Below are 71,915 nucleotides of genomic sequence, written 5' to 3'. Positions count from 1 at the left end.
AATGCTCTATGGTGAACAAAAATGGAATAAATAAAAGAATTTAACGGAGAATTTAATAAAGCATTTTTAAAAGCACATAATAGTAAAGAACCCTCATGTTACATAAGTAACAACTGTAGGAATTTAAACTTAACTTCTGTTTCTAAGATGTTACTATAAATTCACAGCTGGAAGTTGGAAAACCTCTCTCTCTGCCCAGAATCAATTCAATAGATATCCAAGAGCCAGACCTCTCAGAGATCATGTTTTCAGTTAACATATGCACAGAATCAATCACTAGTGAACAAAATGGTTAGTAAGCACATGATCCTACCAATCACATGACTTTCCTACATGTTTTCTTCTACACATTCGTGCATCCATTTCTTGTACGCTCCATGTGTGTTATGTTATTTCTAAAATCAGGAGTCAGATATTTTATACTGCAAAGAATATAGTTTAAGTCAGACTTTCTATCTATCTGTGTGCCTATTATGAAATGATTTATGTGGACTTTAATACATAACATTTTCATATGTTAGTTCCCAACTGGGAGTGATTTTGCCCCCCAGGAACATTTGCCAATACCTGAGGACATTTCTGTCATCATCATTGGGATAACTCCAGGGTGTAAAGATTGAGGATGCTGCTAAGTACCTTACAATGGACAGGACGACACCCCACAACAAAGAATTATCCAACCCCAAGTGTCAAGACTGTTGAGGTAGAGAAAATCTGTTACATGTCAATGAAAAGTAACATGGGAACAGTGTTTGAGACTCTGATGCATCTGGTACACAAGCTCCTGTGCTTCTAGCTCTCCTGCCCTGTTGGCCACAGATCCTAGTTTCTGACCCCATCAGATCTCCAGTCTTGACCTTTCTCCCAGCCTATCATCACTCCCTGCCTCAAATTCTTAAAAAACAAATAGGCACTTCTTACATGATTAAAAGTAAAAGGTGGAAACGTACTATAATTAGTCATTTATTTTACATATCTGCCTCTGTTTCATTCATCTCTTTCTTCCTAGTCCCTAGCAGAGGACCTGATACAGAAAAGTTACTAATTATGTGTTGGTTGAATTAATAAGGAAGCAAGGAGAAAAGAGACAAACAGGTGTTTCTATGAAAGTTCTTGACAAACATAAATGACATCTTGCCCAAATCAGATGAGTATTCATAATTAATATTCAAATGACAACAATATATTCATCAAAAAGCAGGCTCTGTTTGTAGTTATAACTCAAACCATCTAGTCAGGACTCCCTCTTCCCATCTTTTACCAACAAGTGGACAAGCCATTCCAGAGTGAAAGGTCTGACTATGGTTGGCAAGGGCTCACCCTTTTGGGATTGGCTCTTGAAACTCTATTGAATTTTATCCATTTTAAAGAACACAGACCAATAAAGTAATCCTAAATAAAAGTAATTTCTAAAAATAACTATATATATATATATATATATATATATATATATATATATATGAGAATGAAATAGTGAAAACTTTGAAAAGAGATCCAAACATGATGATAACAAAACAATATAATTCTCTAAGCTATAATGAATAATAAGTTTGTGGACAATGTCAATTACTAGACATTTCTGAATGAAGTAATGTTAACACAAAAAGGGGACCACAAAATAATTTACACACTGATTAAACCAAGTATAAGTAAAAATATAAATGTGTTTTGAAGATAGGAAGAGAATTGTAAATGATGGTTTTATTTTTCTCCAACGATCACAGATTTTTTTTTACAAGGAGGAAAAAAGAAATATAAAACATCAGCAGGTTATCAAACTGTACCTCATTGAGAAAAGAACATGGTCTTCATGCCTCCCTTCACTAAAGCCTCTTCACCTTCTAATGCATTTGGTCATGCTGACAAGAAAGGTATTTGCGCAGGAGCTTGGGGAGAAATCTATCTCAGAAGCTTTTCTCAGTGTAAACAGGGAAAAGCCATGAAATTGTGCCCTTGATATGAAAGGGCAAAGCCTTGTGCAGCACACTCATCCATTTAAACTTACCATATTGATGGCTTTACAAAGCAACTTCCTCGTGAAGAGACATATACTAAAGTCAGAACAGTCCTTAGCTTCTCTAGCGGAGGATCAGCTCCAGCACATGAACACCCATATGTGACTATTTTTCACTTGCTCTTTATAGCAGATAAGGACAGCGACTGGGCACGCACAGCAAGGGGATGCCAACCACTTACCCCAACATCATCATCACTCTGTATCAACTGCGAGTGTCCAAACAGGCGTCTCTTCAGTATGGGCTCAACCAGGGTAAGATACACCATGTATAGAAGGAGAAGGCCCAAAATGGAGAGATAAATTATAATGGTAACCTAAAGGAAATTGAAAATAAGTTACATCTCTATTCAAGCTAAGAAATCAGAATTTTGTGTAATAATAATAAAGCCACAGCGAAGACTGATTTTTCAGCAAAGCATATGGGATTCCTATACAAATCAGATTCCAACACAAACAAACTCAACTCTTCACCAAAGTGTTATTTAAATAGTACGAGGAAAGTAAGCATTTTGTCTTTGAGATCTTTTGGTGAGTCTTCAAATCTCCATCTTCACCTACTGATAATCATCTGTCACAGCTGTTAGCACACCAGTTTGCTTTTTTCACATGAAGATGGTATCCTAGATTCAGCAGAACTGTGTTAAGACAACTTAAAGGAACCCTAACAAAAAATGTAATTCAGATGAATTTCAACAGAATATCCTTTGAGTTCAATTTAGATATACTAAAATATACTTCAGGCCAGTGATTTTCCTGAGATCTTAATTTGTATGCTGTCACAAAGTACAGTGTGACACCCCTGCCCCCCACTTCTAGAATGGCTATAATTAAAGACAGACAGTGCCAAATGTTAGCAAGAATGTGGAAAAACTGAACTGTCATACATTGCTGGTGGGAATATACAATGGTACAATCACTTTGGAAAACATTCTGGCAGTCTCTTAAAAAGTTAAAATAAACTTACCTCTCTAAGGAATCTACCTGAGAGGAAAACATATATCCACACAAAGACATGTGCACAGATATTTATGACAGCATTATTCATAATAATAAAAATATGGAAATAGCTCAAAGGTCTACCAACTAATGAATGGATAATGAAAGTGTGTTATATTCATACACTAAAATGTTATTCAGTGATAAAAAGGAATTAAATACTGATAATGTGCTTCAACATGGATAAACCTCAAAAACATGCTGTGTGAAAGAAAGCAGTCACAGAAGACCACATATTATATGATTCTATTCATATGAAATATCCAGATCGGTAGAGATACAAAGCAGAATAGTGATTGTCAAGGGCTAGGGGGTGGGAATGAGATTAACTGTAAATAGGCATGAGGGATCTTTTTGGGGTGATGGGAATGTTCTAACACTAAATTTAAAAAAAATCTTCTAATTGTTTTAAATTTCCTAACATTTATTCAATTATACACTTACAATGAGTGACTTTTAGGGTCTATAAACTACATATCAAAAATTTAGTTGAAAAATAAAAAAGTACAGCGAGGATTACTCTTCCGGACAGCACCCTGTTGGAGCAGAAATTCTCCTAAAGAAATCTTTGTAATTGTTACACTGACCAGCCCCCAGATTTCTCACGAAGTCTTTCTCGGAAGAAATGAATGGAAAACTCCATGTAAAAAATTAAGGAGGAGAACTGTTAGCCACCATAATAAAGCAATTTAATTAATCAGAGGTCCAAATGGTGAGGACAGTGATCTATATTCTATTTCCTGTAGGAAATAAAGGAAATCTTAGAATCCAGAAGTGATATTTCTAGAACAAAGTAGTCTATTTATACAATTTTTTCCCTAAGGGTTGAGAAGGCAGGAAGAAGAGGGCCTAGTCATCTGTGCTCTCACTAACTTCTGGTAAACACGGCCCACAGAAAAGCTGGGGTATGTTTTGGGATACACACATAGGGCATTTTTGTGCCATTTCATATCACACCTATGTAACGTGCCCTAATGAACCCACAAAGCATCTCGATGAGGTAGGCAGAAAGCAGGCCCACTGTTCCTCTGGGGCTGGCGTTGGGGGTGAGGAAGGAAGGGGCTAGTAGGTGGTGAGGAGGGGAGAGAAGAACAGGAATTGAGTGACTAAAATAGAATCCAGATGTCCAAGATTTTCTTACTTGTCTAGATACCATCAAGAACTATTCCAGAAGCAGAAAAGATGATTTTTTTTTTTTTACCTTGATTGTAACAGAGCTTCTTTCCTCATACTTGCATTCACAGCGTAGGCAGTAGGCTTCCACATCAGGCCCGCGTACAGGCATGGGATCCACGACATGAAGGCAATCACTGAAAAAACAAACTACTGCATCAGTCTACCTGGAGTTTCTTGTGGTGATCAAAACTTTCCTGAAATTCAGACTAATCACTGACCTTACCCAATGAAAGAATTTAAGGAACAAATAATAAGGAAAGTGAAATCATTTGCTCCCTCAATATTAGCAATTTAGTGAGATTTAACAGTCTAAGAACCATAAAGACATACATCAGGTAGCTAGTTTCAAAAGTGCTGCTGTTAACAGTTAAAAATGCATCTGAAAAATCTCAAATGGCATCAAAAATTACTCAGCATATCAAGTTATACTTAGACTTGTTCAGTTACTAAGAAAAACTAAATGATCTAAAGTATCTTGACGCATTGTTCAAATATATCTCTTTTATGAATGAATTAATTTAGTCTTAACTGCCACAGAGTGATATCTGAATGGCTAATCACACTTAACAGTTGGTAAATTCTAAAACTCTAAACACCGAACACTCAAAAGCACAATTACTTTTAGCACAATTAAGAAAAACAATTACTTTTCTTAATGAGCAAAGGTCTATGAAAAAGCATGGGGAAATAGGCCTAGGGCAACAGAAACATTTAAAAGTGAAAAATGATTACCCAGAAGAAGTACATAAAAAATAATAAAAGGCTGAATATTTTTGGTGTTGTGTAGTCTTTATTTTTCCCCCATTTTTCAGGCCACTTACTTATGGCTTACGAAAGGAGAAATTCTATCAAAAATTATTTTCCCAGAAATCTTTCAATTCTAAGAAATAATTAAATTATTACTCTCCCCACCTATTAAGACCCTATGACTCTGTTCACCTTCAGCAAAAGTAGGCAAGGGGCACCTGGGTGGCTCAATGGGTTAAGTGTTGTCTGACTTCCACTCAGGTCATGATGGCTTGTGAGTTTGAGCCCCAGGTCGAGCTCTGTACTGACAGCTGGGAGCCTGGAGCCTGCCTCGGATTCTGTCTCCCCCCTCTGCCCGTCCCTCACTTGCACTCTGTCTCTCTCAAAAATAAAGAAACATTTAAAAAATTTTTAAAAATAAAAGTAGGCAAAAATTTCCTGTCTTGTCAGCTGCTGGCCATTTTCTTTCGTCATCTCTTCCTTAGGCACTTCTGGCTGCCTGAAGAACTCTACAATAGTATCCTGTCTCACCCCACCCATCTTTCTTGGGGGCACCCAATTCTCTAGGTTACATCTTTTCCTTTGCTTTTTTGTGTCCCACTCCCTCAAGCTGTGGCATAAGAGAGAAAATCCAAAATGGCATAAATGATAAAAATTCAGTTATCCCTAACAGGTAATTTAATTTTAACAAAAGTACTAATGAAAAAGAAGTCTCAATTGATAGTACAATAAGATCCCACAGCTCACAAATTTGTGTTATCTATTCCAAACATATAGAAAACCAGGAATGTATCCAGCTGGATGCAGGCATAAAATGGGCAAAGCAAGCTAAATCCCATCCAGGGGAATCTATCTCAGAATCCTAGCAGTCATCCAGCCCCACTTTCACAGAACCCAGCTCCCCAGTATCTCTCTGAACCTTAGGAAAAGAAGACTTCTCTCCTAGTTTCTATTTCACTTCAGAAGCCTACATAACAATACCTAGGAATTATTTGGGGATCTAAGTGTTGAGTATTGAGTGTTTCTTTTTAAGTACAGATACAGTTTAATAACAAGGAGATATTGAGCACTGTGCAAAAGTTGTGCAGAATGGGAAAAGAAGCAGGAAGGTAGGTTCTGGGTGGCTTGTCATTATAAACACAGAACCCAGAGAGACAACTCAACCACTCAGGGAAAAAGGCAACACCTCCCCCTAGTGCCAAAAGGAGGACTTACATCATATCCCAAACAAATCAGAGAACTCAAACTTTTCAGACAGTGTAAGTCAATAAAGAATTAATGCTAACAATGGGATGAAATGGAAGCCACAAAATAAAACTATACCTAGGACCAAATAGTTACTGAAGGCTTTGTAAATCCATAACGTCCTGATTAATCATAACCTGCCTATCCTCCTAAATAAAGCCAGTTAACAACTGAGAACATCTCCTCAATAAAAGGCTGGGCTGCAGGAGGGAAGCAAGGGAGAGAGGGAAGAAAAATTGCAAACACGCTTTGTTCTCAACTATTTATTTTCAAAGCCTCCTATTTTGACTGATAACCAAAGATGAATGGTATATGGTTCTGTTTGAACCTGGAACTATAAAGAGTCAGTGAAAACTTAGTGCTAAACACTTGAACAGTGAGTTTACTTGCCCCTCCAATAATAGGCATCATAATCTACTACTAATAATAGATTAACCTAAATGTAAGTGTTTAATGTATTTGGAAAATTTATAGGAATAACTAAACTTATTTAGGTTTTCTTATATCATAAAACTAACTTGATATAGCAATGTATATGAATGTAACTAAATCACTTTAAATATGAGATATTTATTTACTTACTTTTGAGAGAAATTGCGTGAACAAGTGTGAGTAGGAGAGGGGCACAGGAAGAGAGAGGGAGAGAGAATCCCAAGCAGGCTCTGCACTGTCAGCACAGAACCCAACCTGGGGCTCGAACTCACAAACCATGAGATCATAAGCCAATATCTAGAGTCAGATGCTTGATCAACTGAGCCACCCTGGCGCTCCTGTAATATGAGACAATTTAAAGTGGAGCACGTAAGTTCATAAGAAATTTTCAAGAACACACGTATCAAATATCAGATTGAACCTAAACGCATATCATGGGAAGAAGAGACAATGGTATCAGAAAAAATAAACATGCTCAAAGGCTGCCTTTTCTTTTTCAAAGTCAATTTGGACTATTGTAATCAAATGAATTTACTGTTTTTTTTAATGTTTTATTTATTTTTGATACAGAGAGAGACAGAGCATGAGACGGGGAGGGGCAGAGAGAGAAGGAGACACAGAACCGGAAGCAGGCTCCAGGCTCTGAGCTAGCTGTCAGCACAGAGCCCGAAGTGGGGCTCGAGCCCACGAATGTGAGATCTGACCTGAGCCGAAGTTGGAGGCTTAACCGACTGAGCCACCGAGGCGCCCCTCAAATGAATTTACTTTTGCTTTCAAACTTTTGCTGGATATTTAGCTGTGAAATCAGGTATGTGTGAAAGTTCCTAGCATTTGGAGCTATTTTTCTTGTAAGCCTATCACAGCAATACTCCACCCATGGTTACAAACCATAAAACCTCATAATTCCATGAGAAAGGGCCCATCCATCCTGCTACAAAACAACTGCTTCCCCATCATTTTATGCCATATGTGAAAAAGCTATCATTTGGAAGCACCATAAATAGAGGATGCTGCTGGGGACTAGTGAGGCAAGATCCCAGTCATCACAGGCCTGCCTGATCACCCCAAGGGCTGGGGGAGCAACTTGCTCTTGACACACCTAAGGCACACCAACTAGGAAACTATAGTATACACGGCTCATTCCCATTCCTTCCTGAGCCTTCTGACACTTCTAAACATAGTCTCCTATGTAACTGACAACATACCATCAAAACCTACAAGATGTGAAAATTATAACCTAGATAAATAAGGCTTGCTTACTTTCCACTGAAAAGCAAGAGGGAGGACTAAGATTTAATGGGGCGCAGGAAGGTAGCTATGGGCGGTTAGGTGCCACAAACACAGCTACCTCCCTTATAAAACTCTCCCTACTTGGGGCGTCATGTTTTGGTCATATTCCTTTAAGTTTACATCAAACATGCAGGGTCTTACTCTTACTTTTTCAAATGGAAGTGGAATTTGACACATTTAAAAACAAATACAGGTGACCCTTGAACAACATGGGTCCACTTATACACAAATTTTTTTCAGTAGACACAGTACAGTACTGTAAATGTATTTTCTCTCTCCTATGACTGTCTTAGTAATATTTTCTTTTTCTGGCTCACCTATTTGTAAAAGTAGAGCATATAATACATATAACATACAAAGTATGTGTTAATCAACTATGTTACTGGTAAGCCTTCTGGTCAACAGTAGGTTATGAGCAGTGAAGTTTTGCAAGAGTCAAAAATTACATGCAGATTTTTGACTGCACCAGGGTCGGCACACCTAAGCCCTACACTGTTCAAGGATCAGCCACCTAAAAAGGAAACAATACATTGAATGAACATTCTGGACTAACAATGACAACCACAGGAAGAAATTTGACAGGTATTCCAGTCAACTAGAATACTTACCAATCTTTTTGGGATATGTTCTTATTATAAATATGCCCAGAATTATCTTTATAGGGAGGACAGATACATTTACATCGGACATCCTCGAAGTTCTGTAAACCAAAATGGAAACTTAGTAAAGCTTGTTGACAGGTTAGCATCAATATTTTTTAAAAAACTGCACCACATACATTTTACTAAGCGTTCCCTGCCAAATATTCCAAAACCATTCATTCTGAGAAATAAAAGTTTTAAAAAGCCACAGGTTCTTTTCAGCAATGCTAATGAATCATTATATATTCCATAAAATTATTTTGAAACAATACCTATGCATGATCTGTGACTTATTACTCACAATTTACAGGTCATATTACAGTCACACTGTGCGAATGTTATCACCCTCTGCCAGTAAAAAGACAGAGCAGACAGTTGTGCCTGCAAATAAGAATCCAATTACAAAAGGATGGGGATGATTCAAACTAAATATTACTTATAAAACAAGTCACAATTCTTGTATCCTACATTCTTCCACCCTTTGGTAGAATGGCTTTGATATGGATAAAAGGGATTGGACCAGAGCTCTATAGAAGGGATGAAATTTTAGAGGCACTCAGCTACAATTTAGAAAGGAAGTACAGAAGGGAAATAGCTGAGTCTAGCTGAGATCAGTTTGGTCTACCCTTTCCAGGAAATATTGCTTCCAATTCTGGTAGACAGAGAGGATAACTGTTGATAAAGCAAGCTGCAAGAGATGGAGAAAGAGATGACTTAAGATAGGAGTACAGTGTAAGGACGCAGGTCTGAAACTGACTCCATGAGACAATAGAAGGGCACACATTGCCCAAGGCAGGAGGGACCACCCTTGTAACCCCCAATCAGGAAAGGCCAGCTAACACCCTTAACATTTCTAAGGGCAGGCCTAGAAGGTTAGTTACACCCTACGTGAGGGTCCTGGGTCCTGGGTCCACTCTGTAATTGGTTAACACTCTAAATGTTGTGATTGGGTCCTGCCAAAAGTAACAAATACTCTAGGCAATGTGAATGGTTAAACCTGCTGTCAATAATAGTGTATAATAATGATTGGATCACTATACCTGTTTCACAATTTCCTGTAACTCCTCCTTCCCAAACTCATAAAAGGTCCTACCCCCGCTTTGTTCGGGGCTCTCAGCATGAATCCACTGCACAGGTAAAGTCTGCGAGCCGGAGCTTAGGCTCGGAGAGCCTAAACTCGTAATAAAGCCCTTTGCTTTTGCATGCATGACTCGGTCTCCCTGGTAGTCTCTGGTTTTGGGGGGCGATATTGGAAACTTGGGTATAACAGCAGGGCGTAGGAGAAGCCTCATTAGCAAAAGGGAATTTATCTGGGAGGGCAGTGGCTCATTACTCTCCAGAGGACAAGGCTCACTGCTGCTATATACGATGCAGAACTGTTGACAATGCATTCGTTCATTCAGCAATCACTTAGTGAGCATCTGCTCAGTCCCAGAACTTGAGCTCAAGGAAATGGATTCAGATTCCTGCCAGTAATTAGGACACACCCTAGTAATGGAGACTGACAAACACATATATGATTACAATACAATACTTAAAGTGATGACAGGAGATATGCAGAGCAATGTTTTGAAAATCTGGAGAAGCTGCTGTCCCCATTTCTGGTGGGAGGTAGGAAAGATTTCAAAAAGAACTCCCAGTTAAAAACCCCCAGATCTGTCTGCATGTAACCCGTCTTTCCCGGCCCCTATATTTAAAGATATTTTAGATTAAAGCTCCTATTTTTAAAAAATACAAATGTCATTGTTTCCCCAGGACATTAATGTGAATTCCTTCTGTTTTCCCCCAACAAGGAGCTAGCTCATCAAGGAGGAGGCACAAGCGTATATGGGGCCAGAGCAGATCTGGAGAGTAGGAGCAGGAAGAGGATTAAAAAGCAACATGAGGAGGCTAGAAGGGCTAAGAACTGGAGCAGAGAGAAGGCCACAACTTCACCTCTCCTGCGGTTTGGATCCTCCCTTCTCCCCTAAATTATCAGGGAAAGAGAAGGCAAAAAAGGGACCAAGAGATCCTAGAGGGAGTTAGGTTAGGTTATTAGGCTGGGGAGAGAGGCTCTGGTAGGTCCTATTGGGAAGGAAGGCTGCCAGGAGAGGCAAGTTCTTGGGGAGGGTATGGTTCAGGGATGCGGTGAAATGAGTTCCTAAAAGGGAAGATTTCCATGCCATGGGGGCTTCCTTTCCCTCTGGCTTAGGGAATGGGGTGGCAGGGAGAGGAAGACAGCTGTCTGTGAGGCAGGTGGAGGGAGGCGGTAGACTCTCTGGAGCTTCAAGGCTTAAAGTTAAAGGCTCTCAGAGTTGGAAAGGTAAAGTTTGAGGTGGGTGCTGTCGAGGCTGGGAAGGGAAGGGTCTAGGAGGTGGAGGAGTTGCTCTCCAGGCTGCGCTCACGGTCAGGGAGGCGGAGTCAGGCGGGAAAGAGAGAGTAGTGTCGAGGCTAGGGGTGGGAGTGGGGGCAGTGACAGTCAGACTGTCAGGGCCGGAGGGCGAGTGTTACCAGGTAGTAGGGTGTTGGGTGGGGGATTTGCTAGGGCTGTGAAGCTAGGCGTCGGGCTGGCAGGGCTGGGAGAGTAGTGGGGTGGGGAGCAGGTTGACAGACTCAGTTTCCGCAAGGCCGGGGCAGGGGAGGAGCTCCAGTCGGGAGCGAAGGCTGGGCGGACTCACCTTGGCGGCGTCTGACAGCTGCACCAGCAGCAGCACTGAGAGCGCCAGGCAGGACAGGCTGAGCAAGGAGCCAAGCCGAAGGAAGCCTCCCCACAGGGTCGCCATCGCTGCCAGGCCCAGCAGCTCCCACAGCCCGGAGCCCCCCCGCCGAGACCCGCTCCCGGCTGGGGCTCAGGCTGGAGCTCCGGCGCCGGCTCCTCCGCCCGCACTTCCGTCTGGCCTTTGGCGTCATCGGCCGCGCCGGGTCAGCTACAAAAAGCATCCGCCCCGGAAACGGTTCCCGGTGCGAAGGGCCCGGAGGTTGCGCGGTACCGACCGCTGTCCGGCGTACACTCGGGCCCCGAAAACGAAGGGGGAACCTCTGGCGGCGCAGTCCCGGCCTAGCAGAGCTTTGAGGCGCGAGGCTGTCGTTCTCGGACGCAGTAGCGGGGGGCGGGGGGCTCTGGGCCGCCAGTGCGCTGGGAAGTCCTTTCGCCCAAGGAGCCCCCCAGCAAATCCCGGAGCTGAGATGGGAACCGCCAGCAACGCCTGCGAGGCCGGAGCCGTTCGTTGCCAGACACGAGGCTGCAGTGAGCCCAAGCTCCAGGGATTGCTTGAGAGGGAGGCTCATCCCGCAGGCGCAGGGAGGCTGGGGGCGGGTGGCAGGCGTAGGGACGGAGCCATGGGACTGAGTGGCCAAGCCATCCTTTCCCGGGAACCCTAACCCCCAACTAGGGGGTTGGGATCGTCTCTGGCACTTTGGGTACCAACCTGCCGCCCGTGCGCCTCTCGGACGCAGCTCCCCGGAGGGTTTCTAACAATCTCTGCTTTCGTGGGCCTGGCTTTTATTTGGGTCTCCCCACTTGCCTCCTGCTGGCAGCTGACCGCCTCGGTCCAGCCAGCTGCGGGAACTGGGCCACAGCGACGCGGCTGCTCTGGGCCGTGCCAGGTCAGGCTCCGCGGGGTGTGGAGTTGGCGAAAGAATCACCCTGGTGGCCTCTTCTGCCCAGGACTCCAGAAGGGATCGCGGTGCCGCAATCCTATTCAGGGCGGCTGGCCTCTAAATCTCAGTTGGGGGAGTGCTGACCGGTCTTTCCAGTGCAGGTCGTCCTCTGCAGATGATTTAGAACCCTGGAGATGGTACAGCGTCCCCAACTAAAATATTTTTCACTTAGTGGAGACAGTGTGGAACGGGATAGTGGAAACGATACAGGGCTCATCGCCACAACTACCGATTTGCTGAAAGAGCAAAACACTTACCTTTTCTGGGCCTCTGGTTCTTGGTTCATTCAGAGATTGAATTCTTACTTGTGGATTTCAGATTGTCCCATGAAATACCCATGTTTCTTTCTTTAAACAAAACTTAAAGGTAGTCTTTCTGGTTTGTAGAAATGTTTTAATAGAATTTTTCCGATATTTTTCTCCCCATGTGATTATTGCTGATGCTAGAATGTAACACAAGGTGTCTGGTGTTGCCCCAAACGTATTTAACCCCATTCAATCCCAAATGGCACCTAGTTCCAACCAGAATCAGAGGGCTAGGGCTAGAGATGACCTTCTGTCAAAGCCCTTCCAGGTTGCTATGTGAAGATACTGTCACATTAGTGAAATATCAGGTCTTTGTTGTGGGTGGTTTGTTGGCCAGAGAACAACCTGGAGACACCTAGGGTCAGATGGGTCTGAGGCATTGTGTCTGATTGCTAAAAGCAAGTTTGGGATCAATTTGGGGTTAATTGTACTAAGGGAATACTCAATTCTGGCTAAAACCTCATAGGCCTTTTCTGCAAAATTGCTTTCCCTTTACTGGGAGTACAAAGGCTTAAAATAAGTATGTAGTAATGCCTCTGTTTGGTAGGTCTTACATGTTTAATGGAGAAATACCAAGTACACTCATGGAAGCAGAATTTTAGAGTTATACTGTCCAATACAGTAGCCACTAGCCACATGTGGTAATTGAGCACTTAAAATGTAGTTACTCTGAATTGAGTGTAAAATATACACTGGATTTCAAAGACTTAGTATAAAAACCCCAAAGTATTGAGATATTGGGGTTTTTATATTTTTATATATTATATTTATATATTTTATATTTTTATGTTAATATTTATATATTTATATTTTTATATTAAGGTTGAAACATTTCAGATATGTTGGATTAAATAAAATGTTATTAAAATAATTTCATTTGTTTCTTTTTACTTCTTAAATGTAGCTAGTTGAGAATTTAATATGTATGTGAGGCATCACTGTTTCAGAATATGGACTATGGCTACCGTGAGTGGAGAGTGACTGCACGATGGTTGGCTGGCTGGAGGCTGAGTGAAGACTCAGGTTTGTGTAAAGAGAAAGGTGACTGGGAGGAAGGGCACAGCTGGAGCCCAGGATTTAGGGGAGGTAGATCTCCGCCAAAAAAAATAAAATAAAATAAAAAAGAAAGTAATTTTAGGTGATGCAATACAAGTAAAGAGGTTAGTTCCTCTTATTCTGCGCTGCTTACACCTAGATAACACTTTCCCCTAGGTCAGGGGTCTTCTAAGCTAGAGAGACTTACCTGACTTAAGTGCACCCCCTTCTGTGTTTGTGCAAGTATCTCATAACTTACCCCATTATGGTAATATTACGGTTTCACATCTGCCTCTATATTCCCAGCCTCTACTCAAATGTTGTGAGCTCTTTGAGGTCAGGTACCTTGCCTATTAAGTTTGTACCTGGAAACTGGAATAGTGTAAAAACCAATAAATGTTTGTGGGGATCCAGAAAGGGTGAACGGGACAGGTTCCTCTGGTCCGTGTCAAAGAACCAGGTACTTACTTGAATCCCTACGTGATTCCTTTCTGACATGGGAAGGTGCTGCTGAGTCTAAAGAACTATGGATGGAATCTGTCACCATAGGAGGCAGGAGAGGGGAGATTTCTGACATAAGGTCTTCTAGACCTTCAGGCCACATCAGAGTTCTTTTTATAGGCAAGACTGGCCTTAGTACCCAATCTTTTCCCTTAGTCAGTACCCACTCTTCCCCTCCTTTTTCCTTGCTTTCCTTGTGACTAGGTTTCCCTACTTCATTCTTTTTTAAGGAGTGACATATCCAGGGGCACCCTCCCACTTGGCCTGGGCCCTCTCACTTCTTTGTGAGGGCTGAAAATTTCCCTGGTGGGGGATTTAAATGTGAAAGTCAGAAGGTTAGGAAGCAGAAGTGACAATTTATGTATCCAGGACAAATGTATCTGGGACCAAGGTTTTGCTAGCTCTCTCTGTAGCCCCCTCACCTCCTTTCCCCTCCAGTGATCAAACAGTTCTCTAGATGTCCCTTTTTTATATCTACACCCGACCTGATCTACTTAATTTTCCCAGGCCATGTCAATCCAGAACAAATGGAGTCATGCATAACATCAATGATGATGGTTTCCTTGGATTGTGCGTCTAGTGGTTATGGCAGGACAGGACACACACACATGTTCTTCCAGTTATTTCTGAGCATACCCAGGAATGTGTTATATGAGCCCTCTCTTTTGCCATGTGCCTGACCAGGATACATCCTCCTACTTGGCCTTGTTTAGTGAGACTTTCTGCTCTCCGCTGCCTGTAAAGCCAGGTAAGTATGCCATGCCACATCACGTGCTGGTCCCCAATATGATAACAATATGGGGCCAGAATATTATCTATTCCTAGAGGTGCTGGTGCCACTATTGCTGATAAGTTATTGGAGTCCCTAAAATAATAAAGCAATACAAGGTTTAGTACCAAAGCTGGGAGGATCTTAAGAGTCTTTCAGAAGACTGCTAGATCAGTATTCTCCCAGTGTTCTAAAGGAATACTTAAGGAAAACAGCCTCTCCTCTCTAAATCACTATGATTTTCAAGTAAATGAAATCTACATTATTTGTGTTTATTTTGACCAATATGGTATATTTTTAAAAAATCAAATTGGATTTCACAGCAGACCCTGCTCCAGTCCTCTATACTTTCAATTTCAGCTCCTCAGAGACAACTTTTTTCTTACCTTTTAGCTATCTCTTCTGGGATTTATATCCATATATATATTTTTTTAAATGTTCTTCATTTATTTTGAAAGAGAGGGTGTGTGAGCAGGGAAGAGGCGGAGAGAACAGGAGAGAGAATCCCAAGCAGGCTCTGTGCTGTCAGCCACAGGGCTGATCTCACAAACCAAGAATTCACAACCTGAGCCAAAATCAAGACTCGGATGCTTAACCAACGGAGCCACCCAAGTGCCCCTCTCCAAATTTCTTTTTTATTTAAAAAAAGTTTTTTGTAATGTTTTTATTTTTGAGAGACAGAGAGAGACAGCGTGAGCTGGGGAGGGTCAGAGAGAGAGGGAGACACAGAATCTGAAGCAGGCTCCAGGCTCTGAGCTAGCTGTCAGCACAGAGCGCGATGCGGGGCTCAAATCCATGAACCGTGAGATCATGACCTGAGCTGAAGTTGGATGCCCAACTGACTGAGCCACCCAGGCACTCCTCCAAATTTATTAATAACAGGTTTAGGCTACTAGTTCTTGATTTTTCAGTTTGGTCTATTATTTTACTTCTTGCTATAGGAAATAGACGATGCATTTATACTCTAATGCCCTCTCATAAACATATATTATTTCTCTATCCTTCAATGTATGTAATACCACCTTATGTAAATAACCATTCGTTATATTATGACTACATATTATTCATAGTTGATCCCATTAGCATAATACTAGATTTTGGCTTTTTTACTGAAATTAGCCATTGCCTCTTTTTCCATGCTTTTGTAAGTGGACAGCACTCAAGTATCTATAATTAATTTATCCAAAACTCTCTTCTCAATACATCCAAACACATCAGGTAGCCTATCAGTTTGTTTTTTAAACTGGAGACAAGGGTGCCTGGGTGGCTCAGTCGGTTAAGTGTCTGGCTTCGGCTCAGGTCACGATCTCACGGTTCGTGGGTTCAAGCCCTGCATCGCGCTTTGTGCTGACAGCTAGCTCAGAGCCTGGAGCCTGCTTCAGATTCTGTGTCTCCCTCTCTCTCTGCCCCTCCCCCAATCACACTGTCTCTCTCTGTCTCTCAAATAAATAAAAAACATTAAATTAAAAAAAATTAAACTGGAGACAAACCTCTAAGGGTCCATCATCCTCCCTCACTCTGGACTGGTTGTTCTCTAAGCCTACTGCGTAGCTCATCATCTGAGAGTGAGGATGGGAAAAGAAGTGTTAGTGACTTGAGGAGAAGAGAAGGTGTGAAATAACTTTGGCCATAGCCCAGCAAACCACAGCCTATAGCCAAGTCCTGTTTTTTACAGCCTGCAATCTAAGGATAATTTTTATACTTTTAAATGGTTGGGGGGGAAATCTAAATATGAATACTATATTGTGACACATAGAGATTATATAAAATTCAAATTCAACTCATTTACATATTGCCATTCTGCTACAATGGCAGAGTAGATTAGTTATGAATAAGACTGTATGCCCTGCAAAGCCTAAAAATATGTATCATCTGGCCCTTTATATAAATAGTTTTTGGATTCCTGCTCTAGGAGAATGTGAAGGGGAGTGACTAGGGAAATATGATTGTTGGGCATAAGTAGGGACCTGAGAGTTATGGACATGAATTTAAAGTGAGATGAGTCAAGGGCGCCTGGGTGGCTCAGTAGGTTAAGCTCTGACACTGGCTCAGGTCATGATCTTGCAGTTTCTGGGTGTGAGCCCCACATCAGGTTCTGTGCTGACAGCTCAAGAGTCTGGAGAGTTTCAGATTTTGTGTCTCCCTCTCTCTGCCCCTCTCCCACTCGCACTCTGTCTCTCTGTCTCAAACATAAATAAACATTAAAAAATTATTAAAAAAACAAAGGGAGACCAGTCACAATCTTCAACAAAAGACACAAGAATGTGCAATGGGAAAAAGTCTCTTTAACAAATGATGCTAGAAAACTAGACAGCTACATGCAATGAAACTGGACCACTTTTAGACCATACACAAAAATAAACTCAAAATGGATTAAGGACCTGAATGTGAGACCTGAAGCCACAAAAATCCTCGAACAGGACGTGGGCAGTAATTCCTCTGACATCAGCTGTAGCATTATTTTTCTAGGTATGTCTCCTGGGCAAGGGAAACAAATGCAAAACAAACTATTGACTACATCAAAAAGCTTTTTTTTTCTTTTGAGAGAGAGAGGGGGAGTAAGTGAGGGAGAGGGGCAGAGGGAGAAAGAGTCTCAAGCAGGCTTCACGCTCAGCATGGAGCCTGACACGGGACTTGATCCCATGAGACTCAGATCACGACCTGAGCAGAAATCAGGAGTTAGATGCTCAACCAACTGAGCCACTTAGGCACCTTACAAATAGAAAGGGTCTGTTCAGCAAAAGACACAATTAACAAAACTAAAAGACAACAAACTAACAAAACCTACTGAATGGGAGAAGATATTTACAAATGACATATCCAATCTAAAGGGCTAGTATCCAAAAAAAAATAACTTCTACAACTTAACAGCAGTAAAACAAGTTATTTCTCCAAAGACGACATACGGAATAGCCAACAGACACATGAGAAGATGCTCATCATCACTCATCACTAGGGAAATGCAAATCAAAACCACAGTGAAATATCACCTCACACCTGTCAGAATGGCTAATAAAAAACTCAAGAAACAACAAGTGTTGGCAAGGATGTGAAGAAAAAGGAACCGTTGTGCACTATTGGTGGGAATACAAACTGGTGCAGCCACTGTGGAAAACAGTATGCAGCTTCCTCAAAAAATTAAAAAAAGAACTATCCTATGATCCAGTAATTTTACTATTGGGTATTTCATCCAAATAATAGAAAAACACGAATTTGAAGGGATACATGCACCCCTATGTTTACTGCAGTATTATTTATAATACCCAAACTATGGAAGCAGCCCAAGTGTCCACTGATTGATGATAAAGAAATGCAGTATACATGCACACACAGGAATATTATTCAGCCATAAAAAAGAATGAAATCTTGCCATTTGCAACAACATGGATGGATCTAGCAAGTATAAATGCTAAGCAAAACAAGCCAGTCAGAGAAAGATAAATACCATATGATTTCACTCACATGTGGAATTTAAGAAACAAAACAAATGAACAAAGGGGCCAGGGAAAGAAGACAAACCAAAAAACAGACTTTTACCAGGGGAGAGATCAGTGGGGGGATAGGTGAAATAGGTGAAGAGGATTAAGAGTACACTTATCTTGATAAGCACTAAGTAAATATATGGAACTGCTGGGTCATTACATTGTATACCCAAAACTAATATAACACTGTATGTTAACTATACTGAAATTAAAAAATAAAAGTAAGGTCGATCAGTCAGCATGGTTGTTGCACAGGTATAGGCAGAGAGTAGGAAAAGAGCTGGTTTTAAGTAACATTGTGGTTTTGTGAAGTGAGTGTGAGAAAAAGAGGGTATACAGAGTTAAAAGTATATGCAAGCATATCATTATAATGACTGACCCTAGGACCCAAACTGGCTATGATGGGAAGAGAAGAACTCAGAGAGAGAGGGTAGGGACAGTGAAAGGTAGTAGTCAAAGGAATGTTGAAATCAAGTGACTAAGAAGTGGCCAGAAGACAGAAGGTGGTGGTCGGATGGTGAGATACATAGGCCCGACATGGAGGAGTTAGAGTTTTTGGAAATAACATCGAAGGTATGAGCATGGGAATGAATGGCAGGGAATAGGAGAGGATAAAAACAATGGAACAGTTATTCAAGGAACCAGTATGTCAGGGTGTTGAAAGGATCATCCATGCATATAATTAAATCATTAAGAATTAAAACAGGAGTAGTGTTGGGGGAAGTGAAATGAGCCAAGAGCTAAACTTCTTGAGAAATGAGAGTGAATGGCCCAGGGGCTTATAGATTTTGTAGTTGACAGCAATAATGAAATAAGTGATATGATTTGATCGCATGAGACTCAAAGCTGGGGAGTTTTAAGGGAAGACAAAGGAAGAAATATCTGGAAGCAATCATAAGGAGCAAGAAGAACATCTACTCCAACTCTTGACCAATAGTAGGACTGTGGGAGGAAACAATCACCTTGAAAGGGCTACAGTGAAAGCACTGTCCTAAGAGAAGAGGCAGGGACAGAAGTGTCTGATGCTTCAGAATGCTCAACTTTAAACCTCCATTTTCAGTGGGATGTCTTCTCCCAGCTCCCTGCTGTTCTCACTGGTTCCAACTAATTCAGCTTCTCCAGAGGATGAAGCAGTGAACAAACAAATGAATGAGGAAGGGGTGAAGATCTCAGATCTAACTTTCTTTATAGCCTAAGTAATCATTGTGTTTTTAGTCCTCTATCCCTGCCACTTGATATTCAGATAACTGATTTCTCCAATTCCTCATTCAGTCTTTTTTGTGGTTCTTTGGCACACATATGCTTGCATATTATTGTTATTATTATTATTATTATCCCCTGTCCTTTGCCCTACTCCCCACATTAGATTTCTGCTTTCTCTAGACTGCTCCAACAATTGTTGCTTGTCTTTTACTTTCTAGATCCAAAAATTTTGTTGACATTTGGGTGCTATTCTCTTGTCTCCTATGTTCTTTGTCTGCATTGGTTTATGTCATTTAATATTCTTTACCATTATTTTTTAAATATTTATTTTGAAAGAGAGAAAAACCAAGCACAAGCAGGGGAGGGGCAGAGAGAGAAGGAGAGAGAGAATCCCAAGCAGGCTCCATTCAGTTAGCACAGAGCCTGATGAGGGGCCGATCTTACAAACTGTGAGATCATGACCTGAGCCAAAATCAAAAGTCGGACACTTAGCCAACTAAGCCACCCACGTACCCGTACTGTTATTTTTGTGGGGTTTGGGGAGGAAGCTGTATTTTTAGTCCATAATTTTTAATGAGATGTTGTCAACAAGACTTTTGTTAAAGGGTCAGACATGTCTAACTGGTTCACTCTTCCCAGGATGCTTCTCAGTCCCTCAAATACATAGGCTCTGACTGGTCCACCCTCCAGGCTTCTGGTCTATACAGACAGATCTGAACACCAGTGGTGGAATCAACTTATGCTGGCATTCCCACTTTGGTTTTGCTTCCCTTTAACAGTCACTCTTTTCAATTCCTGCCCTTCCCTTCACCCCTTACCTGCTGATACTGACCCTACTATTTCTGAAATTCTACACTCCATTGGGCATCCCCAGCTGGCCTTACTCTCTGGTTACTCTTCCTCAGAGCCAAGAAAATGGCCCCCTTCACACACTCCTGTGGTCTAATTGGTCTTTATGAAACATGTTCACTTTAATATACTTTCTATTCCCCACCAGTTCATATTTATCACAGAGAAACTATTATGAACTTAGTCAGACATGTAAGGGACAGTTTCTGTAGACCTTTCAAAAAGAGTAATTGCTTCTTCGTATGATCAGCCCCAGTACCAATCAAATTCTCGTCTCCTTACCCATTTTCAAAATAAGTTGAGAACCACTTTAGCAGCTTCCCCAATTACAAGGTCATCTAGTATATCCAAGGAGTCCGGAATCCCAAGGCATTCCACATTAGTTTGCCACACGATGGAAGAAAGGTTAAATTCCTGTTATCTAGGCTTACAGCACAATAGATTATATTTTCCCCTTCAAGTTTCTCCCCTGGAAAACACGGTATCTCTACTACATCAACCATACTCCCTTTTCCCAACCTACTTCTCCCGTTCTAAACAACTGGCATGGTTTGAGTATGTCAATATCAAAGTATATGAGTTCCCTGGAGAGTTAAGTTTTCTATATTAATTACAAATTTGGAGGCTACTATGGTTCTAGTAAGAACAATGCTAAGACTGAATTGCCCTCTCTGATTTTCATGGCTGGGATTTTCTGGTTAGAGGCACAGGTCTAGGAAAGAATGTGATAAAGGTGCTAGAAAGAAAGAACAAAACTTGCAGTCATCAGGTTGTTAGAAACTTTGGAACAATCACTTAACTAAAATTAGGTAAAGGCCCATTTTTCTCCATTCTGGTCAGGCATCTGGCAGCCCCTGTCTTCCAGAACATACTATGACCCATGAATGAAAACATCTTTGAGAAAACAGTTGTTACAATGCCTATATGCTTGACACCGTGTGAGAAACAGCTGCCAGTAGGTCATTGGCCAGACAAAGGAGCATATATAAGAGCATATTATAGCTCAGGATGTGCTAATAATGGACAGAAGAAGTGGCAGCTGACAGAGGAGTCCAAGCTATAATACACAGTTTATCTCTGCTTTCTGATTCCATAAGAACAGTAACCTGCAACCCTTCAAATCTGGCTAAAAAGATCATAATTTAAATCCAAATTAATGAGTCTGTTTGTAGTGATGGCAGTGAGTCAGCAAGAGACTATATTTGATTCACAATGCCACTTAATAAAGATATTCTAGAATCAAAGAATTTTGGCGTTAGAAATTACTATGGAGGTCTCTGTATCCAACCTTCTACCCAATACAGAAATCTTTCACAATATTGCTAGAAAATGATCATCCCACCTTTCACTTCCAGTGAAAGAAATTTAGAGACAATTCATTTATTTGTGCTAAACAGTTATATCTTGATACCACTCTGAGTCTCAGCTTTTCCTTCTGCAAAACTGTGAAAAAAATACCACCTTCTTTGCATGAGTTAGCATAGTTCCTGGTTTATAGTAGACGCTTCCCTCCAAGTGAACCGGGATCTGTATGCCTCCCTGTAACCTCCACCTTCTGGGAATGCTTACCTTCTGGTTTCAGAAGGAACACTTTCCATGACCGCTCTGAAGACAATAATCATGTTACCATTGCCCTTTTCTAGATGCTCCACAAATTGTGCACATGTTCCTGTCTTACAAATGACATCTCCCACACAGAGTCCTTAATAATTCTATACTCCTTAACTAAAACACCAACATCATCTTCATGTAAACCTGTTAATCCAAGTTTTCCTCCACTGTGCAAGAGCAGTAGGTTTTTTAAAAATGAAAGTCAGGATGTATCTTTTTAACTCTTTTAAAACTTATTTTTCTTTATTTCATTCTATAGGATTATCATGAATCTTGAATCTGTCACCCACTAAGAGTCACATTGGGTAAATCTTTTTAATTTTTTAAATTAAAATAAATGGACAAAAAGAAGACAAAGCCTTTTGAGGCAGTTTCATCTGAGTAATAGTGGAACCATAATTCTAGATTATGATAACCACTGTCATAGTTAAAAAATGTTTCTTGCTGACTCTTTAGTCATACTGTTTAAATATTAAAATATTAATACTTAAAAGTCTATCATCTGTTAAATGCATTTGTTTGAAATGTCATTTAGACAATGGCTTTAACTATATATTAAGGCTCATTCAGTAATACTTACCTTCCTAAACCTGTCTTATTTATTTGAACTAAATAAAAATTACCTTTTCTAAAAGAAAGATTCTCTTACACACTGCGGACCCACCATAAAAGATTATTCTCACATACAGTTAAGTCTTTAGAGACTACTATATGCCAACCACTTTACATTTGATACTGTGTAGCAAGTACTATTAATACATCTGTTTTAAAAATTATAAAACCAACCTCAGAGAGGTTCACTAATTTTCCCAAGGACATACAGTCAGTAAGAGATGGCTAAAGGACCAGTAGCAAGGAAAAATGAGGACCTCCAAGCCTTGTGTTCAGAAAAACCTATGAAAGAAACACTGATGCAATCAGGCTGTGCCTCGGCTCCCTCACCTTCCAGGGGCCCTGACACAGAGACTTTGTCAGACAAGCACACAGAGGGGAAGATTTTACTTTATTGTTACATCAATCTTACAAATAAACCCAACACAGCCAGAAACACTGAGCAGGTAAAAGTGCCAATGTGGAGGCTTGGCAACATAAGGAGGGAAGAATCCAGTTCATCTCCTCCATGTCTCCAGCCTGGAAGGATGCTTCTATTACACAAGAGTCAGGGCAGCTGACACAATTAGCAATCCATTCTACAGACACTTGGAGCTAAAGAACAGAAAATCTTACCAGATGGGGTCTGTGCAGGGCAAGGAAATAGAAAAGTCAGAAAACATTTGTTCCTCAAATAACTCAGGCATAGATATACCAAATAACAAAAACAATATTTTCCAAACTTCCTGTACTTGAGATGGACATCTAATAAGGAATGATAGAGGTACTAATTCTAAATTAATGTCTGCTACTGCCTGTCTTGAGAACTCTGACCTGGGTAGATACTTTCTTCTCACATGCTAAATCAGAGGTGCCAGAGAGAGTTTTTTAGGATTCTGGGAAGAACTAACTTTACCTTTCTACCTTGCCAGCCCCCAAAAAGTAGATCAGGTGCTCCCTCATGAATACCAAAGAGATATGGAGTATCAGAATAATAAACTTGGCAGCATTTAAATATTAACGAAGCTCAAGACTTCCCATAATTGTCCTTAGACAGTTTTAGGTACCTCTTTTAAGCCCGAGATTTACAGCACAATTATTTGGCTAGTGAATTCAAATGATCTGATTGCACTGAATGAGATTATGATACCCTAAGCTCAGATCACCCGAATTGTTTCTATTCCAAAATTGGACAATCATTAATTCTCAGAGGCCAGAAAGATCACTAAAGGCAAATGATCATCTCTCTGACACCATATAATCCTGAACTCAAGGGTCAGAATCAGTCACATCTTTCTAGCACCTAAGAATTCCTGGCCTCACTTGGTCCACCAGGAATCCAAATAAGGATAAACCAGGCCAAGAAACTTCCAATATGCCTCTCTTGTGGCCAAGAGTCAAGGCTTGGAGTGGAATTTTCAATCCGGGAAGGAAGAAATGAAGTATTTCAACTCAGCCTTAGGGTAAGGAGCAGGCCAAAGTGATGCTATGATAAGTAGGGCAGGAAGGTGGAGAGGCCTCAGTGGAAAGGCACAGGCCCCCTCACCCCAGGAAAAACTGCGGTAAATTTTGAGGAAGCACTGAAGGCTGACAACCTGGAATCAGGCATGGCTTCCTCTGCTGTGGCTGTGCTTAATTTTCCATCTTGTTTCCTCTTACAAAGGCTGATAAGAAGGGGAGCTTTGGGGTGACTTAGGTGGTACTATGGCTGTCTAGCTGTTCAAGTAGGAGTCACCAAGTTCCTAGTCTTTAGGGAACTTCTGTAAGCCTAAAAATATTCACAGTTCCAAAAAGTTGTTTGGTAGAGGCAGTAGCTGAACACTAGATGAGATTATTGGTAGACCTGGCAAAGTTCAACGTGGGAGCCATTAAATGCTCTGGAAACTACTTCTATGAAGCAAGGGTAAAGTTGGGAATCTCTTAAAAAGATACTTGCAGCTGAGCATTTTTCTGACTTCGCCAAATACTTCGATGACCAAATTGAAAGGGAGATTCCATTACTGGTATCTGTGTGCCTAAGAAGACAACCCAACAAAAAAGCTTCAAGACACCCCTGCGATCACCAATGTTTTGAGAAGAGTCAGAGGACATTAGGCAGTCAGAAAAAATTGTCCTTAACAATGCCAGCTCCTGTCCTGCCTCTTTCCTTGAAATAGAGCAAAGCTGAAGAGCTTCCCAACCCTCAGTTCCCTGCCTGGAAGTTTCATTCCTGACCTCCACCCCAGAAAGGTTTCCATAGGTAGGAATTTCCACCAACTGATTCTACACAGTACTTCCTTCTATTCTGGACCTCTTCGGGTTTTTCCCATCTCCTTTCCCTATTCCCAATCCCAGCTACTTGGGTCCATAGCAAACAAATAACAGACTGGGCAGAAATAATGAGTGGATCTTGGGGCTATCAATGTCTAATAATGATCCCTAGATTGTTTACCATAGACTTCAATTCCATCTGAGAAAGTGATTAATGTTCTTCTGTCTGTGGTTCCTTTCCCCCTTCTCCCCTCTAAGGAGTTCACAGTAAGAGACCATCTCATTCATCTTTGTACCCTCAGCTTTTAAGGACCAAAATAAGGTGCAACATATGATAATTTGGGGCAGAGACTTTAAGTAGACTTACCACACAGGAGGGTGGGCTATTTAGATCCTCCTGGCATCCATCCCCAAAGGAGATTCTTCTCCTACTCTGCCTTTTTACAAAATCTCACCTCTTCAAGGCCTGAATACAAAAGTAGCAGCATGGAAGAACAAACAAAATCTTGGCTTGTCAAGTCTGTTTCTAGGTTCCTGTGCCAGTGACTTAGTATAAGAGCTTGGATAATTCACTTGCCTCTCCAGACCTTTAAATGAAAGGGTTGGACTAGATGATCTCTCCGGGCTCTTTCAGATAAATTTATACTTGAAAAATCAATGAATGAATTAGAAGAAATTCTAATTCTGAGACCTAGGCATCCTGCACCTCTTTGAAACAGCTGAACAGAGGTAAAGGTCAGGTTCCTGTTTATTATACATTTTAGCTATAGGAAAAGAAGCAAGTGTATCTATAGAGAAATAGAGCCTGGCAGCCCCTATGCTTGACTATTAAAAGCAAATTCCTGGAAGAAGCAGAGAAATAGGCCACAAGTGTATCTATAGAGAAATAGGCCTGGCAGTGTCAAAAGGTCTATAAATTAAGTTATCAGAGGAGTAAAAAACAATGGCTATAACCAGATAAGATCTCAAAGCACAGACTAATGTCTAGAGAGGTCTGGGTGGGAAGGAGCCCCTGGAACTTCTATGAGAGGGAAGGAAGGACTTGGTCCACAGCAAGTTGCTACTGCATTTGGTTCAAACCCAGTTTTCTCAGTCAACCTGGTATGTATGCATACGTGCAGACATGCTGCATTCTGTAGTTATGCTTCTGAAGTGCTGAAATGAGAAAGAAATAGAAGAAATGATACCAAATTCAAAGACGTTAGGTTGAAGGCAAGTACAATTTTAGTTTACAAGCTACTTATTTTCCCCACCAGTATCGTCACTACTCATTCCAGAATATGGGCGAGAGAGTTTTGTGGGATGGTGAACTCTAGGGTTCAGGGTAAGTGTACTTATGGTAAGACTGAAGGACAAAGGCAGGACACAACACAGTACCCTGTATGAGAACCCTCCAGTTAATGACAAGTGGATTTTACCTGACCTGACTCATTTGGGCACTTACTTGTCTTCACTCAAAGAAATGGTCTCCACAAAAGGGATCTCTTCCTTGTCTGTCTTCCCCATGATCAGTCGGTGCTTATCCAAATTTATTATGCACTAAAAACAAAGGAGAATCACTGGTCATCATCAACGATCCCACTGTCAGTGCAAAAGCAATCCCACCTCAGAGAGTAAGTATCAAAGGGAAAATAAAATCAATCCTACCTTAAGGGATCGGAGAGTCTGGAGACCAAGGGACAAGTTTTTCTCGTTGTCTTCTAAGAAAAAAGGAAGATTCAACTATTGCCATTCTGATTTACAAGTCAGCTTTATCACTATTGGGCTCAATCTAATCTTCCTTCCATCCATCCATCCATCCATCCATCCATCCATCCATTCATCTAATAAACATATGTTGAACATCTATTATATTAATTAATTTTCCCAGATCATTACAGTTAAAAGATTATAGAGCCAAGATTCAAACCTAGGTCTTCAAAATTCTAAATGACAAAGGCCTTTAGACAAAACTCAGAAATTTACAATAGTCTAGAGTAAAGTAATAAGGGAAAGTACAGGGGGTGGTGGGGAGTTACCAAGAGATTTACAGCAAAGGAGTAAGAGGGTCTTGCCTTCTACCTCCAACTAGCTCAGGGGAAGCTTTCAGGAACCATCTTCACTGGCACACAAAAATGTCTGTTTTCTTACACTTCGGTTTTTTTTAATCCTGAATTACACACTCCTTTTTCTTAGTGATTCTCAACATGTCTTGAATGTAGCTCAGAGCCCATCTGGTACTTTGGAAAGTAAAAATTGGGACAAGTCTATAGTATAGAAAAATTGGAAACCTGGGATTTTAAGTAAGTCAGTATTTACAGGCAGGAGACCTCACAAGGGTTTGGTGGAAGGGAAAGGGTTTGAATAGGGGTCCACAGGTCCTGCTCTAAATTCTACTCACCAACCACAGCTGCTGGACAGTCCAGACGGAGAGAGCCCAGTGTGATTACCAGGTGCTCAATCTGGCCCACTACTTTCAGATGCCGGGGTAGAGAAAGCTTCTCTCCTTCATGCTTGTGAGATCTGACATGATCCTTGAGTCTGCATCAGAAAGGGAGCTATCAGAATCCCCTTGGCAGTGGTTTCTGATAGAATCTGGCAATGTCTACTTTCGCACCCCAGGTGAAATTTTCTAGGGTTTCCTGAGATTAATTAAAAAAAAAAAAGAAAGAAAGAAAGAAAGTGCTAGCTAGTCTATACTTCTTGTTTCTTGTTTCAGAACTTTGTCCTACCTATGCCAGGGGATATAAAAACCAAAAGACTTAGCTCCTGTTCTCAAAAAGCTATGTCACTATCTGCATTGATAAAAAAGAAAGTTGATACACTCAGAAAATCCTCTTCTGCATCCTAACATCCCCATTTATATGCAAGGCAGCTTAGTTAACATGTCCTTTTACCCAGCTGTGGGTAAAAGATCTCAGAGAGGGCAGGGGTTTTTCCTAATTTTAGAAGATGCTTTTGTTCAATGTCTAATTTTCTCTTTACCTTTTTTATTTCAGTTTATATTCATCAGTCTTAGGCTATAAGGTTAGTGGACACTGGTACTTATTTGGTAAGTACACTGATATTGATATCATCAAGGAATATCATGGATACATCCCTAATTAATTTAACTTATTTCTGCAGGGGAGGAAGGAAAGGAACAGCACCCAGGTCACACAGTTATATAAGCTGGTTGGAACAGCTAGCACCCAAGCTATTATGGGTTGGTGGATAAAAACTTAATTATGGACTTTCTGTGCCAATACTTCTGTATTACTCCATTTCCTCTCTCTTGGTGTTACAGCTCATCCAAAAGAAAAATAACTGCAGTTTTACAGATGGTTATTAATTCCTCTGGAACCATGGCAGACTGCTGCCTAATTATGCATCAGGACATTATTCGTCTTTCTAGAACCATCATGTTGCACTATATTTCACCTCTTCACCACATAAAAAAGCTCAGGATTCTTCCCACAGGAGCACTTATGTCCTGGGCTCCTCCTACCAGTCTAAATATAAGTGTACAAAATCCATAGAGCCAGCTTCAAAGAGTCACAGTGGTAGTGAGGGGTGAGGACAGGGTAGAAACAAGAAGGAACAGATCAGGTGGCAGAGATCACTAATTATACAAACCAAGCCTTGTTCAAGTCCCATCTAAGAATATGAACATCTTGAAAGTAGCTTAGAATGGACTCTCATATCTACACTAGTGATTGTTTCAATACAGGTATTTCAGCTGGGAAATGATTTGTTATACTGAGGACTAGAAAAGTGGAAAAGGACAGGACATTGGGTTGATTCTTCCAATTCTGGGCTACACCTTAGGGCCCAACTTCTACTTACCAAGGAAGAGAAGGAAGAAGAAAAGAAGTAAAAGTACCCATTGACTGAAAAGGAGGAAAGATACAAAATGGCTTTCTCTGACTAAAAGAGGAAGAACCCAATTGTAGCTGTTGAGGAACCAAAGACATTCAATATATGAAGTGTCTGCCTCACACCCAATCCCCAGCTAAATAAGCAGTAAGTTTTGCTTTTATATGTTCTTTACAGAGAGGAAAGGCATTAAGAAACTATTAGCTAATCATACCTATGATGATTCAGGCCCAGCAGCAATAGCTGTCCTATTCTAAGTTCTGTCTTCTCAGGACTGGCAGTGTGGCTTCCAGAAGACAAACTGCATCCCTGATTTTACTCATCTGGGATATACCAACAGGAGAGCTCCTTCTAAACTGTTGTCACAGCAGGGCACATATCAGAATCAGGGTATGGCAAACAATAAGCTAAGGATCTCACACTCTCTCATTCTAGAGCCTCAAAGTCTTTGATCAGAAATTAATAGGTGAGAGTTAATGGAAAACCTGAGGCTTTCCTGGGTCACTGATTTCTCCCAGGTGCCTGAGAACCTACCATGCCCCCTCTCCTAAGGACTAATTCCAGCTAATTAGTTGAACTCTGCACATTTCTCTTGGAGCCCTGGTAGAGACCTTCACCATCTCTAACCTCAAAATAGATGCAGGCAAAGAATGCATTAGCATCTGATTCCCACCCTGTACCAGTGGATACTTACCCCAGTCTATCCACACAGGCTGAAGAGATGAGATTATATTGAGAGCCTGTGTCAACCAAGGCTTTCACATCCTTTCCAGCACACTGTGGAAAGGAAACATACTGTTCAGCAGGAGCCAAAGAAGCAAAAGGGAAGGGAGCAAGCAGATGTCATATGACAGGCAGGGCTGGAGAGCATCTCACAATTATGGGTTGGTAATGTCTCATCTTTAACCACTACTGAGTCTCCTTTGAGGAGTTTTTTCCTGCTGAATCTAGAGTTGACAGAGGATCCCAAAGAACTTTATGTGTTTATAATTCTATACAATAATTAGCTCTTAATTTTAATTGTGTGTGTGTGTTTTACACACTCTTTTGCAAATATGATGAAAGCTTTGGTCCTCTTTCTCATAAAGATGTACATGCATAAAAATATTGCATATACTTCCTATAAAACTCACTTATGAATTCCATGGTAAGACCCACACTCTATACAGTTTGAAGGAGAGGGCCCCACTATGGGAATCACAATGGGCCCAAATCCTATTTCAGAAAACCCCGGAAAAACTATTCTCAGAATATTACCTGGCAAGAAACCAAAATCATGTCATCATCGTCAGACTTCTTTAGTCCCTCAGACTTAGACTGATTCAGTTTGTTGGTCTTGGAGGCCCAAGGCACACGGCCGCTTCGAAGTTTAGACAGGTTGGTTTCCATGAGGCGCCTCTGCAGAATGTTATGAGGTTGCTTGAGGAATAGAAAGCAGAGGCTTCTTAGTTACAGGTCATTTCCCCCCTTTCCCACTGTCCCCCAGGTCCCACAGAAATAATGAAGGAATCTCACATAACTGAGTTCTACCTTTGCTTCTTATTTATTCCTCCTTCAAGTAGAGATTTTACTGGTATCATCAGAGCAGGTACTACAAATCAATTTGCAAATAGGCCACCCTGAATTAATTAAAGAGCAAGGCGGGACACTGAAAAATGCGGATAGGGCCAGTGAATATTCTATGGCTAAAGATAACTGAGGGAGTCTTGTGATTTGGAAAGCCTGCTGCCTTCCCTCCCCTTACAAGGGCTAAAGTGCCCTTAGTCTATGAGGCAGCTCGTTCTCACAGGCCAAAGAAACCTAACCAGTACTGGTTGTCAGAAGCTCTGCCCACTTCTATTTCTTTTTTTTTTTTTTAATGTTTATTTATTTTTGAGTGGGGAAGGGGCCAGCTAATTGGTTGATAGAATCTGAAGCAGGCTCCAGGCTCTAAGCTGTCAGCACAGAGCACGACGTGGGGCTTGAAAAACGAATATGAGATCATGACCTGAGCTGAAGTCGGATGCTCAACTGACTGAGCCACCCAGGCATGCCTGCCCACTTCTATTTCAAGTCTCACTCCCTTACAGCCTCATCTTTTGGACACAGTCTTCATATACCTTTGTGACCTGATTGTCTTGTGGGCTAGGCAACTCATGGGGTGCTTGGGGTGGGAAGAGAGGAATCCATACCTGCTGAGCAACCCTCTCAGAAGACATACTTTGAAACCTGGCAGAACCCATATGACTAATCCTTACTGACATCCTCTGGACCTCAAGAAGCATAAGGCAAGTCTTTTCAGTTGCTAGTTTTCTACTCTCTCTCTCCCCAAAAGACCAAAAAGTGGGAGTATAAAAGGGGCAGAGACTGACCAAGAAACAGGAGACTTAATAAGACCTTATATCTATGCCAGGATATGTAATATTAGGAGGCAGAATGAGGAATGTGAATTCAAGTCTGCTCTTTGACAGAACTTCTGTTTGGAGAATTCATAGGGCAACCATATCCATGCTCTGCTCTTTCTACCCAAAGTAACCTCTAGAAAATATAGGTTTCTTCTTGATAAGAACTCATTTGACCTGAGTAATTTCTACACAAGCATCTTCTCAGTTTACAATATTTAAAATCTCTCAAAAAGTCTAACTCCAAGTTTCTATATAAAACATACCAGGTGCTTCTCCAATTTTAGGGGGAAGAGGATCACTCTTCTTTAGAAGCCTAGAGCCTAGAATTTTCCCAGGAAAGGGGATAAGACTGGGTAAGGTCTTAATTATCTACCATCTTACAATTTCTGAGGAAGAATGGAGTCAGAGCCATGACTCACTGTAACCCTGGTGGGGTGAAGAAATGGATTCCCAAAATACACAGATTCTTGGCAAAGCAGATTCTAAATTAGTATTCTTGGGAAAAGGAGAGAGAGAGAGGCACTTAAAAAGAAAATGAGAGCTTCTTAACTTGATAAGGAGCTAAAGGAAGTGCTAACTCTGTCAGATTTCCTGATGTGACACTGGAGAATGCTTGCTCCCTAAAAGAAACAGAAATTCATTATTCTCATCTCTCACCAATAGGCCTGGATTCCTAGTTCAAGTCATATTAAAGCAGGGTAGGGTGTTGGCTTCTGTCAAGTCCATGCTCAATAGAGCCAACTCAGATAAACTGCATTTGTAGAACTGAAGACTGGAAGGGACTTCAAAGGCCATTTAACAAAAGCCCTGATCACTGAAAGTTTGGGGCTTTCCTTCTACACCAGTCTTGCTGAACACAGCTTTACCTTGCTACTCCTAATCTCACAAAGGAGTGTAATCATCGCTGGACAGATGAGGAAAATTCTGAAATTATTTTCCTTGAAGTCATCTGTTTTCTGAATTTTCCTCCCTCTATATGGACTCCTTCTTCCACTGGTTATAAAACATACTCAAAGTTCTCATATATTGGAGAGAAGCTCCACATAACCTCAGACCCTGCCACCTCAACTCAACATACTCCTCTAATCACACCCTTGTCTTGAATGATCTATTTTTATTTTTTTAAGTTTACTTATTTATTTTGAGAGAGAGAAAAAGAGAGAGAGGGAGAGAGAGAATCCCAAGCAGATTCTGCACCGTCAGCATGGAGCCCAAGCCAGGGCTCAATCCCACAAACCATGAGATTGTAAGTTAAGCTGAAATGAAGATGTGGATGCTTAACCGACTGAGCCACCCAGGTGCCCCATTGAATAGCCTATTTTTAAATAAGCCCCAAATCACTATGTCTACTTCCTGATATCCTATATTTTCTTCACTGAGATTATTTTTTCCCACAACACCAATAAAAATCTCCTAATTTCCAAATCTGGTAGATATTTTTCAGCCTTTGTTTTTCCTTGACTTCTTTAGGGCATTTGAACCTGATGACATTTTCTTTATGTGTTATTTTCTTTAGCAACCAAAAAGAGGGTCAAATATAATACATGTTCAGTGAAAAAATTCAAATCACAGAAATATATAAAATCAAATGAGAAAGTCTCTCAACTCAATCTTTTTTCAGTCCCATTCTACAAATAACCACTATTAAATTTAGAAGTATATACTTTCAAACATTTTAGTACAGATACAAACACATACAAAAATAGGATTATATTATAACACTGTTCTAAAATTTTCTACTTTTAATACTTAAAAAATTTTTTCTATGTCATGCATATAATTTTTTGTTCAATTATATAACTAAAAGTATTCATAATATAGTTTAGGAGTTGAAAATTCACAGCCAACAAACCCACATGAACCTCAGAAATATTTTTCTGTGGTCATTTTACTATGCCTACATGTTTTAAATGACAGTGCAACTGCACATTTACCTGTGTTCCTAACCAAAATTGCACTAAAATCATAGTAAAGGAATAAGAAATGCCTAAACCTATAAGAATAAAAAGAACAATATACAGGAAACAATAACAAGAAAGAAGAGACAAAATTGTGGAATCTGAGAAGCAAACAGAAAAAGTGGTAACTGACCTAGACTAAAGAAAGCTTCACATCATTCTACTCCATACAATGCTAGAGTGACAAAGATTGCCAGTTGTTCATCAAAATCCTTGTTCTCCTATTTTTTTCCGTGCAGATACCTAGGTTATGTTTCCCAGCTTTCCTTGTAATTAGGCATGGCCATATGACTGAGTTCTAGCAGACAGAATGTGTGAAGTGACATGTACCACTTTAGACCTGATCCATAAAAATGTCCTGTGCACATTCCTCCATTCCTTTTCTCTTCTGACTGGCTGGAATGGAAATGATCCTTAAGATAACCTTCCTAGAGGTCACATGTTTTTTAAAAAAATTTTTAAGTGTTTATTTAGAGAGAGAGAGAGACAAACAGAGCATGAGTAGGGGAGGGGCAGAGAGAGAGAGAGAGAGAGAGACACAGAATCTGAAGCAGTCTCCAGGCTCTGAGCTGTCAGCACAGAGCCTGATGAGGGGCTTGAAAACATGAGTGAGATCATGACCTGAGCCAAAGTCAGATGCTCAACTGACTAAGCCACCCAGGAACCCCTTAGAGGTCCCATGTTAAAGACAGAAGAGCCACTGTCAGTGTAGGTTCCTAAATGTCTATATGGAAAAGGACTGTCTTGCTGACCTGTCTACTAGTATTGTTACCTAAGAAAAAATAAACATTATGTTTGAGCTATTATATATTTTGGGGTCTAGCTGTAAAAGCCGTTTTCCTACTCAAACTCAAACTCTGGAAAGGCTGAGGAGTTAGAAGTATTAGAACCTCCATAGGTAGAGGGTTGGAAATAGATTAGTATAAAGCCTTCATAAAACTCCCACTTGACACAGACAAATGGGAAGTACACCAAAAGTTTATTCTTCTTGAAATAATAAATCAAAAGGCTCTGTCTGGCTAATAGTTTGTCTAGGCTTAGAAATTATGTACTGTCAGATTTCTAGAATAGCTAAGGGTGAGGATGGAGTGCCATACTAAGCCAGAGCTGAAGGATATGAATTTAAAGATTGAAAAAACCCACATCAAGCCTCATATAATAAGAGTAGAAAGGCCCACAACAAAAATTCACATCAATATGAATATTTGGAATATTATGGATGACACAGGTTGCAAAATCTTCTAAAGAGAAAGAGATGATCCAAATACAAAAGATTAGGAACCAAAATGGCACAGGACAACTCAATGGTAACAACAGAAGATAAAAGACAATGGAATAATAATTTAAAAAAATTTTATTTTTTATTTTTTATTTTTATTTTTTATTTTTATTTTTTATTTTTGAGAGAGAGAGAGAGAGAGAGAGAGAGAGAGAGAGAGAGGAGAGAGAGAGACAGCATGAGCAGGGGAGGGTCAGAGAGAAAGGGAGACACAGAATCTGAAGACAGGTTCCAGGCTTATGAGCTAGCTGTAGCACAGGGCCTGACGTGGGGCTCGAACCCATGGACCGTGATATAATGACCTGAGCCAAAGCCAGATGCTCAACCGACTGACCCACCCAGGTGCCCCTGGAATAATACTTTTTAAAAATTTGACAATACATAGTTTTCTAACCTAGCCAAACTATCAATCAAGACTCAGGAAAGATATTTCCCATGAATCTTCAAGAAGCTACTGAAGGATATGCTTCACCAAAATGGGGGAAACCAATGAACAACAACAAAAATCATATGGTTCAAGAATAAAGGATCCAATAGAGAAGAGAGGCAAAGGATATTCTGAAAATGGTGCTGAAGGAAAAGTCTCGGATATAGGAAATATAACACGCCTTGAAAGCAACCAGTCCAAAATGAAATTAGAGGATGGAGTGCTCCAGGAAGGATGTCTCCAAGAAAAAAGAGATGACCTGCTAGATCACCTACAGTTTTAAGGTACTTGGAGGAGATTTTAATTGTAAATAAAAGATGAAATAACTAGACAACTATTAGTTTTAAGAAAAGTAGATATTTGTAGGAGAAAGGAAATACAGCACCATTCATTATTTGACCCAGCTCTGAATAATATGAACAGTCCTAGTTTCCCATTTCCTACACAGTAAATGCTGATTGGACCCAAAACAGTTATTTAACAGAATATTATTATATTAGGAGAGAGAACATGATAAAGACGTATAAGGAAATTAAACCTTTACGTTTATAGTAGAAAATCAATACATAATGGTAAAATCAGTAAATCAAGGAATAGTAATATCATCATTTACCTAGATAGAGATCCCTAACACAAGGAATAGTCTAAATTTTTAAATAAATTAAAACAAACATTACATGAAAAAGTATACCCCATATACTGGGAAAGTATTCAGCCACAAGAAAAGCAAAATTACAGTGGCTTAAATGGAAGTGTATTTTTTGTCATATAACAAGAAGTCTGGAAGTAGGCAGATGCTGGAAATAATTCAGCAGTTTAACAATTTCAGGGCTACTGTCTCTGTACTCTTGGATATCCCCTCATGGTCATATGAACATTCCTCAAGGAATGAGGAAGGAGGAAGGGACAACGTGCCCTCTATCCCTTTTATCAGGATAACAAAAGTTTTCCCAGTTCTCTCAGTATTTTCCCTGTATCTTCTCAGTCAAAATTCACGTGGTCAGTCTTAACTGCGAGGGGAGTTGGGAGAGAATTCAGCTTTTCTAATCTCTATAGAGGAGTCATGCAGGTAGAAAAGGACTGAGAATAGGAGATAATTTAGCCATCTAACATTATCAGCCAAATCATGCAAAGACCAAAGTGTATGTGTGTGTGTGTGTGTGCACACACACCAACAATGTAACTTAGGCAGGTAACCACCTTGGTACCTGTTCTTTTACATCTGCCCTATTTTCTGCATTTTAAAACAGCATATCTTCTGCAGACATTTGAGTTTGTGGTTCAAACATATCTTAGTTTAACATTTAATTACTAATGGGCAGATGGGCAATTGAGATTGTTTCCACATGTCTGCCATTAGAAACAATGCTGCAACAAAATTCAGCATTCCATTTTTCTTGACACATTCCTCCACTGGCTTCTAAAACCACCTTTCTGCCTATTTGGCCATCTGTCTCTTTTACTGGTTCCCTTGCCTCTGCTCATGTCTTAAATCATTATTCTATCTTTGGTCTTTTCCTCACTCTACATATTCTTTCAGGGCCACCTTATCTACTTTCATTGCTAGTATCATAAATTACTACCTTAATGATGATGACACTGTCTCATGCCCAGACCTCTCTTTTGAGTTTTAGACGCATAGATTCAACTGCCACTTTTAACTTTCTACTGAGACATTCCACAGGCGCTTTTAAACTTAACTTGTCCCACCAATCTTTCCCACAAAACCTGCACTTTCTCCCGTATTCTCTATCTTGGTGAGTGAAAGTCTGCCTCTCTAACATTTTATATTTCTCTCTCCATTTCTACTGTTATTGCTAAATCCAAGAAATCTCCTGAAAGACTAGTTTCATGGTCTCCTTACCTTACAGTGGTTTTCTGGCCAGCTATATGAACACAAAATCTTCAATTTAACATTTAAGATCTTCTACCACCATTCATTCTCCTTCCCAAACTTATCTTTATTCCTCCAGGAAGACTTTCTACTTTCAGCAAAATGACCTGTTGTCACATATTATCTTCGGCAAAACACTAACCTTGCTCGACATTACTTTGTTCAAGCCTCACTTTCTTCATCAGTGATAAAATACACTTGTTTGAGCTCCAAAGTCCTGTTCAGTTTTACTATTCTGGATCACTCCCTTTCTACCAACTTGGTAAAATGGCATCACCATATACCCATCCATTCTTGATTCTTTCCTCTCCCTAAACTTCCATCCCAAAGTACTGTTGTTGCTTCCTTGAAAACATATCTGGAATTGATCTACTTCTCCCCATCTGTATCACATCCAATCTAATCCAAGCCACCATCATTTCTTTCTTTTATACTTGCAGAAAACCTTCAAAGTTTATTTGAAGACCTAAAAATGCAATGTAACCTCATCCTCTAAGTTTTATTTTAAATAATGCAATTTTTAAAAATTGAGGTATACTTACATTATATATGCATTGTATTAGTTACAGGTATATGACATGATTCTGCATGTATATGACACATACTGAAAAATGATCACCACAATAAGTCAGTTAATACCCATCACCATACATAGTTATAAATTTTTTTTATTTTTCTTCTTATAATGAGGACTTTTAAGATCTACCCTCTCAGCAACTTTCAAATATGCAGTACACTAGTATTAACCATAGTTGTCATGTTGTACACGATATCCCCAGGATTTATTTTTTTATAGCTGGAAGTCTGTACCATTTGACTACTTTCATCCATTTCTCTCTCCTACCCTCCAGGAAGCACTAATCTATTCTCTTTATCTATTACCTTGGTTATTTGGTTTGTTTGTTTTGTTTTTTAGATTCCACATATAAGTGAGATCATATGGTATTTGTATTGCTCTGAATGATTTCACTTAGCATGCATGACCCTCACAGTCATTCATGTTATCACAAATGCTAAGATTTAATACTTTTTATGGCTAAATTCTATATGTTTACTACATTATCTTTGTCTACTCATCCATAGATGGACACCTAGGTTGCTTCCATATGTTGGTTCATCACTTCTTATCTGAACTGCAAAAAAAACTCCTAATTTGTCTTCTGCCTCTTCTTTCATCCTTTTCCAAATCATTCTCTACATAGTAACCAGGGTGAGCTTTTAAAAATATAAGTTGGATAATACGTTCCCTTACTCTAAACCCTTCTATGGCTTCCTATTGTTCTTTGCACAAAATGTAAACTTCTAACCATGGTCTATGTGGTTCTCCATCATCTCGTTCTTATCCATTGCTCCAACCTCTATCTCCATACCATATACATGCCACACTCCTTGTATTGATCCACACTTACTTGTTCAAAAACTCTTTCCCATTCCAATGCCTTTGCACCTGCTATTCCTGCTGCCTGAAATGTTCTCCCACTAAGACTTCAAACTGTTAGTTCGTTCTCATCTTTCAAGTCTCAGCTCAAATCATTTCATCAAAGATGTCCCCCCTGACTATACTATTTAAAGTGGGTACCCCACCTCTTTAGTTATTAACATATCCTGCTATTTCTTTCATAGTAATTATAAATCCACAATTATTTTGCTTATTTGTTTACTATATCACTCCTCCACTAGGTTGTTAATTCCACAAGAACAGGGACCCTAACTGTCTTGATCACAGCTATATCCCTAGTTCTTGATATAGTACTGAATGAACAAATATCTACTCTTTACGTCTTCAAAGAGCCTTTCTTGATTAACATCATCTAGTTCTTTCTTTCAGAATCCCTTCATTTCTTACACATTATATAGTTTGTACTACTTACTTTCCCACTCTTTGACTGATGCTTAGTAAATTTACTTAAGTGGTTTGTTTTTATGTTATTGAAAAATTGGCTTTCCAAGAACTGTCTTCTACTTTTCTGAAGTCCTTCAAGATACACATTAGTAATTCATTAGAAAGGTGCTCCAGGCACTCTGGTGACCTTTTGGACTTAATTCTCCAGTCATTCTTCTGACATGGATCTTGTTTCATGCTTACTTCGACAAGGTAACTACTAACCTAAGCAGTCCCTGGTTCTCTCCTGTTCCTGAAATGTGGCTGCTAAACCCTAACCAGGGTTTAGGCATCTAAATGTGCTGCCTTCGCTATTATCAGGGGCTTCTGTAGGAAATGCGCTCTGTGGGCAGTGTTGTATTCTGGGTAGAAATAGCTGAGGTTCCTCAATCTGGCACCCAATCTGCTTAAATATCTCTTCTTCTAATCCGGCTATGGAGTGGGAAGAAAAGTGAGGTGAGAGGGAGTAGATTATACTGCAGAATGCCATAAAATCATGTTTTGAGCAAGAACTTCTAAGGCCACTTTCTTAATCCCTTTACCTACACTGCACTGAACCCAGCCAGAATCAAACTAATGGAATTTTATGGTTCACAGACTAGACCAGACCAGAATATAGGTTTGAAATTACATAGTCTACCTTCTTTGTAGCTTTTATTCCCAGAGGAGAAACCAAAGGTTTCTACCTAGCAATAGAACCACAACTAGAACCACTTAAAAAGAGAGATCAACAAATATAGTCTATAAGCCAATCCAGCCTGATGCCTATTTTTGTAAATAAAGGTTTACTGAAACACACAACCCCACTCATTTACTGTATATGGATGATTTTGCACTACAATAGCACTGTTAAGTTAGTTAAGACAGAGACTGTTTGGACTAAAAAGCTGAAAATAGTTACTGTCTGGTCCTTTACAGAAAAAGTTTGTCAACTCTTGCTTGGAGTAGTATTTAAAATATATGCTTTATAGAATTAGACCTAAAAAATACAGAGAACAAACTAATGGTTGCCAGAGGGAAGGAGGTGGGAGAGGTGAACAAAACGGGTGAAGGGGAGTGGGAGATACAGGCTTCCAGTTACGTAATGAATATGTCATGGGAACAAAAGGCACAGCACAGAGAATATAGTCAATGATACTGTAATAACACTGTATAGTGATAGATGATTGTTAAATTTGCGGTGAGAACAGCATAACCTATAGAGAAGTTGAATCACTGTGTTGTACACCTGAAACTAATGTAACACTGTGTGTCAACTATATTTAGAAAATTAAAATTAGGGGCGCCTGAGTGACTCAGTCAGTTAAGCGTCCAACTTCAGCTCAGGTCATGAACTCGCAGTTTGTGAGTTCAAGCCCCGCGTCGGACTCTGTGCTGACAGCTCAGAGCCTGGAGGCTGCTTAGGATTCTGTATCTCCCTCTCTTTGCACTTCCCCTGCTCATGGTCTATCTCTTTGTCTCTCAAAAATAAACATTAAAGGATTTTTAAACATTCAATTAAATTAATAACTTAATAAACTGTTGAGAGAAAACTCCCACCAACCTCAAAATCTGTACTTGCCAAATTATCCTTCAAAAGTGAAGAAGTGGGGCACCTGGGTGGCTCAGTTGGTTAAGCATCTGAATCTTGATTTTGGCTGAGGTCATGATCTCGCAGTTCATGAGTTTGAGTCCTGCATCAGGCTCTGTGCTGACAGTGCAGAGCCTGAATGGAATTCTCTCTCTTTCTCCCTCTCTGCCCCTCCCAAGTTTCACTCACCTGCTCATTCTCTCTCTCCCAAAACAAACAAACAAAAGTGAAAAAGAAATAAAGTCTACCTCAGAAAACCAAAAATTAAGGGAATTTGTTGCCAGTGATGTGCCTTGCAAGAAATATTAGAAAAGCTTTTCAGAGAAAAGAAGAATTATAGGTCAGAAGCTTGGATCTATATAAAGACAGGAAGAGTACTGTAAAAGAATAAGTGAAACTAAAATGAAATCTTTCCTTTTTTATTCTTAATTAAGGTAACAGAAAATAGTTTTCTCAAAATTATAATAGCAACAATATATTTGATTACATATGCTTTTACATAATGCTTTTATATCGTAGATGCTGATTCACTCTTATGTATAGGTGAAGTGAAATTAATACTAGCAATGGTACAAGAGATGGGAGAAAGGAATTGGGATTCTCTTGTTATTATAAAATGTTAGAGAAGGTCATGGAAAAGATGTGATCACTGGTTGATCTGTGAGCTGGCACTGTACCATGCAAGGCTCTTACGCCCACTCCTGTCCTTGGAATGTGAATTCCATTTGCCTTTCCCACTCCCAGAGGCTGCTCCAAGAACACAGATAGTGTTGAGATAGCAGTATATTGAGAACAAACACCTTCATGCTATGTGTAAGTGAACCTAGTCAAGGCCTCCCCAAAAAACTTTTAAGATTTGGTGGACAGGTACAAGGGTTTTCTTGTCTTACTGATGCCCAAAATAAACCTCATATATAAGTTCCTTTTGCTTATTAAACCTGCCACCTCACCAAAAAAATAAAATAATAAAGAAATAAATAATAAAATACATGCCTTGGAGTCAGACAAAATTAAGTTCAAGTTAGTAAGTACTTTGTAGTGCATTAGTGAGAATTAAATGAGATGATCCATATGAAGCATTTAACACCACATCAGGTATACAGTAAGCACTCAAATGTTAGTAAGTGTGTGTGTGTGTGTGTGTGTGTATGTGTGTATTTGTATTTAAAATCCTCATGCTCAGCTTAAAATTGAAACTGATTACCACTCACCTTTTTTTTTTCCTAAAAGGGCATGAAATTATCCCATTCCATTTTAGTAAAAGGTGAAAGATTTATACGATCTGAAGAGAAACCAGAGTATCCCATTCCATTTAGTCATCATTTACGGTTTGTGGAATCCTGACTGACGCTAATTTAAAGCCCAAAATACATATCTATCAGGCCTTGGAAATCTAAAACAGCACTAGTATCTGTGCCTTCTCTTCTTTGTTAACTCATTGAATATATAACATGTGACCCATTCTACCCCCATGGAAACATAGAAAGGTTGTCTTTGGGTTTATATTTGTTCAAAAACTCATGGGGCGCCTAAGTGGCTCAGTTGGTTGAGCGTTCAACTCTTGATTTTGGCTCAGGTCATGATCCCAGGGTCATGGGTCTCACTGAGCATGGAGCCTGCTTAAAATTCTCTTTTTCTCTCCCTCTGCCCCTCTCCTCTGCTCTCGCTCTCTCCCTCTGTAAAATAAACAACAACAATAACAAATGGGGATGTATTTATGGGAGGCCATCACATTGCCTTCTGTGTAGCCCATGGACATGTTATTTCAAAGAGAAGATCCTTATTCCTGATTGTTATCTGCTTTGTGGATTAGTCTGAGCAGTTTCTCAGGTGCCCATGGCAGGCTGCATTTTTGTTAGGAAGGATTCACACAAGCAGAGATTGGATCAGATAAACTGTAAAGTTCTTACTCTGAGGTTCTATAGCACACACTCTGGCAACAGCCTACTCTCTGTAACATCTCACAGTCAGTTGACTCATCATGAAATGATGAAATTGTAATCAGATGTTGATCTCCATCACTATCGCCACACTGAGCCAGAGTAATCACGTCTTTCGTTGAACTCCTCTAGTACTTATTGACTATAACACCTTGGCAACAATCATAGGCTTCCTGCTGGTGTTATTGTCTTCTCGTGGAACCATCTACTCAACAACTACACTTGATTAACTAAGAGATAACCCAAACTTAACTCATTCAAAAATCAAATTCCTAATTCTTAATCCATATCCCTAATATACTCTTCCTGTAGTCTTACCCATTTCAGTAAATAGCAACTTTATTCTTCCAACTGCTAGATCAAAAACCTTAAGGTCATTCTTGACTATTCTTTCTTTCAGATCTCTAATCCAATCTATCAACTAAACTTGTCTTCAAAATATATGTAGAACCTGATCTTTCCTTGTCCCCTTCACTGCTATCTCACTGCTCTGAGCCACCTTCATCTTTCACCTGGATTACTATATAACAAGACTCCTAATCAGTCACCCTGCTTCTACTTTTGCCTGTCCTCAGCCTAATCTACACAGTAGTCCGAGTAATCTTTTTATAAAATAAGTCATGTCATGTCACCCCTCTGCACAAAGTCTCCTACTGGTTTCCCATATCAGATTAAAAGTCAAATATCTCTACAATGACCTATAATGCCCTGAGTAGTTTGACCTCCCACTATTTCTCTGATGTTATCTCCTATCACCCTCCCACTTATTCATTTTGCTCTGACCACAATGACTTTCTTATAGTGTTTCAGTCACATCAAGCATACTGACACTTCAGGCCCCTGTACTTCCTATTCCTTCTGCCTAAAAGATTCTTTCCCAAGATATTTTACTCTCTGATTTCCTTCAATATCTTCTTTTTTTTTAATGTTTTTATTTATTTTTGATACAGAGAGAGACAGAGCATGAGAGGGGGAGGGGCAGAGAGAGAAGGAGACACAGAACCGAAAGCAGGCTCCAGGCCCTGAGCTAGCTGTCTGCACAGAGCCTGACGCGGGGCTCTGACCTGAGCCGAAGTCGGAGGCTTAACCGACTGAGCCACCCAGGCGCCCCTTTCAATATCTTCTAAAATATAATCTTATCAAAGAGACCTTCCCTGGTCACCTTATATAAGTACAAGTTTCCACATTGTACTCTCTATTCCCCTTATCCTGGTTTATTTTCTCCATAGCACTTATTGCTACTTGATATATTACATATTTCCTTATTTTAAATTAATTAACCTATTCTATCCTTCCCCCTAATTTATAAGCTTCTTGTAGAAAGAAACTTTGCTATCTTCTTTGTGGTCTGAGCACCTGGTACTGTGTCCTGATCATAGCAAGTGCTCAAATAATGTTTGCTATAATTTGGATACAATCATAGCTCTGGAAATCTTCAGTTTGCACCAGGTTGTATTGGTATTTCATGCTCCTCTTCGAAGGCTCCATAGTTCTCTAATTCAAAATGTGTAGCAGGATGGATGTCTTGTAGCATTCTGCAATCAGATAGATCAGATGCTCAGAGTATAGGGCTAGTGATTTCAGGGTCAGCTGGCTTTGCTGTGTTCTACCATCCTTGCTCCAGCCTTCAATCCTAATTCTAGTGAGTTTTTCTTAAGCATTTGACTCAATCATAGATAGGAAAAGAGGACCCTCTTTCTGTTGCTGGAAAACTAAAGATATGACTAGATGGTCAATAATATTATCATATAGGAAAGACAGTGTATTTGACAGTACTGTTTTTAAAAATTAAAAGTCCTGGGGCACCTGGGTGGCTCAGTCGGTGAAGCATTTGACTCTTGATTTTGGCTCAGGTCATGATCTCATCCTCATGAGATTGAGCCCTGCCCTGGGCTCCACAATGTCAGTACAGAACCTGCTGGGATTCTCTCTTTCCCTTTCTTTCTCTGCCCCTCCCCAACTCACGCTTACACTCTAGCTCTCCCTCTCTCTCAAAATTAAACATTAAAAAAAAATTAAAAAGTCCTTACCTCAATGAAAAGAACACTTATGAAACTGGTAGCTAAGACAAAAGAAATTATAAGAAGCAAAATTCCAAAAGTGGAAACTTTTTTCTCTCGCTCCATCAACTTAAAAAAAAATAATAAATAAAACATTACTCTTTCATAGCTCTGATTTTGGTTCTTAACCTAATACAGAAAAAAAAATCCTCACAAAATGAAATGACAAACAAAATAAGATAACCAGACATAAGAAATAAGATTATATCCACATAGGCTTTGTAGCAGCCAACTACATATAAACAGGAATAGAACAAAGGCACTTCCCTGGGGTCGAGTGAACAAGACCTCATTTGATTGCCTATAGGTGCTCTTTGCCAATCCAAAAATAAAAAATAAAAAAATGAAGTTGGCAGGCTGGTATCAAATAGTGAATGTTTCAAAAACAGCATGTTAAAAAGTAGATAATTCATAAAATACAGCAGTATAATTCTAACACTGGTCACTAGCATGAGAAAAACAACCCACAGTCTCCTCACTGACACAAACCCAAGTCAATTCAAATGAACTTGTCCTGGGGCACCTGGGTGGCTCATTTAGTTGGGTGTCTGACTTCACCTCAAGTCATGATCTCATGGTCCATGAGTTCAAGTCCTGTGTCAGGCTCTGTGCTGACAGCTCAGAGCCTGGAGCCTGCTTCAGATTCTGTGTCTCCCTTTTTCTCTCTGCCCCTCCCCTACTGTGCACTGTCTCTCTCTTAAAACTAAATAATGGTTAAAAAATTTTTTTTAAAGAAATCTCAAATGAAGTTGTTCTCTTTATTTCTGTACCATCGACAACAACAAAAACCTAATTTGTCCTTTCCCTCATCTCTCTCTTTTTCTTGTTCTTCTTCTATTGGGTTTGTACTACAGACCTATTCAATTAGTTTTGGTTCAAAAACTTTCTTGCCATCCTCTCCTTTTCCTTGTTCCTCTTCTGTTGGGTTTGTTCTATAGATCTATAATTAGTTTGGGCTCAAATTTTCACTTTGGTGAGAGAAAATTCACTCAATACTTGTCTATACTACCAGACATAGGCATAAGCATAAGGTGAAGAGATAGGGTACTTCCGTTGTGTGTGTGTATGAGATAGGGTACTTCTAAAGTTAGTTCTTAGGTTGTCCTGAGGCAGCACATCAGTTCAAGAGAGCTTAATCATGCTACCTCACCCCAGTACTTACAGCTTTCCTTTCCCTACCTCAATCTGCCTTGGTTTCCATGACCTGTTACAGCTCTTCTGTGTAATCATTTTCACATTAAGAGTGTGAGAACAGTAAGAGAGAGATATCAAGTCCACAGCAATGGTGAGGAGGGAGGAAGGGAGGGCTAGAAAAAGTGTGAGCTCTAATTCAAGGTCTCACAGTAAACTGCTATACATCATATCCATGGCAATACCTTGCTTCTTGAGGATGCTTCCTCCTTCCAGCTGACTGCCCGTGTTTTATGCTATCAGCTCCTGTGTGGCTCCACTGACACAGACTGGAGCCAGAAAAGCAGACAGAATTCTTCCTACACAGGATGAAGTAATGTAAGGAATGCTAAGCAGAAGGATGGAGTGGTCTTTCCTCAGGGCTAGGGAACTCTGACAGCCCAGGGCAACCAAATGTCAGTCATTTCTTATATCCAGCAGAAGGGGAAGAAAAGCATTCCACATTTTGCTTCTTTTCCTCAATACTTCCCTCTTTATTTGTTCCTGAAGTTTTTAGGAACCAGGATTATTTTGGCCTGAAGGAAAGAAGATTTAGACCTGGTTTGCTACATGAATCTAGACTACTTTAAAGTGAAAGCAGGGAAGATAGAGAGTTATCTTTTTTCTACGAATGCCTTTCAGTCACTCACCATTCTGAGTGAGCATCAATTAGGTTGACTACCTTGTGGCTTTTCCAGGAAAAATACCTTGGAAAAAATTGGAGCAAAATAACTGGATAGCCATTCCCTGCTCAAAAATAACTAAAACTGTTCTCTTTCATAATGGGGGAGGGCAAATCTGATATTGGTATCTGTGTGTCATTAGTCATGGTTTAAAAAAAAAGAAGTGGATTCAGAGAAGCTCTGCCTTCCACAGTCATCTAGGGCTTGCAATGGCAATTTCAGTGAGCCAGGCTGACACCTTTCTTTCCCTGCCAAATTAAATACTCCAAAAATCTCAAAAAAAATACTGAAAAAATTATACAGACCTCCTTCCTCATTTAAAAGACAATTAATGCTTTACAACCTATTGCCCAGATAATAAAGTGATTGTAAAATTCGAGAAAACAAGTAAACTACAAGAAAACTCCAGATAAAACTGCAAACACAAACATATTACTTGGCCCAGTACCACTCTGGTGACTGAAGGATGAGACTCAAATACAGTTCTTTAAACTAGCAATCCTGAACCATCCACCCTCCTCCCAGAGAGGACAGCATGGTCTTTGAACCCAGACTTCCAGTCCTGGATTTCTCCTTCTTAAGGCAAAGAACAGCCCTGCTAGAAAAAAGCCTGCGCCAGCTCCAGCTCCAGCTCCACACGGGAGCGGGTCAGCGAGATGAGCAGCCTGGCTCCCCGTATCCACTCTTTGGAGGTGGAGATAGAGGAGGAGGAGAGATGAGAATGATGAAGAGATGTTTGCGGTTCAAGAAATCTCCTTCACATTCAACCCTTTTTCTCTCTCCCTCCTCAGGGGGAAGGTCAAGGTAGATAAGCCCAAAATCAAACGGAGAAGTAGATTTTCCATTGGGGGAAATGGATGTAACAAAATCATGTGGGTATGGGAGACTACCAAGAAACCCCCTTCCCACTTCTTCCTCTCCTTCCCACATCCATGAATGAAGGAGTCACCTCTGTCTGGGTCACTGGACCGGCCGTGCAGCCCGGCCAAGCGAGGCTGGAGCCCCATATGCAACCAAATTCGGTACTGCGGATGAGAATAACGGGAAGGAAAGGCGCCCAGAGGGCCAGAAGGCAGGGCAAGATCTACTCGAGAGGAGAGAGGCACGGGCGAGAAGAGGCAAGGCTGAAGGCAGCGCGAGCTAGAAAAGAAATCTACGACGGAATCCCGACCGAAAGCGAAGCAGAGGGACGCTGGATGGAGAGGAATCCCGGCCAGCAATAGGGAGACAGCGGACAGCGGCGGGCGGGGGCGGCGGCCGCGCGGCTGACTCAGTGAAAGCGGCCAAGGGCGGGCTCCGGGAGACCGCTCGGCGCGAAGGTGACCGGCCGCCGCGTGCGGGCATCCCGAGGTGGCGCGGCTGCGGGGGGCTCACCGTGTCCTTGGATGAGCCCAGCTTCTTGAGGCCGTCCAAGGGCAGCAGGTCAGCGGAGTCCTTATGAATGAACTGCACCGCTTGCTTCATCCGGCGCTGCTGCCGCAGCGACGCGGCCTCCCGCATGTCGGTTTCCTTGCGGCCGCCCTCGCTGAGGAGCCCTGAGTAAAACATCGCTGAGGCGCTCGCGGCCCAGAGTCCGCGTCTCTCCCGCTCTCCCGCAGCCCTCAGCCTCGAGCTCCTCCTGAGCCGCGAGAGGCGCGCGCGAGAACTTTATAGCCGAGCGTGACGTCACCGGGAGCAGCCAGTGCGCGCGCTAGGGGGCGGGGCCAGCGCAGCGCCCCGTCCCGGCTCACGGCTCCCCAGCGTCCGTGGCCGCTGCGGATCTCCGAGGCACCTCGTTGAAAGGAACTACCAGCGACGAGGGGTGACGCTGGCGGCACTGACTCGAGTGCGGAGGATCTATACCACAGCCGCTTTACCCAACTGTCCTCTCCCGTTATGGGCGCCCCGCATCCCCTAGACCGGGATACAGTGTGGGGGGCCCCCTCGGTGGAGCAGCGTCTCTCACCCCAACGCCGCCGTCCCCGACTCCCGCTCACCTGGCCACGCCGTCGCGGACCCTGGAATCACCGCCAGCTGAGCCATGCCCCAGGTCCTTCCGTCCGCGCCGCTGCTCAGCTTTGCAAATTCCCACCTCCGCGCCCCCGCCAGGAGCCCCAGCGTCCACAGCGCGCTTCAGAGTTGGGATGGTTTAGGATTTCTGCAACTTCAGGTCGGGCCCCACCCACCAGGCCACGTGACTGGGGAGGGGGCACCCCCTAAGGGCCGGCTGGAGCCGGCTTTGCGGGGACGCAACCCCGGTCCCCCACTCCACCTCCTGGCACCCTCGGTCTTGGTACCCGCATCCGCACTTGCGAGCCCGGGGTGCAGGGCCGGCTGGAAACGTTCGAGTCAGCCTATGGCTGAGGAGTGGCGATGGCCTCCGCCTTGGCCCGACTGTACAGGATTGCGCGGTGCCCCACACATGCTTTACAGAACACCGGGGAGAAAAGCACATTTTTTTCTCAGCTAACCTTTAGGACTTACCGTCGGAGAGTCTTTAACTCCTCTCCAGCTTGGTTGCGAGAGCAATGGGGAAGATCTTTGTGAGCCTTTGAGACTCTCAAGCTATTCTAATGGGCCTTTCAGGCATCTGGCTTCTGGCCTCTACGTTGTGACTTAAGACAAACCATATTTCCACGCTAGAAACCACCGCCACTGCCTTCTCCCATCCTGCCTCATAGGAGCAGATACGAGGCAGAAAGAACAGCTCTTCGAAGAGAACCAACAAAAGTAACAATAACGACCTTAACTGAGCCTTTACTGTGTGTCAGGTACTGGCATGAAAACTTAAAATGCAGTATTTCATGGAATCCTGGCAACAGCTTATGAGATAGTATTAACTAGTATATCCCCATTTTACAGGCAAATATGGAAGACCTCCTAACTGCTCTCCTGAATGTTCTTTGGTTTTCTTCTGATCCATTGTTCTTTGCTACCAGAGTAACCTTTTCAAACTACAAGTGTGTTAATCTCATCTCTCAGTTTAAAGTGCCACAAAAAAATGTTCTATTGCTCTTAAGACCCACATTCTTGCATGGTCTATCCCCACTTAGTTCTCCAATCTGCACTTTAGCCTACTGAGCCTTCTTCCAGTTTCTTGGAGGAGACATTCTCCTTGCCAAATGGACTACGCTTGAATGTCCTGTTTTCTCTGCATGGAATGTCCCTTTCACCCTGTTTGGTAAACAGACCTTGGCTTCACTATCATTTCTTCTACACCTCAGCTCCATTATCATTTCTTTAGGAAAACTTTTTCTCGCTTCCCAGAGTGGGCAAATCTTCCCTAATTATATGCTCTACCTCTTTCCTGGACTTAACACTTTTTTTTTCTTTTGGTGGTAGTGGTGGGCATGTTATTGGTTGTGTGATTAATATTTATCTCCTTCACTATTGTAAGGTAAGTAGTAAGTAAGTATAGTGTAAGAAGTTAAGGTCTTGCCCAAGGAAGGCAAGTAGCACAGCTGGGATTCTCAACCCACACTGTCCGTCCCCACAATATGTGCTGGACTTCCCAGACCTGGAAGGACTGGGTTTCACCTCATGAACCTGCTTCTTGCCCTCTATGTCTGTCTTCAACACTTGCCCTAGATTCACAGCTCACAGCCTGCTTGTGGAAAAAGAAATCCGGAAGTCCGGAAGGCTACTCACCTGGCTCCAAGAAAGCCCCTGCCTCCCCCAGCCCTATTTATTCATCAAGGGCAGGATCTCCTGGCGGGCGGGGCAAAAAGGAGGTGGGACTGCAGCTTACCTTCCAGTCTTTTGGTTCGCTTCCAGCAGCAAACAACAGCGGCTGCCCTGGCCCCATCTGTCCTGTTGCCTGGCTTCCTGCCTGGTCACTCCTCCAGGCATGAATCGCCCAGGGAACAGTGAAAGACAGCCTTGCCTTGTCTCTCTAGGACAGGTACATCTGACTGGGCAATGCATCAAGGCAGGTCCAACAGTGAGGGCCCCTGGGGCTTAAGCTGGGACAGCTACTTTCCTCTGGGAGGAAGCCAGGCAGGCAGATTCCAGCTCAGTCTTACAGCCTTTTTTGCTGGGGATGGCCCCAATGGAAGAAAGGGGCTCCTTTTATAGCAAGATTCCCCACCCCCACTCTGGGAACACCAGGAAGCTGAATGTCTCTGATTGAACTGGAATTTGTCCATATCAAGTGTTGCTGAAAAGTAAACAGGGCTTTGGCTGGAGCTAGGGATCTTTTTGTGAATGCAGAGCTCTTTACTGTAGTGGGATTTGTGTTCTGCAATTCGATCTGTGACCAAACCACAATTGGTCCCCTTATCTCTTAGAGATCATCCTCAGCCAGACTGATAGCATCACTTCTCTTAAGCATGGGTCAATGTGGGGAGGCTAACCTGCATATACACTATGAGTTTCTGCAAACTGCAGCCTGGCTGCTCCGTTTGAGGATCATCACTCCTGGTCAGTTTATCCAGTTTGCCCAAATGACTATGAGAAAGTCACTTCCTGCTCCTAAGCCTCAGTTTCCTTCTCTGCAAAACAGGTACAGTGAGATTACATATAAAATTGAGCTTTGTGAACTCTGGAGGGCTTTACCAACAGAAAAGATCGTTAGTTCTCCATATAGCCAACCTTTCCTGCCCTACTGTCCTGTCTTGGAAGAAGTATAATGTAGTTGTTAAAAACAACTAGGCTTGAGGGGCGCCTAGGTGGCTCAGTCGATTGAGTGTCCAACTTTGGCTCAGGTCATGATCTTGTAGTTCATAGGTTTGAGCCCCGCATCGGGCTCTGTGCTGACAGCTCAGAACCTGGAGGCTGCTTCAGATTCTTTGCCTCCCTCTGTCTCTCTGCCCCTCCCCTGCTTATGCTTTGTCTCTCTCGTGCTCAAAAATAAATAAACATTAAAAAAATTTTAAAAACAACTAGGCTCAAATCCCTGCTCTGCCACTTACCAGCTATGTGACTAGTAAGTTACTTCACCACTGTGTTTTAGATCCTTATCTAGAAAACAATGCCAGTAACATCTCCCTCTCAGTGCAGCTGTGAGGATTAAATAATATACATAACACGTTGTGGCACAGAGTAAAGGCTCAGTAGAAGGTAGCTACCTACCATCATTATCACTTGAGACAGACTCAGAGAAACCCGTAGGTTACTAAGTCTCAGAGTGGGCCCTGGCCTCTGCCTGCTCCAAGCCTTTCTATAAAGCTCCAGGCAAGGCGATTTGGACTTGAGCATCTTACACCCTCTCTGGAGCCAAGGCCTCCCAAGGCAGAGGCTGGCTAGCTCTCTTCCTGTCCATGGTGCTTCGGGATTCTGAATTTACCATGTCAAATGGTTCTGTACTAAAGTTCTCTACATCCTGCCTTGGCTGTTGTAGAAGATTAGTTCTTGAAAAGTGTACTAGACAAACGATTGCTGTTTCAATCAGGATTTTATTTGTGTTGTTCTTATTATAAGTGACAGAGCCTTACTGAAAATTTCTTAAACAAAAGTGTAAACCTTTGGGTCCTCTTATTTAAAACTGCAAGAAGTTCAGGTATGTCTGGATCCAAGGGCTCAAATGACATTACCACTGGGGCGCCTGGGTGGCTCAGTCGGTTAAGTGTCTAGCTTCAGCTCAGGTCATGATCTCACGGTTCGTGGGCTCACAGTTTGTGGGTTCGAGCCCCATGTTGGGCTCTGTGCTGACAGCTCAGAGCCTGGAGCCTGCTTCGGATTCTGTGTCTCCCTCTCTCTCTGACCCTCCCCTGCTCGTGCTCTCTCTCTCTCTCTGTTGCTCAAAAATAAATAAAAAAACATTTTTAAAAAATGACATTACCACTGTAGGCCCTGAGGTGATGCTACTGTAGGTAGGCTCTTCCTGTCCTGTGACTGTCAGCAGCTCCCAGCTTATAATATGTTCTCCCAGCACCCTTCCTTTGAGTCTTCAGGTAATAGGAAGACCTTTGAGAATGGGGTCTAGAATGAGTGCCGGGGCCAGGAGGCCAGAAGAGTAGAGGAGAACGTGGAGATTTCTAAGGAGTTTTTATCCCCCCTTTCCCACCTATACATATTTTGCTCTGACTTTGCCCTTGGGCACCCCTGGAAGTAATGGCCACTACCCAGAGCCCCCTTTGCTCACCACCCCCTATCCTTATAGCTGCAGAGTCTGCTTTCTCCTCCAGTGCCCTCCACCCCACCTGACTCCCTCTGCCAGGAAGATTCTTCAAACATCTGTCCACTGCAGGTGGACCATATGTGTGCCAGGATCTCTGGCTACACAGAACCCATGGCTTGGCATGCAGCCCCAAAGATTATGTCTACTTTGGCAGGTTAAAGCAAAGATGAGATATTTCTGTCTTCTTCCTTCGGAGTGATTCCCAGCATCATCGTAGCCTCATAAAACAGGGCTGATGGCAGCCCTGCTGGTGTTTTCCAAAGTTGGCTGGGTCTTTTGGATTCATTCCTGTTAGGAATGATTTTGTTTCATTTCCTGGGACAAGGACAGGCTGTGACCTCAAATCATACAGCAAAGAGGAGAGAAGGACGGGAAAAAAAAATCTCAGTATCTGAAGCAAGAGTATCTGGGGTTGGAAAGAGGGAAATCTAGGCTTGGCTCCAAATCTGGCTCTGCCTCTTGCTCACTGTGGAACCTTGGCCGAATTACTACAGCTCTCTGAGCCTCAGTTTACCCATGTGGAAGGGCTGTGTGTGGTTTAAATAAAATAACATGTAAAGCATAGGGCCCGGCACAAAGTGAGCCCTCAATAAATATGAGTCCCATTCCCCTCTCATTCCTCTCTCCAAGACTGCAGAGAACTTGTAGAAAGATCGGCCCTCCAGAGGCCAGTAGGGAGCTCTTCAGTCTGGAATCAGACCTCTGAGGATGGCTAGCCTCTCAGAACGCAGCCTGGGCCTGACCTGCCTGCTCCCTGCCAAAGGCAAGAAAGCTGCAGGGCCCTTCACTCTGGCTCCCTCTGTCTGCCTCAGGCACATGGAGGACTCCACTGCTTTCCCCAAGGTAACTAAGGATATTCCTTGGGTGTGACAGCGAGGGACCAGTGGCCCTTGCCGAGCAAGTCCTAGGCCAAATGGGGCAAATAGCAGAGGAGACACAAAGTGCCCTCAGGGACATGTATAGGCACTTGGGTGTACAGACATCTACACACCACACACACACACCCGTACAGCATTCACTCTGACCTATTTTCACACAGCTCTCCACTGCCCATGGAGAAAAATCACTTGTGATTATTTGTAAATTTTTATCTGGAAATGATTTCAAACTTCCAAAAAGTCGCAAAAACAAAAACAGTCCAAAAAACAGCTATATATCCTTTAACCAGATTATTAACATTTTACTGCATTTGCTGTATCATTTGCTTTTCCCCAATATACATACACACACAGGTTTTTTTTTTTCTGAACCATTTGAGTGTGAGTTACCTATATTATCACCCTTTACCACTAATACTTCATTGTGTATTTTTTAAGAATAGTGATTTTTCTCCTACATAACCACAATATAGATATAAACATCTTGAATTTATGTGGATACAAAATTTTTATCTAAACTACTGTTCATATTCCAGTTTTATCAGCTGACCCAGTAATGTTCTTTGTGAAATATTCCTCCAATATAAGACCCCAGCTAGGGGGTATTTGGAATTGTATTTGGTTGCTGCATTTCTTTAGCCTCCTTTCATCTGGAATAGTTCCAAAGCTTTCTCTTTTATGACACTGACATTTTTGAAGAATTCAGTCTTCCATATTATAGGGAAAAAGTTGTTTTATTGAGATATAACCTTTTGAGGAACAAACAGACTTTTCCAAAGTGGCTGCACTATTTTACATCCCTACCAGCAGGGTATGAGAATTCCAATGTCTCCACATCCTCGCCAACACTTACTATCTGACCCTTTAATTGTAGCTATATTAGTGGGTGTGAAATGGTGTCTCATTGTGGTTTTGATTTGCATTTCTTTAACGACTGATGATGGTGAACATCTTTTCAATGTGCTTATTGGCCATTTGTTTATCTTCTTTAGAAAAATATCTCTTCAGATCATTTGCTCCATTTTAAGTATTTGCCTTTTTATGGTTGATCTGTAAGAGTTCTTCATATATTCTACGACAAGTCCCTTGTTCGATATATGATTTGCAAACATTTTTTTCCATTCTGTGGGTTGCCTTTTTACTTTATTGATGGTGTTTTTGAAATGCAAAAGTTTTACATTTCATTGGTGTACAAGTTATTTGTTTTTCAACTCCCCTCCCTTTTTAAAAACAGAGTATTCCTCATTCTGTTTGTATCCGAAGTCTCCTTGTATTGACATTGAGGTTTTGTGTTCTTGGCCCAAGTACTGTATAGTGATGGTATGTTCTCTCAGGGGATGTGGACATATGATGGCCTTATGCCCTTTACTGGAGATGATAATTCTGCTCACCTGATCAAGGTATTGCCTGATTTCTCTTCAGTATAATTACCAGACCTTTTTTGTCCCCCATTCATGACTTTTTAAAAGATGAAATTCTCTCTTTTCCAGGCTGTCTGCACTCCATCGTTACATTTGAGTTCCGTGCTCTCCCAGGCACGTGCTGCATGGTGGTCACACCCACAATGGCCAGGCCTGTATCCTCATGTCTCACCAGGGACTTTGTCCCACTGATCGTGAGGGCTCAAACAGATTCTTCACTGTTTCCTTTTGGCCCTGAGTTCACATCCTGGCCAAGTGAGTCTCTGTGTAGGCTTGATTTGCCTACCACCCTGATTACTGCCTCTCTGGAGTCAGAAGCTGGACTTTGTGATGTTGGAAACATCAAATTTGAGATAGACATTTCTGAGAATGTGTTATCCTGGACTCAGCAAGATGTACTGATGTCCTCACACATCAGGGGCTGAAGATTGGAAGTAAGGAAAGATGAAGGATTGACAGGCCTCTGTGTGTGTGTGCTGTTCCTGACCTGAGAAAAACAGTCTGAGGAAACCGGACAAGTGCATTTCCCTTTCCCTGCTCAGGAAGATAAGGGTTTTGAGAGGTCTTGTGTGAGAACCCAAATCAGGCATTCTGGGCTTTCTTTCCTGCTTCAAGCTCTAATTCTGTTCCTAGAACACATCCCACTACAAAGCCTGTGACTAAAGCACTTTCTGTTTCCATGAGATGGGAGAAACCAACAGAGTGTGAACCCATTTAAAAATAGATTTTGGATTTACGCTGACCCATGGGGTGGTTGGAAAGCCCAGGAAAACCTTCATAAGATGACCAATGGCAGACACCTCCTGCCATCGCATCTCCTGAGGTGAGCACAGCCCCTGGCCAGAGATTTGCTTGTGGACTCTACCCGAGTCCTCTTTATCGTGGTACTGACATGTCTGGAGCCCTAGGGCCCTGGCTCCCCTCACTACTTACTGAGCTAAGTTAAGTGTCTCCTGGCTCTGGGAGGCAGTCTGAGCTGCGATCGCCACACCCCAGCCTCTTTTCTGTTATTGTGTCCTGCATTATCTTCTGAATGTTCAATAAACCCAGGAGATGTTTTAAAAAAAACGTATTTTGGATTTAATTTTTCAAGTCTTGAAAAGTGGGAAATAATGGTGATGATAGTGATGATAATAGTTAACATTTACTGAGCCCTTCCTACATTCCAGGCAGTGTTTCAAGAGTTTTCCATGAGGAACTCATTTAATTCTCACAACAACCCTATCCAGTCAGTGTAGGTACCATATGAGGAAACTGAGGCACAGAGAGAGAAAGTGACTCATGCAAGGTCACCCAACTACTAAGTGGCAAAGCTGGGATACCAGTCCAGGTACTGCAAAGGACATGATAGGAGTCCTGGAGAAAATGAGCATTAGGAAACACTCTTAGAGAAACCTTTCACCAAGATAAATAGAATGCATTTGTACAAGAGTACATTGGGAATTCTGAGAGGGGGGATATTGGATGACTGATGCTGTTTGAGTCACATTTACCAGGCCTCTGATATTTGCACTCACATCACCTAAAATTCTTGCTTTGATACCTTTGTGTCTGCTGAAAGCTCCTTTCCTCAAGCCAAGTCACCCGGATCTAACATTGGTTTTCTGGACACATGTTCTTGCTTTGTCGCCATTACCGTCCTGCTGTATCATCCATTTTTATATGATGGACAGATATCACACACATGCAGTTGCATTGGCAGTGTGTGAAAATGACTGGTTTGTGGTCCCACCGTGAGTTATCCACAAGCCTGCAGAGGCCTGAGCACAGCAGACCTAGCCAGGGTTTACTGCAGCTCACACTCTTTTACTGCCACATTGTCCTGCTGTCATACGTTGCTGGGCTCTGTCCTCCCTGGGGCATTAGTTTCATTTCCTACTCCATAGCTATTAATTTTTCTTCAACCACAAAGTGTGTATAATAAGGCAAAGCCAGGGGCACCTAGGTGGCTCGGTCGGTTTAGTGTCTGACTTTAGCTCAGGTCGTGATCTCCTGGTTCATGGGTTTAAGCCCCACATTGGACTCTGTGCTGACAACTCAGAGCCTGGAACCTGCTTCTGCTTCTGTATGTCTTTCTCTCTCTGCCCCTCCCCTGCTCATGCTCTGCCTTTCTCTCTTTCTCACAATTGAACATTTTTTTAATTAAAAAAAAAATTAAGGCAAAGCCAGCACCAAAGCTCATTTGAGGTAGGTTTGTAGTTCTGCTTTTTTGTGCTATGTAGGGAAAAGACAAAAAAACTCCAAACTGTGCTTCAAAATTATCCTTCAGTCCTAGTGTAGACTATAGGATCAGAGGACGGTCAAAGATCAGGGGTATGGTAGCTCCTGGAACTCTGTGTGCTAAAAGATTTCACAAGATTACAATATGGGGATTCTCCCCCCTCATTCTTTCAACTCCTTTTCCCTCCTGTCTCAGCAGTATATATCCAACCTAGCATGTTGTCTAGACCACAACAATGAATGAATGAATGGTGTGTGTGTGTGTGTGTGCGTGTGTGTGTGTGTGTGTGTGTGTGTGTTTGGACATAATTCAGAGCACTGCTGACAGTTTGAATAACTTCCCACCTGGTCATTAGTCATTAAGCCAGGCAGAGAGAAGGAAAAGATCTAAACAGATACATTCCGAGGGCTGTATTAAACAACATGCAATCAGTCACAGCCCTGGTCCACAACATCTCACTCGTAACATTTTGCCGTGAATTGAAGTGGCCACTTAAACTCCAAAGCAGGGGCATGACCGAGACACTGACCTATTCCATTTTAAACCACTAGGTGGGGCCTGTTCTAGAAATTACAAAATGGCTTGTTCACAACTAGGAGCTCTGGTCAGCCTGGCATGAGAAGAAATGTCAGGTGCTTGCTGGGTGGGTAAGGGAACTTGCCAGGCCTGTGCTTCCAGGGTGGCCTCAGGAGCCAGTGCCCCAGGAGAGGCCTGGATTCATGACTCCAACATGAGCTCACCATATCTAAAATAGCAACTCCCTCTCACCACCTACTCATCCTCTACCATTTTGCCCTTCTTTATTTCCTTTAAACAGTTATCACACTTGACTTTGCTATTTATATATTTTTTTATTTTCTGTCTCTCTCCATTAGAATATAAACTCCACAAAAGCAAAGACTTTATTTTGCTCACTACAGTACCACCACCTCCTACAGTACTTAGTGCTTGTAAATGTGCAAGAAATATGTTGGATAAATGAATAAATGAGCACACACATAATAAAGAATTATTAGTAACTCAGATCTGTAGTAGCATCCCCCTAATGAGATACTCTGAAAACTAAATAGTGCTAAGTTATTGTCATTGTTTGCAGTAGGTGAATTTGTGACCTTTTTACTCGGCTTTTAAAGCAAGCTGCCTGAGAACTAGAGTAGTTTCATTTTCTAAATCTATAAATCTGTGTTGATCCTACTGTGTTCTCTGGAAAGTGAACAGTTAGGTCTTTGTGACCGTCTATACAGGAGGAGCTTTGCTGGGCCATCAGGCCCCTGAGGATGGTCTCGTGCAGGCTGATCAGGACCACCTGAAGGGAGAAGGAAGCAGGGAACCACAAATACTCAGGAAGCCCAAGTAGGGTTCACAATCCCCTGGAGTAGAAGATGCCACAGAAAGGAAGCCTCACCAAGGCTTCTTGCTTCCTATGGATGGGCCCTTAGTGGCCACACTCAGGGCCTGGAATCCGTGGAGGGCTTGCCAAGCAAGGAGGCCATAGGTAACAAACCTCCCTGAACTTGGTGAGGAAACCACTTTACTCCTCATCTAATCCATTTGTCTCCCAAATACTGGCTGAGAGTGATGTAAGCTTGGGTAAGGCTGTCAGCACACATCCCGCTGTGTGAAAGGAAGCAGAGATGCTGACAGCCCTAGGAAGAGGCATCTCTTCTGGACTAAGGAGAGGATGGAGGCTGGGCTTGGCGTGGGTGCACTTTCCCAGCACACGGGCCCACCCACTGTAGTTGCCAAGTGGGTAAGGGAACTTGCCAGGCCCGTGCTGCCAGGGTGGCCTCAGGAGCCAGTGCCTTGGTGCTCTGCCCACAAAGATTTGCCTGAGGACAAGTGAGCCCTTGCTTTGTGCTGTGTGGCCACAGTCTCTCCCAAATCACCACATGACAACTTTAAAATCACCTGCAAACCTAAATCTAGTGAATGCCTACAGACAACACATTTAACAGCTCAGAGAATGATTCAGAGGAAGCAATTTTCCACAGTGAAGATAATCATCTGGTAGTGTGAAAAGGCAAACACTCTTTTATTAGCACTGGAAACTCAAGGGAAACGTTGCTAAACCCACAAATGCAGCACTTGAGTAAACGGCTCAAGAACAATATCCACAGCTGGAAGGAAGGTCTTGTACAGATTCCACTTCTGCTCAGAGTCCTCCCACAGAACGAGCGCTCTTGGAGGGCAGGGGAAACAGCTCTGACCTCTTCCTGTTTACCTAACAAGAAGTTCCTCCAAGTCCTGGTCCTGTGCCCACACAGGGAATCCCAGAATTCCCTGGGAATTCTTTATGTACATATTTTCCCAGGTGATCTCAACCCCATGTCTCATGTCTTTATTCTGTGACGTTAAAATTCATTTCCCAGCACTGACCTTTCCTGGGGCTTCACAGAATCAATCGCCTATTTGAAGTCTGAGTGTGGATTCCTAAACAGGTACCTCATACTTGGTACAAGTAGCCCAAACTGAGCTCTTGGTCATTTCTCCTTATTTTTCCATTCTTATTATTGCATAAGAAATCACCCCAAAACCTAGTGTTTGAAAACAATAATAATCACTGATTTTGCTCACGAGCCTGCAGTTTTAATGCAGCTCACGGGAACTGCTCTGTGAAGTACCAGCTAGGGCAGCTCGACGTGCAGCTGGAGAATTCACTCTACAATGACTCACTCACATAGTTTTACTTTCTGTCACCTGGGAGCTCAGCTGGGCTATGGGTGGGGTTGGGGGGCCTGGATCCTCTCCACACGGCTGCTCCACAGGCTGCAGGGAATGAGGGCTCAGTGTGAGCAAAAGAAATGGAAACTGCCAGTGTCTGAAGTCCTGGGCCCGGGAACTGGTAAAATGTTATTTCTGCTGTACTGTATTGGGGAAGCAGTCCCAGAGTTCAAATTTAAGGAGGGGGTGGGCAAAAGACCACCACCTTTCCATGGAAGGAGTATCAAAGAATTTGTGGACATGTTTTAAAACCGTCACATGTCCCAGACTCTCTATTCCTGTGTTCTCCTCCCGCTACTGGTCGCTCAGCTAACTAGGAGGCCTCTTTGGCTGCTGTGTTTCCCTTCCTCTCCATCCAATCCTCATGCAAATTCTTAACTCTGCCCCAAAACATGTCCAGAAACTATTCTTGCATCTCTACTTCTACAACCTTAACCCAGACAAACTCATCTCTTACCTGGATGACTGCTTAGTTGGTTGCAATAGTTTGTTAATCTCTAAAATCTATTCATACAGTCACCAGAACTATCTTTTACAAACATAAATCAGATCATCTTGCTACTCTGCTTAAATTCCTCTAAAAGCTTCACAACACATTCAGAGTTAAACCCGAACCCCTCATTATGGATTCCAAAGCTTGATGTACTCTGGCCCCTGTCCAGTCCTCTGGCCTCACCTCATCCCACTTGCCTCCTCACTGGACTGTGAACCCCCACACATGCTGGCTTCTGCCCGCCAGCCTTTGCACTTGGCTTCCCTCTCTCTGGAGTGCTCTTCGCCCTGACTGTTCCTGTCTCAAGACTGGTTCCTTCTGGCTGTTTTCAGTTTGAAATGTCATTTCCCCAGAAAGGCCATCCACAATCCATAATTTTAAAGCAGTGACACAGTCATCTGTCCCATTAAGCTACCACATAACACTTAATGCTAGCTGATACTTTTCATGGTGATTTGTTTGTTCATTGACTGTCTCCTCCCTCTAAAATGTATGTCTTGTAAGGGCAAGCACCCTGTCTGCCTTGTCACTGGGCATCCCTAGGGCCTAGAACAGTGCCTGGCACAGAGCAGATGCTCAATATATATTGATTGATTTAGTAGGTAGCAGCAGTAGCCCCCGGCAGCCAGCCTTCCACAGCATCTCTCAGGGTGGTTGACAGGGATAGACAGGAAGCTTAGGGAGGGCCTCTGTTGCTCACCCTTGTTCCAGGAGCACAGCTCTGGTGCGTGGGCCTGCTCCTGGAGGTTGCCTCACAGAGACCAGGTTTATGTGGCCTCCTTCCAGCCCCCAGCACATTTCCATCCCTAGCCTTCCTGTGACATCAGCAACACAACATTGCATAGTCACAAGCACAGAGTTATTAACGTGCTTAGGACAGGACGGCTCTTCCACATGGGTCAGGCCACTGACTCAGGTTCTATTACATTTGAATTTTTATCTTATGATTAGACTCAGAAATGTAGACAACATTCTGGTATGACAAACCCCAAGTGCTTAATCTGATGATGATTTTAAAACTGAAGATATTTTTGAAAAGAAATTTGGCAATGGCTATTTAGGACCCATGCAAATAAAGAAAAAAATTTGATTAGGGTATTTTTTTAAATCAATGTTGGGGCGCCTGGGTGGCTCAGTCAGTTAGGCATCCAGCTTCATCTCAGGTCATGATCTCACAGTTCATGAGTTTGAGCCCCTGTGTCAGGCTCTGTGCTGACAGTTAGCTCAGAGCCTGGAGCCTGCTTCAGATTCTGGTTCTCCCTCTCTCTCTGACCCTCTCCTCTGCTCATGCTGTCTCTCTCTATCTCTCAAAAACAAATAAAAAACATTTTTAAAAACTTCTTTTAAATCGATGTTATAAGTAGGTTAAAAAAAACTGAGGTGAAAAGAGAGCTCACCAATAGGCTGTTTTCTTTAAAAATATTTGCTAACCATTTTTTAGTACTTTTGTGTACAGAGTTAGTTACTGAAGTAACAAAACACTATAGGTGTGTGTTGTCAGCCCATTCATTAGGGAGATAGGACCTTGTCTGATAGGATCCTTTTTTTATTCACTACAAAGAGATTTTTGCCTATGGATTTAAATTTTTACAAATTAAATAATGTTGAAAATTCAAGATTCTGCAGAAGAAAATTACTGTGAGGCCCACTGTGCTGACCAAATGCGATCCTGCAGTAGCTGGAGACGGGGATTTGTGCAGCTGCTCCTGGCAGTGGTGTGATGACTAAGAGAATGAGCCCACCCTTAGTGGTGCCGCTCATGTCCTCAGAGCTGCGGCAGTGCCTGACCTGTGGAGAGTGGGCAAGGAAGGCAAACACGACCATCTGACTGCATGGCAGCCCACCTGGCCCCTGGACACCTGTGGAGGCAAGGCCACTGGGAAGTAGCACCCTTGGCAGTAGTGACTCAGGGTCTGTGAAATCTCCTTTTCATAACAGAGGGTGAGTCTCATCTGCCAAGGAGATCACATCTGGCCTGAACTCTCCAGGCCCTAACACAGGGCCCAGTAGAGCGTCCGAAGGCACTGTTGAAGGTGCTAAAACCAGCACTGTGCATTCACCACAGAGTGGAGGCTGGCAACTAGGAAGGCCGTTCATAGATCCACATTATTACACCTGTGGAAGTGCTTAGTTCTTATCTTTTTATTTCTAATTCTTTCTGCTTTAAGTATTTTTTAAAATGACCCATGCTCAGAACCCAGGGTCTGGGGATCAAACTCAGGTCACACAGGCTGGAAAAGGCCTTGCAGAAGCAGAATCCTTCCAGGTCTCAGGTGGATGCATGGTGCCTGAAGGGCTCTCCCACCCTCCCTTCCTTCTTTCCTGTGCTGTCTGGTCACAGCCTGGATGCAGAGGGCTCCCTTAGGGAGGGCTGGGCAGGAGGAAGCTGAAGTTTCGGTAAGGCAGCCCGTTCTATGGCCTCCTTTCCGCCACAGCCCCCTTGAGGAAGAGTGAGAACCAGGAAGGACAGATGAGTCTCACCTGAGCTGACTTAAGTCCAGCTCAGCCAGCCCTTGATGTCTCCAAGACATCTGCTCACATCAGTGAGAGGCGGTGGGACTCACTGCCATTCACAGCCCACATCCACAATGCTGGGAAAGAAAAACCAAGTTCAATTTACCAAAATATCTGTATTATCTATAAAAATTGAACTCTAACGAGTCACTGCTACTGGAGGCAGCAATATTCGACTATGTTGGCTGCACATAGTCCCACCAGCCCACAGGCAGAACATGGCACTGAGTGGCATGTGGGCCGGCTCATTTGTAAGGCCTCAAGAACCTGGACACTTTGGAACGTAGCAGTCGGATGAAGGATCTTGGAAACATCTCCCGGGATTCCTGGGCTGTGTACTTGAAATAGTTCTGGGGGTGGGCCAGGACATCAAACAGAGCCTTGATCAGCTTCTTATCCTAAAAAAGAACATAAGTTTTGTTACTGGGCCAAAATACTTAAACAATCCAACATTTTGCCAATGGAACTATAGTGCCCCTGTGTTGAACAGTAGGTTGATGAACTGAGAAACACTTTGTGCAAATTGCTCCCTCTGATTTTTATCTCTTCTCCAGTTTATATTTTCCCTAAATATCTACAAAAAAATATGGGTTACGTTTTTAGAGGAAAGTTTAATATATAAAAAATGGTTTTCTTTTTCTAAACCAGATGAGATACAACAATGGAATCTGGGGAATATTTATAGGGTTAGTGAGATGGCAAGTGTCTGATAAATGCTTATAAGCATCTAAAATTTGGTGGTGTCCCTGGGTGGCTTAGTCAGTTATACGTCTGACTTCAGCTTAGGTCATGATCTCACAGTTGGTGGGTTTGAGCCCCGCATTGGGCTCTGTGCTGGAGCCTGTCTTCAGATTCTGTACCTCCCTTTCTCTCTGATCCTCCCCTGCTTGCTCGCTCGCTCGCTCTCTCTCTCTCTCAAAAATAAACATTAAAAAATAAAATAAAATAAATTTGGTGAACATTAACCTTGAAGGAGAAACCAGGAGCCATTGATCTTCAATTATTTGGAGACTGAACCTGGAACCTGATTTGCCATGGGCTTGGATTTATGGTAAGCAAGTTTCCCACTGGTCTTCACACTTTTCCAAATTAAAAAAATTTTTTCACTTGACAACACTGAAGAAAGCTACCTGAATTTTTTTTTTTAATTAAGTCTGGTGAAGATGTAAAACTGATCTCAGCCTGGAGCAGGTGTAGTGTCTAAAAGGTGGAGCAAAAGGAAGACCTGCCTCCAGTGGTGCCTGGAGGCTCCATGGGTGACTGCAGGGTCCACCTTCGCTATGTACTCACCTTCAGTATTTCCTGATGGTTCTCAGACGCATAGAGCCTGCCATCTCGAACTATATCTTCAATGAGTTCCTGGTAGTCCTCTGTTGGAAGAAAGGACATGACTGACATTCATAAGATTTAGTTATTTCCAAACTCGCTCTTTCTTTCATTTTTAAATAAGATTCTGAAAAACGTCTCTTCTGCAGCTGCTATCAGAACAATGACCACTGAGATACTGAGAAGGTGATCCAAAGAGGACTTCCATAGACTCCCACCACCACATCCTCTCACCTTCCAGCTTCTGCACCCATCATTTCTGTTCCATCTTCCCTCAGATGAACCCTCTGTGCATCCAGTCAACATCTTTCCTCTACTTTGTCCACTGGCTCCATCTTCTCTCACCAAGTCAAGGCATTGTTCCATTAATTCTGCCCTCTCTCTCCTACATGATGACATTTTCTCTCTCTGTTGGGCCTTCCCATTAGCATGTAAACATGCTATTGTGTCTTTGATCCCCAAAAAGTCCCTCCCTTGACCTCATTTCTCCCTCAGCTTCCATCCTACATTTCTGCCCTCTTTATTGCAAAATGCCTCAAAAGAACTGTCAACACTCACTGTCTCTGGTCACCCCTCCTCCTCCACCCACTTCTTCACTCAGCTTCCAGTACACCATGCTTTCTTCCTCCTACCTCACTGGTCACTGGGTCTGAGGTTCCTTTGCTATTCTTCCTCCTCTCTCTGACTTCTTACTATGGGAGGGTCTCAGGGCTCAGAGCTTGGTTCTCATCTCTTCTATCTATACTTGCTCCCTGGTGAGCTCACCAGCCTAAGGGCTTTTCTCTCCTTCTCTACCTTTCTCCCCTTCTGTCCTCCCTTTTTTCTTTCTGCCCTTGTATTATGTAAAACAATCAAGCTTTTTAGTACCAAGCAAGACTCTTTCCTTTTTTTTTTTTTTTTTAGATGGGGCTGGGGGTGGGAAGAATTTCATTGGTTAAGGAGAGAAGACAGCTATGTTCATTTTCTTTTTAAAAATTTTTGGTGCTGATGTACGTAGTAAATGCAATACACACCATAAGCTGTTTCCAAATCTAAATCCTCACCTTTCAAAGTCTAGCCTATTTCCTAGTCATAATTCAAACCAAGAACATGCAAAACACAATCTTTTCCAAATTCCAGGCTGAAAAGAATGCCTCTTTGTATACATATCATGTGCAAACAAAACCAAACAAATCAGAAGAACATCACTAGAACTGTGTGGAAAGAGTCCTTGAGAAAGTTTCTCCTAGTCAAGTGATGGTAAATGAAAATTTATTAACTATTTGTTAACTATTGATAGTTCTCATGGTTACTAATTTAATACAGGTACAACTTCACTGGTACTCTATTCATGTGGCATCTTCCTTCTTATTCTTTTGTTTTAGTGAATATCAAGTATGAGTGAGAGTACATCCTATTTATCTTGAATTCCTTTGTTGCAGAGTCTCTTCCTTAGAGAACTAGCTCCTTTTGATGATGGTGCTCATCACAAGGAGGACCAGTTGCTGTGTGATGTTCCAGTGTAAGAGAAAACAGAAGCACTGTTTGCCACCAGACCAAATGCTCCCAGACTGCTTTTTTAATTTGTATTTTTTTTAATGTTTATTTATTTATTTTGAGAAAGCGTGCAAGTTGGGGAGGGACAGAGAGAGAAAAAAAACAGAGGATCCGAAGCAGGCTCTGTGCTGTCAACACAGAGCCTGATGTGGAGCTTGAACTAATGAACCATGAGATCTTTACCTGAGCCGAAGTCAGATGCCCAACCAACTGAGCCACCCAGACACCACAGACTGCTGTCTTTTAAAAATAGTCCCTCTACGATTAAGAACTACCGTGTTTCATCCCTCACTTCAACTGTCATAAGGGAAGCAGTCAAGAGTCGTAGGTAAGAACTCAGGTGCTAGAGTCCCAAAGATCTCTGCCACTTTGTCCTCCTGTGATGTCAGGCCAGTTAGTCTAAATTAATCTCCAAGCCTGAATAGCCCTGTCCACAGAATCAGGAAAGAATTATATCTATGGCAATTGTGAGGGCTGTGCAGTGTCAAAGGCACTCAGCACGTGCCGGGTACTCCGTACATGTACTAGGCACACTTTAGCCACGACTACAATTCTCCCCGTCCTCCAGTGCTCAGTAAGCCAGTCTGTAGCAGCCTCACCTGCCCCTTCTAAATGTGATTCCTACTCTTCTGGGCTTGGAAACCAGGTATCAAGCTTGTCTAAAATATACGTTCTTTAAAAAAAGATGTAATAAGCTCTCAGTAAAGACCTAAGAGGCTTCTATATCACGAACACTGCCGTTTTCAACTGGTATCTGCCGGGACATGTGTAAGACACACTCTCACGGGCCTCACCAGGTTTATGTGTCATTTCCCTGGTGCAAGCTACAACTCTTTATTTGAGAAAATGAAAAAAAAGATCAAGATGTTTTCGTGTGTCACAAAAGCAGAATTGAGAACAGCCAAGCTCAAGTACATGAGCTTTAATGATATTTGTTTTGGAATTTCCATGTCTTTTTTGGTTCCTTCACTGATTCCAGATACGGGAGGCTGTCGGTTGTCTGCTTTCAGGTAGACGAGGTGCTCTGTCTCTCTCAGCAGAGCCACGTGGATGTCCACCTAGGGGGCTGATCCTCAGAGCCTTGATCAGGGATTTGGCATGGTTTCAGGCACAGAGTTGATGATCCTGGCTTTTATTACATGATAGAAATGTGAAATGCTTTTATAAAATTCATAGAACACTCTCTTTTCAAAACCTACTTTCAGCACTTGTCTAAAAACCTTTTGATGGCTCATGACTCTCTGTAAGATTAGGTCTACCCTTCTGAGTTTAGCACTCTAGGCTCTTTGACATCCAACTCCACACACTTCTAATCTAATTTCTTCCTGCTAAGTCCCATGCACCCTACCAACTGACCAAATCAGGCCATTAATCAGTTCCAACACATGTCAGGTACTCTAGCCTTTGGCCTAGATCATGCTCTCTTCCAAATGTTCTTCCCACTATATAAAAAACAAACAAACAAACAAAAACCTCATATGTCCTTTCATGGCCCAGATCTCTTGAGATTTTGCTGTCTTCTTTCCAGTTCATTGTGTTCTAAGTAAATGTTTATTAACCAAGTCCCAAACCCAGGTAGGGCCCCAGGGCTCACATGTGCTACCCCTTCACCTAACAAGAGGCAAATGAAACCAGAAAAGTCATATGATTTGCCCCAAATTACACAGAAAATTAGTAGCAAAAGCAGGACCAGAGCATGGGTCTTTCTCCCCCGCTCCTCAGGATTCCATGTAATGAAAGTCACAGTCATAATTAGCTAGTATTTATTGAGCATTTACTATGTGCCAGGCACTGCACCAACTCCTTTATGGATTATCCTATTGGACTCTCACATTAGGTCTAATGATTATCCTCATTTACACATTAAGAATATGAGGCTCAAAGATGGTAAGTAACATACACAAAGTCACTGAAGAGATTAGGTCAAGGCTGACCCATGTTCTTCTATACTAAACCATGCTCACTTTTATTTATTTTCTAAAACATCTTTTCATCCCTGTAGTCAGTGTCCCCAGATGCCTGTTAAAATTTGGCACTTGTGAGTCAGCAGCGTCCTTTCTCCTTATCCCACCTGCATTTCTGAGCACGTGTGCTTCTCGGTAATCTACCAACAGGCCCAGAAGTTGGTTCTACTGAAAGCAGAGAAGCTCCTTGGGCGTGATGCAGCCCAAGCTTCACAGCACTTACCGTCATATGTCACGTATGGGACCTGGAACCCTTTGGCACTGTTCCCTTCATTGGACTTAAACTGAATCCACAGCTTCTTTGACCTGGAGGTGAAGGCAATGGGGCGTTCGTAGGTCTGACAGGTTTCATATGTTGTCACAGAATTGGATGAAGCTGCCAAGGGAAGTTAGAGGGGGGCAGGGTTCAGGACTCAGCCCAAGCAGCAGACAATGAACACTCATCTTTTCAAATACACCATAAAACAAGTTATGCTCCAGAGTTCTCTGGGCCCAGCTTTGACATCATAGGAGCCAAGGTCCTGGGAATAGATTAGACTCCACTGGTGACTGCAGGCTGCCAGGGAAGCTAACTGAAAGGCCCATGGCTGGCAAACAGCAGCAGCTCAGGCCATGGTGCTCACTGCAGGGGTTGAGGAGAGGTCGTCCAATTCCACAGCTACCTTCTATCATCCAGTAATCCCCACCAATCCCCACACGCTTCCTGAGACCAGCTGGTGCAGTATGCATTTTATGGACTTTATCTCACTTAATCCTCTGAAAATCATCAGAAGCTGGTGCGGTTGTTAACTCATTTACAGAGAGTTTAAGCATTTACCCAGGCTCACAGAGCCAGTATGTGGATAAGTCAGGATTCAAATCCACACCTGACTTCAGACACTGTAACCACTAATAAGAGTGGGAAATCGTGGCTCCCTGTGTCATTATTCTAGGTGCTTTATTATGAAGTCATTTATTCCTCATGATAACTCTATGAGGTAGCAACTATTATTATCTCCTTTTAACATATGAGGAAACAGTCGCAGAAAGATCCAGAATGTATGTCCAAGATCACATAACTAACAAGAGGTGAAGCTAGGCTCAGATCTAAGCAGTCTAGCTGCTGAGCTCACTCACTACACTGCCTTGAAGTTGTGTTGATGGCAGTGTCCCTTACTGGGCACTGGTCATACATCAGGATCAGAGGAGGGTCCCTCCTGGCTGGACTATGACCTTAGCTTTGGTCAGTTCCAAACTGCAAGTCGTTTCCCATGGTGAAACAAGTGTCTGGGGCCAGCCCTACATGAGCTTCACTGACTCTGTGTGATGTTGTGGAAGAGGGTCCCCAGTGAGCCCAGAGGGGGAAGACTGACCTGCAGAATCACAACCTCTGGGATTTAGCAAGAGGCCTCAAGTGCGTTTTGTCTAAATTTTGTTTCTTGGCAAACACTATAAACTCATGTCCCATCTCCGTTCTAATACAGAGGTGACCCTCTAGGCTTGCTGCTCACATTTAAAGCTGGGGAGCATGCCAGCAGGCTTCCACACTGCTTAGAGGGGAGGGGAGCAGAGGGAGGGGACGCACAGGTTTTCCGCATCACCAGGTAGTCTCCACAGTCATCTTCTATGGGCAGGAAGATCTCAGGGACCACAATCAAGATTCGGCGCTTGGGCGGTGGGTTGATGGTCCATGTACACTCTGTGTTGGCTGGATAATTGCCTGGGTAGTTTGGGGATTCAATGTATCCAGTGAAATCTCCCAGCTCCCCTCCACATCTTCTGTCTGGAAGAGGAAATGCCATGAGTCATGAAGGCACAGCACTGTTGTCACTCTGTCATGGCCACCAGCAGCTCAGCAGAGGAGAACCGCTGCATCCCTTTTGCCACTGAGGAATGGCACCATCCCAGGAATCAGTGTGCCCTGCAATGCCTAGGGTCCCCCATGGGAGCCCAACTACACTAACTCCCCACACAGAGCTCACCCCACTGAGTTCCCCTCTGAGTTACCATTTTCTTTTTAACTTGAAGGTGCTCAAGATGAGAGGAAGGCATTTGTGAAACAAAGGATGAATTTAGTTTTCAAAATTTTGCTTACAAAGTCTAAGTGACTGGGGAACCTATGACAAAGAACCTCTAGGTCTTTCAAAATAGGGAGAACAGAGCTGATGCTAAGTAGAGGATATGTGACCCCTTCCTAGAGACCTTTGATGAATTTATGATAGCCATATATACTCTTTCTATTTTCTTTCTGGTCAAGATCACATTTTATTTTTGGTGCAGAAGAAAATTCCAATTAGGTCTCAGTCAATAAGAGGGGTTTGCTGGTACTCACCTCTGGGAGCAAAGGTCAGGGGCATGCGCGTGCGCACACGCCCACACCACACACACACACACACACACACACACACACACACACCCCTCAGCCATATCTGTATTCATTGAATCTCCATTTGTCCAATAAATGTTAGCAAAAGCTCTGGGAGTTCAGAAACGAGAAAGATGCAGTCCTTGCCCTCAAGGGACTTATTGTATAAAACTGTCAGGTATATCTATGCAGGAAAGGAAGTTGAAGGGACTATCTTTTTCCCTAGTTGTAACTGGGAATTATTTTATTTTTTTTAATGTTTATTTATTTTTGAGGGAGAGAGGGTGTGAGTCGGGGAAGGGCAGAGAGAGAAAGAGACAGAGGACCCGAAGCAGGTTCCATTCTGTCAGTAGAAAGCCTGATGTGGGGCTTGAACCCACAAACTGTGAGATCACGACCTGAGCCAAATTTGGACACTCAACCGACTGAGCCATGCAGGCGCCCTGTAACTGTGAATTATTATTCCCATTAGAAAAAAATCTTCTCCTTGCAGTGGGTGGAGTGAGGAGAGCCATAGGGTTGAGAAGGACTCAGCTTCAAATCCGAAGGACAGCCTGAGGATCTGTGCCATGTGGTTCCTAAGGCCCAAAGAAGGGCTGGGGATGGGAAGACAAGGAAACAGATTTCATCTGCATAAAGGGAAAAATTTTCTAACACTATGAACCTCAACTCCAAACTCCTCCAGTTTGGGAAGGTCTCCTTGGTCCCCTACACCACTGTGATAATGACAATGAGTTAGCTGAGATTTACTTCTGACCTTTACTGGAGAATTTTACATAACAGTTAAAAACCAAATGCAGCTAAACATATAGCAAGTCTTTGAGTGATCTGCTCTCCATGCCTGCAGAATACACATAAAATTCCTTTGTGTGACATTCAAGGCTTCCCTTCCTGCTCTACTTCAGATTCTGCTCAGACATTCCATGATCCAGTCCAGGGAGATCTCTCAAAAAGACTTTCATTTTTTTGAGTCTGTGCTTCCTTCCAGCTATTGTCTTGGGTATAATGCTTTTTCTCCTGCCCTCCCCCCCCAATGCTCTCCATCAAAACCTTCTCATGCCCTCCAGAAGCCTTCCCTCATCTCTCTTGCCCTTTCCACTGTAATCCTACAGCCTGTGCTGCCTGCAGGGCCAGGGACTTTTTCTGTTTGGAGGGCCTGGCACATGACAGGCCCTCAAACAATGTTTGCTGAACTGAAACTCTGCCTGTGGGAGGAAATTTCAGCAAGTATAGCTTGTCAATGTGCCTGGAGAAGTAGCCAGGATCAACATAGGTAAGTACCTGGGAGCCAAGCCCGGCTCTCCTTCAGCGCCCACCTGCAGTGTGTGAGCTGGGCTAACCATGTCCTCATGGTTCTCAAGGCTCCTGGGACCTCTGTACCAACCCCCAGCCCCAAGTAGACCCAGGCATCTCCTTCTTGGTCAAGACTGTAAAAGCCTTAGCGAGGCCTACCTTTACACTGAGTTATGTTTGTGGAGCCATCAAAGTCAGTGGTAGTATTTCCTGGGCAAGAAACACAGTTATTTTTTCCAAATTCAGGTTGATATGTTCCTGCTGGGCAGCGAATACATCGGTGAGTGGTGGTGTTGTAGAAATGTCCAGGTGAACATTGAACTGTGGGGTCGGGGGGAGGGTGGAGAGAATGAAAAAAATATTATATTTTCATCAACGTTCATATAAAAGCTTTCACAGCTGATGAAATTAATTTGTATGCCCAAATAAAGTACTGCTTTCCTACTAATCTGGGGCTAATCAACACTCAATTCCCTAAATAGCCAGCTTGGGTGGAACCTGTGACTCACAACACTGAGAAAAATACAAAGGGATCAAAGTATGGGTGTATCTTCAAAGAGTTTACAGTCCATGCAGAGTCAGGCATAAATGAGCACAGCCTGAGTTCTCATGCAGAGCACATTTGTGAGCTATGAGGTTGCCTAACCGATGTTGGGTCCTGGGAGAGGTGGCAGTAGGGCTCTGGGGGAGAGCAGGACCTATATGGTAGGTGAAACCCAGGGGGAAGGTGCTGAGAGGGAGGAAGGCTGGAAAGAAGGAGCCAAGAACCTGTTGCACAAAACCTGCTCACCTCTCCCAGACTAGTCAGCCCTATCTGAAGGGGCCCAGGTGGCTGGGGAAGACCAGATCTAAGAAGTTCCCTCTACAGCCCACAGGAGTGGGTGGCGCTGGGACCTGACCATCCAGCCACTGGGACAACCACACAAGGCACCTCTGGGCTGGGCTTGATAGGAGTTTTACCAGACTCCCATGGTTCTCAAAAGGGAAATTCAGTTCTGGAAAAAGACAAGCTGCTCAGTCCTCACCTCTGGTTTCACAGTCCTGGAAGGAAGTGGCTCCCAGGTATTTGGTAGGGAGGCCTCCTCCACATGGGAAGCAGGAAGTACGGCCAGCCTCAGGCTGGAATGTGCCCAGGGCGCAGAGTTGGCAGGGTGCAAAACCATCTGCAGAATATTCACCAGGTTGGCACAGACCTAAAAAAACCAATGACCCTAAGTGAGCAAGGCCCCCTGGGCAAACCCTTTTGC

The 71,915-nt window shown here is 42.4% G+C and overlaps 3 protein-coding genes across 3 annotated transcripts in view; all 3 read right to left on the bottom strand.

Moving 5' to 3' along the window:
• Positions 1-11,406, bottom strand: part of TMEM9B (TMEM9 domain family member B) — a 14,657-nt gene extending 3,251 nt beyond the window's left edge. Inside the window, exons 1-4 of the mRNA XM_029914477.1 lie at positions 11,202-11,406; positions 8,512-8,603; positions 4,215-4,323; positions 2,197-2,331 (exon numbers count right to left, since the gene is read on the bottom strand). Of these exons, the coding sequence (XP_029770337.1) occupies positions 2,197-2,331; positions 4,215-4,323; positions 8,512-8,603; positions 11,202-11,306 (441 nt within the window). The 5' untranslated portion in view covers positions 11,307-11,406. The remainder of the gene's footprint in view (positions 1-2,196; positions 2,332-4,214; positions 4,324-8,511; positions 8,604-11,201) is intronic.
• Positions 11,407-22,922: 11,516 nt separating this feature from the next.
• NRIP3 (nuclear receptor interacting protein 3) lies at positions 22,923-47,471 on the bottom strand. Its single transcript, XM_029956830.1, has 7 exons — positions 47,235-47,471; positions 29,871-30,032; positions 29,308-29,390; positions 27,160-27,299; positions 26,427-26,479; positions 26,224-26,318; positions 22,923-25,934 (listed from the first exon to the last, which is right to left on the bottom strand). Exons 1-7 carry the CDS (start codon positions 47,406-47,408, stop codon positions 25,919-25,921), a joined length of 723 nt encoding a protein of 240 aa, XP_029812690.1. The 5' UTR covers positions 47,409-47,471; the 3' UTR covers positions 22,923-25,918.
• A 14,340-nt stretch (positions 47,472-61,811) lies between these two features.
• Positions 61,812-71,915, bottom strand: part of SCUBE2 (signal peptide, CUB domain and EGF like domain containing 2) — an 85,454-nt gene continuing 75,350 nt past the window's right edge. Inside the window, exons 19-24 of the mRNA XM_029915564.1 lie at positions 71,694-71,861; positions 70,828-70,989; positions 68,596-68,793; positions 67,255-67,407; positions 63,496-63,575; positions 61,812-62,603 (exon numbers count right to left, since the gene is read on the bottom strand). Of these exons, the coding sequence (XP_029771424.1) occupies positions 62,451-62,603; positions 63,496-63,575; positions 67,255-67,407; positions 68,596-68,793; positions 70,828-70,989; positions 71,694-71,861 (914 nt within the window). The 3' untranslated portion in view covers positions 61,812-62,450. The remainder of the gene's footprint in view (positions 62,604-63,495; positions 63,576-67,254; positions 67,408-68,595; positions 68,794-70,827; positions 70,990-71,693; positions 71,862-71,915) is intronic.

Source organism: Suricata suricatta, chromosome 11 (genome assembly GCF_006229205.1).
Source record: "Suricata suricatta isolate VVHF042 chromosome 11, meerkat_22Aug2017_6uvM2_HiC, whole genome shotgun sequence".
Taxonomy (NCBI): Eukaryota; Metazoa; Chordata; class Mammalia; order Carnivora; family Herpestidae; genus Suricata; species Suricata suricatta.
This window is presented reverse-complemented; position numbering and strand designations above follow the sequence as displayed.

Excerpts from the sequence above, each read along its gene's own strand:
- NRIP3 (XM_029956830.1), bottom strand. The coding sequence starts at position 47,408 with ATGTTTTACTCAGGGCTCCTCAGCGAGGGCGGCCGCAAGGAAACCGAC. Across the intron at positions 29,391-29,870 it reads TGATTTTGGTTTCTTGCCAG|TGTGCTGGAAAGGATGTGAA; the intron begins GTAATATTCTGA and ends TCCTTTCCACAG. Across the intron at positions 27,300-29,307 it reads GCCTGTGTGGATAGACTGGG|ACTCAAGGATCATGTCAGAT; the intron begins GTAAGTATCCAC and ends TTTCTGATGCAG.